Source organism: Crinia signifera, chromosome 7 (genome assembly GCF_055691185.1).
Source record: "Crinia signifera chromosome 7, ASM5569118v1, whole genome shotgun sequence".
NCBI classification, from domain to species: domain Eukaryota; kingdom Metazoa; phylum Chordata; class Amphibia; order Anura; family Myobatrachidae; genus Crinia; species Crinia signifera.
This window is the reverse complement of record NC_139223.1, coordinates 25111904-25183992: the sequence shown is the minus strand read 5'-3', so window position 1 is coordinate 25183992 and position 72089 is coordinate 25111904. Positions and strand designations below refer to the sequence as shown.

Sequence of the window (72089 nt, the reverse complement as noted above, 5' to 3'; positions counted from 1 at the left end):
GATCTATAGCTGTGATCCATGTACTACGTTATACTATACAATGCATAGTGCCGGATCTATAGCTGTGATCAATCTACTACGTTATACTATACAATGCATAGTGCCGGATCTATAGCTGTGATCCGTGTACTACGTTATACTATACAATGCATAGTGCCGGATCTATAGCTGTGATCCATCTACTACGTTATACTATACAATGCATAGTGACGGATCTATAGCTGTGATCCATGTACTACGTTATACTATACAATGCATAGTGCCGGATCTATAGCTGTGATCCATCTACTACGTTATACTATACAATGCATAGTGCCGGATCTATAGCTGTGATCCATGTACTACGTTATACTATACAATGCATAGTGCCTGATCTATAGCTGTGATCCATCTACTACGTTATACTATACAATGCATAGTGCCGGATCTATAGCTGTGATCCATCTACTACGTTATACTATACAATGCATAGTGCCGGATCTATAGCTGTGATCCATGTACTACATTATACTATACAATGCATAGTGCCGGATCTATAGCTGTGATCCATGTACTACGTTATACTGTACAATGCATAGTGCCGGATCTATAGCTGTGATCCATGTACTACGTTATACTATACAATGCATAGTGCCGGATCTATAGCTGTGATCCATCTACTACGTTATACTATACAATGCATAGTGCCTGATCTATAGCTGTGATCCATGTACTACGTTATACTATACAATTCATAGTGCCGGATCTATAGCTGTGATCCATGTACTACGTTATACTATACAATGCATAGTGCCGGATCTATAGCTGTGATCCATCTACTACGTTATACTATACAATGCATAGTGCCGGATCTATAGCTGTGATTCATGTACTATGTTATACTATACAATGCATAGTGCTTGGTCTATAGCTGTGATCCATCTACTACGTTATACTATACAATGCATAGTGCCGGATCTATAGCTGTGATCCATCTACTACGTTATACTATACAATGCATAGTGCCTGATCTATAGCTGTGATCCATGTACTACGTTATACTATACAATTCATAGTGCCGGATCTATAGCTGTGATCCATGTACTACGTTATACTATACAATGCATAGTGCCGGATCTATAGCTGTGATCCATCTACTACGTTATACTATACAATGCATAGTGCCGGATCTATAGCTGTGATTCATGTACTATGTTATACTATACAATGCATAGTGCTTGGTCTATAGCTGTGATCCATCTACTACGTTATACTATACAATGCATAGTGCCGGATCTATAGCTGTGATCCATCTACTACGTTATACTATACAATGCATAGTGCCGGATCTATAGCTGTGATCCATGTACTACGTTATACTATACAATGCATAGTGCAGGATCTATAGCTGTGATCCATGTACTACGTTATACTATACAATGCATAGTGCCGGATCTATAGCTGTGATCCATGTACTACGTTATACTATACAATGTATAGTGCCGGATCTATAGCTGTGATACATGTACTACGTTATACTATACAATGCATAGTGCCGGATCTATAGCTGTGATCCATGTACTACGTTATACTATACAATGCATAGTGCCGGATCTATAGCTGTGATCCATGTACTACGTTATACTATACAATGCATAGTGCCGGATCTATAGCTGTGATTCATGTACTATGTTATACTATACAATGCATAGTGCCGGATCTATAGCTGTGATCCATGCAGTACGTTATACTATACAATGCATAGTGCCGGATCTATAGCTGTGATCCATGTACTACGTTATACTATACAATGCATAGTGCCGGATCTATAGCTGTGATCAATCTACTACGTTATACTATACAATGCATAGTGCCGGATCTATAGCTGTGATCCGTGTACTACGTTATACTATACAATGCATAGTGCCGGATCTATAGCTGTGATCCATCTACTACGTTATACTATACAATGCATAGTGACGGATCTATAGCTGTGATCCATGTACTACGTTATACTATACAATGCATAGTGCCGGATCTATAGCTGTGATCCATCTACTACGTTATACTATACAATGCATAGTGCCGGATCTATAGCTGTGATCCATGTACTACGTTATACTATACAATGCATAGTGCCTGATCTATAGCTGTGATCCATCTACTACGTTATACTATACAATGCATAGTGCCGGATCTATAGCTGTGATCCATCTACTACGTTATACTATACAATGTATAGTGCCGGATCTATAGCTGTGATCCATGTACTACGTTATACTATACAATGCATAGTGCCGGATCTATAGCTGTGATCCATGTACTACGTTATACTATACAATGCATAGTGACGGATCTATAGCTGTGATCCATGTACTACGTTATACTATACAATGTATAGTGCCGGATCTATAGCTGTGATCCGTGTACTACGTTATACTATACAATGCATAGTACCTGATCTATAGCTGTGATCCATGTACTACGTTATACTATACAATGCATAGTGCCGGATCTATAGCTGTGATCCATCTACTACGTTATACTATACAATGCATAGTGACGGATCTATAGCTGTGATCCATCTACTGCGTTATACTATACAATGCATAGTGCCGGATCTATAGCTGTGATCCGTGTACTACGTTATACTATACAATGCATAGTGCCGGATCTATAGCTGTGATCCATCTACTGCGTTATACTATACAATGCATAGTGCCGGATCTATAGCTGTGATCCGTGTACTACGTTATACTATACAATGCATAGTGCTGGATCTATAGCTGTGATCCATCTACTACGTTATACTATACAATGCATAGTGCCGGATCTATAGCTGTGATCCATGTACTACGTTATACTATGCAATGCATAGTGCCTGATCTATAGCTGTGATCCATGTACTACGTTATACTATACAATGCATAGTGCCAGATCTATAGCTGTGATCCACCTACTACGTTATACTATACAATGCATAGTGCCGGATCTATAGCTGTGATCCATCTACTACGTTATACTATACAATGCATAGTGCCGGATCTATAGCTGTGATCCGTGTACTACATTATACTATACAATGCATAGTGCCGGATCTATAGCTGTGATCCATGTACTACGTTATACTATACAATGCATAGTGCCGGTTCTATAGCTGTGATCCATCTACTACGTTATACTATACAATGCATAGTGCCGGATCTATAGCTGTGATCCATGTACTACGTTATACTATTCAATGCATAGTGCCGGATCTATAGCTGTGATCCATGTACTACGTTATACTATACAATGCATAGTGCCGGATCTATAGCTGTGATCCATGTACTACGTTATACTATACAATGCATAGTGCCGGATCTATAGCTGTGATCCATGTACTACGTTATACTATACAATGCATAGTGCCGGATCTATAGCTGTGATCCATGTACTACGTTATACTATACAATGTATAGTGCCGGATCTATAGCTGTGATCCATGTACTACGTTATACTATACAATGCATAGTGCCGGATCTATAGCTGTGATCCATCTACTACGTTATACTATACAATGCATAGTGCCTGATCTATAGCTGTGATCCATCTACTACGTTATACTATACAATGCATAGTAACAAAAAAAGAAGTATACTCTGCGCTCTCCTTCTGACAGAACTCTGCCTGTGTGCAGAGATCTGTCTATGATTAACCCTATGGGGTAAGAGTAATGGGTTATTGCTGTGTGTTGTTAATCAGAAAAGATCAGGAGTTTAGACAGTAATTTTTTAAAAGCACAGTTGCTTTATTAAGGTAAATACAAAGTATGGGTATTTGTATCCCAATGAGGGATAAGTCACTGAGAGGGAGGAGGGACGAGGGAAGGGGGTTAACCGTAGCAGCACTGTTGAAAGCGCTGTATTGTCTGTGAGACCGGTAAGAGTACTGCACGTGCAGAAGGGAACAGGAGATGAGTCAAGTAATTTGTGTGGAGCACAGGGGGTGGTGCAGGGGGCTGGCGTCCCGTCCCCCCGCAGTGCACCTCTCACCTGTGGTCTGTCGGCAGAAGGTCCCGCGGCGTTCCTTGGAGATCTTCTCAGCCGCAGCACATACAGCGTGTGGACGACGCTGTGTGCTCGGCTCTGCAGTGACGTGGTGGGACGCGACTTCCGGATCCCGGCGTCTGGTTGCCGGGGGAACCGTGGCCGCGTGTAGTGGCGTCTAAACTGCAGGCTCAACTCCCAGCCGGGAGGAGACTTTGGTGAGGTAGTGGGAGCAAGTGATGCTTGTCCAACGCGTTTCGACCGCTGTGCGGTCTTTTTCAAGGATGCTGATGCGTGTATCCTGTCAGTCATTTTATAGTAGTTGATAGACACGCCTTCTGGTTATATGATTGGTTCCTGCGTACTGAGGGAGTGTTCATGACAGGTTGTATGATTGTGTAAACCTGAAGTAAAGAATGCCAACACAGATTGCCTGGTGTGTGGCTCTCATTGTATAGCTAGCACAAATTAAAAGTTTCTGGAAGTGATAGTGCCGCAGTTGTGTTCATGGGATTGGTGGAGAGGGTGACTGAGGATTTATTTGCTGCAGTTGTGTTAAGAGGATAGATGTATAATAAAGGGGATGTCCCAGGTGTTTATTAGGTCAGCCCAATGTACCGTTATTAAAATCAATGTTAAGGCCCAAGGGGTTTACTGTCTAAACTCCTGATCTTTTCTGATTAACAACACACAGCAATAACCCATTACTCTTACCCCATAGGGTTAATCATAGACAGATCTCTGCACACAGGCAGAGTTCTGTCAGAAGGAGAGCGCAGAGTATACTTCTTTTTTTGTTACTACCTCTTGTGGGTCTGGGCAACCCACCACTGTGCAGCCCCTTCGCACATATAGGTAACGGAGCGCTGGCAAAACCCCCCTCTTTGCAATACAATGCATAGTGCCTGATCTATAGCTGTGATCCATGTACTACGTTATACTATACAATGCATAGTGCCGGATCTATAGCTGTGATCCATGTACTACGTTATACTATACAATGCATAGTGCCGGATCTATAGCTGTGATCCATGTACTATGTTATACTATACAATGCATAGTGCCGGATCTATAGCTGTGATCCATCTACTACGTTATACTATACAATGCATAGTGCCGGATCTATAGCTGTGATCCATGTACTACGTTATACTATACAATGCATAGTGCCGGATCTATAGCTGTGATCCATCTACTACGTTATACTATACAATGCATAGTGCCGTATCTATAGCTGTGATCCATCTACTACGTTATACTGTACAATGCATAGTGCCGGATCTATAGCTGTGATCCATCTACTACGTTATACTATACAATGCATAGTGCCGGATCTATAGCTGTGATCCATGTACTATGTTATACTGTACAATGCATAGTGCCGGATCTATAGCTGTGATCCATGTACTACGTTATACTGTACAATGCATAGTGCCGGATCTATAGCTGTGATCCATGTACTACGTTATACTATACAATGCATAGTGCCGGATCTATAGCTGTGATCCATGTACTACGTTACACTATACAATGCATAGTGCCGGATCTATAGCTGTGATCCATGTACTACGTTATACTGTACAATGCATAGTGCCTGATCTTTAGCTGTGATCCATGTACTACGTTATACTATACAATGCATAGTGCCGGATCTATAGCTGTGATCCAGGTGCTGCGTTATACTATACAATGCATAGGGCCGGATCTATAGCTGTGATCCATCTACTACGTTATACTATACAATGCATAGTGCCGGATCTATAGCTGTGATCCATGTACTACGTTATACTGTACAATGCATAGTGCCGGATCTATAGCTGTGATCCATGTACTACGTTATACTATACAATGCATAGTGCCGCATATATATCTGTGATCCATGTACTACGTTATACTATACAATGCATAGTGCCGGATCTATAGCTGTGATCCATGTACTACGTTATACTATACAATGCATAGTGCCGGATCTATAGCTGTGATCCATGTACTACGTTATACTATACAATGCATAGTTCCGAATCTATAGCTGTGATCCATGCACTACGTTATACTATACAATGCATAGTGCCGGATCTATAGCTGTGATCCATGTACTACGTTATACTATACAATGCATAGTGCCGGATCTATAGCTGTGATCCATGTACTACGTTATACTGTACAATGCATAGTGCCTGACCTATAGCTGTGATCCATGTACTACGTTATACTATACAATGCATAGTGCCTGATCTATAGCTGTGATCCATCTACTACGTTATACTATACAATGCATAGTGCCGGATCTAAAGCTGTGATCCATGTACTACGTTATACTATACAATGCATAGTGCCGGATCTATAGCTGTGATCCATTTACTACGTTATACTATACAATGCCTAGTGCCGGATCTATAGCTGTGATCCATGTACTACGTTATACTATACAATGCATAGTGCCAGATTTATAGCTGTGATCGATGTACTACGTTATACTGTACAATGCCTAGTGCCGGATCTATAGCTGTGATCCATGTACTACGTTATACTATACAATGCATAGTGCCGGATCTAGAGCTGTGATTCATGTACTATGTTATACTATACAATGCATAGTGCCGGATCTATAGCTGTGATCCATGTACTACGTTATACTATACAATGCATAGTGCCGGATCTATATCTGTGATCCATGTACTACGTTATACTATACAATGCATAGTGCCGGATCTATAGCTGTGATCCATGTACTACGTTATACTATACAATGCATAGTGCCGGATCTATAGTTGTGATCCATGTACTACGTTATACTATACAATGCATAGTGCCTGACCTATAGCTGTGATCCATCTACTACGTTATACTATACAATGCATAGTGCCGGATCTATAGCTGTGATCCATGTACTACGTTATACTATACAATGCATAGTGCCGGATCTATAGCTGTGATCCATGTACTACGTTATACTATACAATGCATAGTGCCTGACCTATAGCTGTGATCCATGTACTACGTTATATTATACAATGCATAGTGCCGGATCTATAGCTGTGATCCATGTACTACGTTATACTATACAATGCATAGTGCCGGATCTATAGCTGTGATCCATGTACTACGTTATACTATACAATGCATAGTGCCGGATCTATAGCTGTGATCCGTGTACTACGTTATACTATACAATGCATAGTGCCGGATCTATAGCTGTGATCCATCTACTACGTTATACTATACAATGCATAGTGCCGGATCTATAGCTGTGATCCATGTACTACGTTATACTATACAATGCATAGTGCCGGATCTATAGCTGGGATCCATGTACTACGTTATACTATACAATGCATAGTGCCAGATCTATAGCTGTGATCCATGTACTACGTTATACTATACAATGCATAGTGCATGATCTATAGCTGTGATCCATGTACTACGTTATACTGTACAATGCATAGTGCCGGATCTATAGCTGTGATCCATGTACTACGTTATACTATACAATGCCTAGTGCCGGATCTATAGCTGTGATCCATGTACTACATTATACTATACAATGCATAGTGCCGGATCTATAGCTGTGATCCATGTACTACGTTATACTATACAATGCATAGTGCCGGCTCTATAGCTGTGATCCATGTACTACGTTATACTATACAATGCATAGTGCCGAATCTATAGCTGTGATCCATGTACTACGTTATACTATACAATGCATAGTGCCGGATCTATAGCTGTGATCCATGTACTATGTTATACTGTACAATGCATAGTGCCTGACCTATAGCTGTGATCCGTGTACTACATTATACTATACAATGCATAGTGCCGGATCTATAGCTGTGATCCATGTACTACGTTATACTATACAATGCATAGTGCCGGATCTATAGCTGGGATCCCTGTACTACGTTATACTATACAATGCATAGTGCCTGATCTATAGCTGTGATCCATCTACTACGTTATACTATACAATGCATAGTGCCGAATCTATAGCTGTGATCCATGTACTACGTTATACTATACAATGCATAGTGCCGGATCTATAGCTGTGATCCATGTACTATGTTATACTGTACAATGCATAGTGCCTGACCTATAGCTGTGATCCGTGTACTACATTATACTATACAATGCATAGTGCCGGATCTATAGCTGTGATCCATGTACTACGTTATACTATACAATGCATAGTGTCGGATCTATAGCTGTGATCCATGTACTACGTTATACTATACAATGCATAGTGCCTGATCTATAGCTGTGATCCATGTACTACGTTATACTGTACAATGCATAGTGCCGGATCTATAGCTGTGATCCATGTACTACGTTATACTATACAATGCATAGTGCCGGATCTATAGCTGTGATCCATGTACTACGTTATACTGTACAATGCATAGTGCCGGATCTATAGCTGTGATCCATCTACTACGTTATACTATACAATGCATAGTGCCGGATCTATAGCTGTGATCCATCTACTACGTTATACTATACAATGCATAGTGTCGGATCTATAGCTGTGATCCATGTACTACGTTATACTATACAATGCATAGTGCCGGATCTATAACTGTGATCCATGTACTACGTTATACTATACAATGCATAGTGCCGGATCTATAGCTGGGATCCCTGTACTACGTTATACTATACAATGCATAGTGCCGAATCTATAGCTGTGATCCATGTACTACGTTATACTATACAATGCATAGTGCCGGATCTATAGCTGTGATCCATGTACTATGTTATACTGTACAATGCATAGTGCCTGACCTATAGCTGTGATCCGTGTACTATGTTATACTATACAATGCATAGTGCCGGATCTATAGCTGTGATCCATGTACTACGTTATACTATACAATGCATAGTGCCGGATCTATAGCTGTGATCCATGCAGTACGTTATACTATACAATGCATAGTGCCGGATCTATAGATGTGATCCATGTACTACGTTATACTATACAATGCATAGTGCCGGATCTATAGCTGTGATCCATCTACTACGTTATACTATACAATGCATAGTGCCGGATCTATAGCTGTGATCCATCTACTACGTTATACTATACAATGCATAGTGCCTGATCTATAGCTGTGATCCATGTACTACGTTATACTATACAATGCATAGTGCTTGGTCTGTAGCTGTGATGTTTCTGGTATATAGAAGTACATTTTGTGTAATATTGTTTTTAAATGCACTTAAGGCACTTATGTATTATATAGCTACCCTTCTGGACTTGTAACTTGGTGGGACTGCTATGGTATTACTGGTGCCTGTCCTTGTGTTTCCCCCTATATCCCTATAGATTGTAAGCTTGCAGCAGGGCCCTCCTACCTCCAAGTCTGTATGTTGTTACCCAGTTTGTTTTATCACTGTCTACTATTGTAAAGCGCAACGGAATCTGCTGCGCTATATAAGAAACTGTAAATAAATAAATAAATAAATAAAATGACTGTTTCTCTGATCAGTGATTTCTCTAAGATAAAGCAAAATATTATATCCGCAACTATTCATGATCATATATATTATATACAGATTAAAGGCTTACTGATATGCAATGTGTTTGTTAAAGTATTAGGAACCAAACATTTCATAAAAGATAAAATGATTACTGCCGGAGGAATATTTCCTATCTACTGTATGATCAACGGGGATCCCTGTAGGACTCACCATGATGTCTCAAGCAGATGATTACACATGATATTATGTTTGCACTGAGCTCTATACTGATGGCAAACACAATGTTATAGTTTCCCATATCTGAGAACTTGAACAAATAAATAAATACTGCAAGTTAGCATTTAGGGCCTTATTCTAGTTCACTCTTAGAGGCAAATTCCTTCTTAGCTGGACAAAACCATGTGCACTGCAGGTGGGGCAGATGTAACATGTGCAGAGAATAGTTTGGGGTGGGGTTTTTCTTCAAAGTGAGATCTATATTGCAGTGTAAAAATAAAGCAGCCAGTATTTTCCCTGCACAGAAACAAAATAACTCACCCAAATCTAATTCTCTCTGCACATGTTACATCTTCCCCACCTGCAGTGCACATGGCTCTGTCCAGCTAAGAAGGAATTTGCCTCTAAGAGTGAACTAGAATAAGGCCCTTAATGCTGAATATTTTAAAACAATTCTAAATGAGAGATTGGATTATGGATTCTCAGTAGGGAAATGGGAAAAGGTCAAATAGATTTGGACAGGTTCTTTATTTTTGTATTTTATTTCAGGATTCCTCATATGCCATATTATCGTTTTTAAATGCTTATAATAGCACATACAGTATGTAATATAAACACAAATTCTAATATAATCTTCAAAGTTTTTTTATCTGAATGGAGAATGTTGTGTTAGGATCTGATTGGATAATATTATCAGTTAACTGTAAACCCCCAAAACTTGGGTATGCTGATTTTACTGTAGATCCCGCTTATAGCATATCATGGTGTAACACTATATCCCGGATAATCCGGGCAGCTTGATGCTAAGAGTGCCACCTGCATCGGTTCCAGTATTTATTTTTTTAATAGGATTTTGCATGTAATATTATGGTGGGGAAAAATACTGTAGATTGATTTTTAAAAATTAGATTAAATGATTTAATTGAGTGTCTTAATAAACAGATTGGGTTCTATTTTTTTAAAATACTTAAGACATGCATTAGCCACACTTCTAATAATAGGAAAATGTGATATACTGTATACAAGGGCGTAACTACCATAGGTGCAAGGGGTGCAGCTGCTATGGGGCCCAGAGCTGAAGGGGGCCCATCTTTGCTGTCTAAGTAATGCGTTTTACATACATTTATCACCATCAGTTGCTAAATAGGGGGCCCTTACAAACTTTTGCTATGGGGCCCACAAATATCTAGGTACGCCTCTGACTGTATATACCTAAGCTACTCAGAGCAGGGCCCTCTTTCCTCTTGTTGTCAAAGCTCTTCTTTTAACATTTCACTTACAGCTCTCCCAATACTCAAACACTCATCGCCATCTTCAGCCACCATTCTATGGTAACCACCTCATCCCTTTAATTCTGGACACATATTAATTACACAGGTTCCGTGGCTGGCTGACTTCAAGACTCCATTTCGCCTAGTTTTAATTATCCACAGAACCTGTGTAATTAATATGTGTCCAGAATTAAAGAGATGAGGTGGTAACCCTACACCAGCCCCTAGTGGTACGTTGATCATGTCCTCGCTACTTGTGTATTGAATTGTGGTACTCTTTTTACGTGTACTCTGTAGTTGTTATTTATTTACTGTAATGTTGTTTTGTCTCCCTGTAGTGTTCCATAGCATGGCCATTGTACGGTGCTGCAAAACATTTGTGGCACCTTATAAATAAAATATAATAATAATAATAATAATAATAATAACAACCTGTATTTCATGTTAAGCTGTATTTGTGACCACAATCTCCCTGCACTAGCTTTATAGATTGACCACCTTGATCTTCCCTCCAGCTTATACAGCATGCATGTCTGATCCCCCTCATAGAATAACACTGACATATATCACATACAGGTCCTAATTGAGAGTTGCAAATATGACTTCATGTTTTAACCAAACACATCATGGAACATCCTATGGTACTTGTGTATTATCTGGGCGCCCAATTTTTTCATTGCATGGCACTACTTAAGGCATGCGATGCGATTTTTCATTTTAAAGACCCGATTTTTAATTGTATAGTCAACCATGGGTGATTTCATACCCCCACTATCCAACTACGCATGGAGTTGATTTTATATAGTGTGGCGAGCCACCGAGCCACCGAGCCCGAAGCGTGGCGAGCGGGCGCAGAATACATGTAAAGTAATCTGCGTCCGCTCGCCACACTATATAAAATCAACTCCATGCGTAGTTGGATAGTGGGGGTATCAAATCACCCATGACTATACAATTAAAAATTGGGTCTTTACAATGAAAAATCGCATTGCATGCCACTATTTTGCATGCAATGCAATGCAATGAAAAAAATCGGGGGCCCAGATATTACGTACCCCCTATTTGTTATTTCCACATCTGAATAAAACCAGTTATTTATTTCCTATACTACTATACTTCTAAACAGTGGACAATGAATAATTTCCTGTGTCTCACTGGGATTGTGCCAATGCCTGCAAGTTAGAGGCTATAACATGTTGAGTATTTGTAATGATTAGTGGTGTTCTATTAGTTGTGTTAGTGGAGACTCTTCTTATATGGTAAAATAGTATTCAATAACCCTTATTTGCTCTTTCTAAAAACATTCAGGGATCAGGAAGTTGTCCTCTTTTTGGTGGCAACCATTTGCTAAAAAAGTTGTTTTGGGATTTGAATTTTTATAATGGTGTGTAGAGAAATGTTGGGAAAGGCTATGGGTTTGTAAGCCTTTCTTATATACTCTTATACTCTTATAATATTGTTGGTTTGTTCAGCTATTCTTATTTTGAGGATCCTTTTGGTTGGCCTATGTACCACATGGACACTCTAGTATATATATTCCCATCAATATTTTTTTTTATGAGTTGTGTTCTGTTAAGTACAGAAGGGGTTGGTGGGTACATAAAAGAGAAGGGGGGGGGGGTGGAGTCCAGTATCAAACTCCACAATGCAATGTAGATACATCAAACAATGAAACCTGTAAATTACGGGACATCTAATACATATAAATCTATACATAAAAACAAAAGGCAAACAGTAAGTGAAGACCTAGCAATATAAATAATACAGAGATCAGTTTCTAATCACATATAATCAATTTGCATCACTTAAGTTAGCGCCATCTTCTGATGACAGGTATTCTTGACAAACCACTTTAATAGAGGATATTTAGATGTAAAAGAGTAGGGTAATCCCATAGTTTCCATCTGAAAAGCATGGTGAATTTTCCGAAATATTTTAATAATTGAATGGGGGAGGGATTTTTCCAATCTTGGGCTATCGCTGCCCTAGTAGCAATAAGAATATGACCTAAAACATAGCGATCAGGAGCGGAGAGATCCTTTGGATAAATGTGTAACAGGGACAATGAAGGAGACTCTTGAAGGGGGACATGCAGTACCTTGGAGGCAAGAGTAAAAACATCTCTCCAAAGTTGACGAAAATGAGGGCATGCCCAGAAAACATTAAATAAATCTCCCACCTCTGTACAGTACCTCCAACAAAATTTAGATATCATAGGTCAAATTTTATTTAGCGGGGTGAAATATAGACATGTTAAAATTTTACAGCATTTCTATATGGTTATTACATTTGGACATAGTATATGTTGAGTAATATTTCGACTCCCACTGTTGCGGGGTATATGTACTATTTAGGTCTGTTTCCCATTTCAGTTGCATGGGAGATGTATTATCCAATTTGGAGTCTTGTGCTATATCATTGTCCAGATTAAACGGTAAAGCCTCAGTTTTCGATGCGTTAAGTTTATAGAACGAGGCATCACTGTAACACCCAATAATCTCTTGCAAAGCCGGAAAGGAAGTGTTAGGTTTAGGAATAAACAAAAGGATGTCATCCGCAAATAAACTGAGTTAATGGGTAGAAGAGCCAACTTGTATACCTGGGAAGGCTGAAGACTGGCGTATAGCAATCGCAAGTGAATCTATTGCCATTACATACATAAATGGTGAGAGGGGGCATCCCTGATGGGTACAATTTGAGATCTTAAAGGGGACAGAGGAGAAACCATTGCTAAAAGCTGTGGCTGTTAGAGAACTATAATATAGTTACCGGTATATATAATATAATGCATATAATGCAAGTATTTAAGACAAAATTGCGCTCCCTAGGCCAATTTTCAGCAATATATCATGAAGGAATCCCCAATGCAGTCTATCAAATGCTTTTTCAGCATCAAACGAAAGAAAGACAACTTCCTCGTCCCTCAGTGAAACATATTCAGCAAGGTCTAAGGTCCTTCTCGTGTTATCTGTAGATTGTCTACCTCTTACAAAGCCTACCTGGTCCGATGTACAAGTTGGGGAAGTAAGGGAGATAGTCAATTAGCTATTAGTTTGGAAAAGATTTTCAAATCGAAGTTGAGCAGAGCTATTGGTCTATAATTCTGACATAAGGAAGGGTCTTTCCCCTGTTTGTGAATAGTAATAATACATGCTTGGAGCATTTATTCTGGCAATGACCCTCTAGAAGTGGCATATTTATAAAGAGGAGTGAGGAGCGGGATAAAAAGTGTAAGTAAATCCATCCGGACCAGGAGCCTTTCCAACAGGCAAGGCTTTAACTACTGTTGCTATCTCCTCCTCCGACCAGTCTTTATTAAGGGAAGATAAATCTAATGACAATTGAGGGTAATGTAGGTCTAGCAAAAAGGAAGCTATCAAGGAAGTAGTGGGTTGCAAAGTGTCGAGGTCGGAGTTTAAATTATATAATGATGTATAATACTTCACAAAGGCCTCCGCTATGCTAGATGGATCAAGAAGCTTTTTCCAATCGGATATTTGAATACATTTAATTCTATTCTGAGATTGGCGTAATCTTCATTTGTGAGCTAAAAATTTGCCAGATTTGTTACCTAGTGTATAGAGCGTTTGCTGCAATTTCTTATAGGCGTGTTGCATACGATTTAGGAATAATTTTTGGAGTTGGTTCCGAATTGAAACTAGTTCCCTTTTCAGGATCTAAGGACTCTACTTGAGCGTGTTTCTAGATCTTCCTTTTGGCTTAAATATTGTTTCTTTAGTCTAGCCCCTGTTTGGTTGACTACTCCGCACAGCACTGCCTTCAATGCACACCAATAGGCTTTGAGGATGTCTTCTTTAATATGGAAGAAGTTAACTCTCAGCAGTGTATCTCTTGAATAGTTAGATGCGTCACCACCTCTTGGTTTAGGAAGGTGATGGACACGATCTACTGTATGATGAGGTTTTGGAGTGAAGCAGACGGGAGTAGTTTTTGAAAAAGTTTGGTGAAATAGTCCTTTAACTCTGATGGTGCCACTGAGTCAGGAATTCCTCTAATCTTGAGGTTGTTTCTCCTCGACCTGTCTTCAAGGTCAGCTACTTTTGAGGTGAGGACACCTCTGTTTGTAGCTCAGAATGAGAAGTACGGAGGTTTTTATGAGAAGACACTAATTCCTCCATTTTATCCTCCAAATGTTCAGTCCGATCGGCAATTCCCACAATATCGGTCCTGACTGTTTGGATTGGAGACTCCAGACCAGATAGGATGTCTGAGCAAAATGCAGTGAACATTTTGAACATAAATTGAGTAGTAAGGGGAGCTTGAGGATCAAGAGCCATTCCCAAATCTGCAGGTGTAATCCGTGCAGCCTTAGAAGGCAAAGGGTCTGACCAACCAGTGGCCAGACACTTTAAAGAATTTAAACATCCCTTGCCCACGCTAATGTATAAGATTATAGACTGCATTCCCCCAAATAGCAGAGAAGGTGACAGAGGCCACCTATTATTACAACTAGAAGCCAAATGGGTATATAGGCTTCAGACAGTACAACCGCTGGGGTTGAATGAATATTTTTCTTACACCTGCTTCCTGTGAATCTGCCTCATCCCAGCATCACTATTCAATTGTTCCGTTCTGAATGTGCTAATTAATGTTAGCAGCTGGGTAGCATCTAAGTGAGAGATCCCCATGATTAAACCATTCTGATTATAATTAAACTGATCTGTGATCTAGCCTTCACAGCAATTGCACATATTGCATACAACGATGCACTGAGTTAGTGTATCATGATTTTCCCACTGCTAGAGATTGCTTTTTGACCATTTTGCTCTAGCTTATTTTACTGACATGGATCCTGTTTATTTCATTTGTTGCATTAATCCAAGTCAATCCTTTTAAGTACTGTTTATTATTGTTTAGTCCGCTATTGTCAGACATGTGAATTTATCCATTCAGGTGATACTGTATCCTGTACTTGTCGGATTCTATTTTAAATGTATTTGTTTCACCTATTTCACCTAGGTGATGTAACATACACCCTCTGACACGCCCACAAGGGAGAGTCCGGACCCTGTGACGTCACCCGGCTCCCTGCCGCAGTGTGTTGGAGTTGATTGTACAGCACGGGATTTGGTCACAGCCACAGGCTATATATGTAAGCACCACTTTGTATTTTCTTCATGTCTTGATAAAGGGTAGTAATCCGAAACATTGGCAACAGCAGCTGGTGTGAGCTGTGATTTATTTCTTACTTGATTAATTGCTTAAAGTGTCCCGAGTGCCTATCTGCTTGCAATATATATATATATGTTCTCTCCACATGCTGAGTAAGACTGAGGCTTACAGTTTCAGAATTGACTGTGCAGTTGGATAAATAGGTTTTTCTGTCGGAGAGGAATTTTATTGTGCTTCTTGATTCGATTCCATTATACCTACTACTAAGGGGATTATCACAAGGTCACCGGATTAACTACAGTGACCACATTTTCCTTAATAACTCTCAAAAGAGCTACCCTATATAATTTCGTGTGTATCGAACCAAGGTACATAATTTCCATAGATCCTGGTGTATTACCCCTGAAGAAGTCCCTAGTGGACGAAACGCGTAGGGTCCTGCGTGATCTTTCAACACCTATGATCAAAACGATATTGGATGATAATGACACACCATGTAAATTGTATAATGTATTCCAAATGAGAAGCTTTTTATGAAAGTCTTTTTAATTGTATTACTGTTTGTAATAAATGTTTTATATTTTCCCAATTGTGGATTGGTGAAACTACCTTTGAGCGCACCTCTACACCTTTTCTCTTCATTCTTCACATTAGACTCCCATTAGCGGCGGAGCCTCTAGAGTTGTGCTGCTCACCCAATAAGCGCAGGATAGGGTCACAAACCCCCCTTTCTTATATATATATATATATATATATATATATATATATATATATATATATATATATAAATACCATGTACAAGAACACATCCCCTCGCATTCAGTGACTAGCAGGATAAATCATTAGGTGGTTGCCTACTTTTATTTACGAGCCCAGGGAGGAAAACGTGGCAGGGGGCTGATGTCCTGTGACCCGCCCAGAGCAGGCATCAGCCCACTTGCGTTACCAGGAGAACATCAGTAGTGTCTGTAAGTCACATCACCTATCATACCTGTACTACAAATACATCACGTATACATGTGTCGGGATTACTGGATGCCCACCATTGACCTCCATTTGCTGAGATATAAAAGACAGAGCTACAATACAGCTGTGTGATTCTTCTAAAGAGAATACTGTAACTACACATCCAGGTAAATATGCTAAATCAGAGGTTCCTATGCTTGAGTCCAGATGGTTAAATTAAATTGACATAGTTACTAAATAAGTTACCTGTGCTCAAGCATAGAAATTCTTAAAACTTGGACTGCAATGGTGGAGTTAGGCAAACTCTTGGAGAAAGTAATAAATACTGTATGTTTCTCTACAGAGTAACCTGGATGTGACATGGAGAACCAAACCTACATGAATGGATTCATCTTATTACCATTTTATGCAAAATCAAAAGGTATATTGTTAACTATATGTGTATTTTTAACCCTATATATATTAGGATTATTTATTAATGCTCTTATAATCACAGTGATCGATATTGATGATCAGTTACACACCCCCATGTACCTATTCCTCTGTAACCTGGCCTTGGTAGATATTGGTTATACAACCACTACTGTCCCTAACCTGTTGTACATGTTACTATCTGGGGATAATACAGTGTCCTTCATACAGTGCTTCACCCAGATGTACTTTCATTTTTTGTCTGATTCCTCAGAGATTTATATAATACTCATTATGGCCTATGACCGATATGTTGCTATATGTCATCCTTTACACTATCACAATATTCTAAACAGGAAACACTGTCTGTTATTGGCATCTGGCACCTGGATCTCAGGATGTGTAAATGCATTTGTGCTTATATTCCCAGCATCACACATGTCCTTCTGTCATTCTCACACCATACATCAGATATTCTGTGATGCTAAAGCTCTGATTAACATCTCCTGTGCTGGCAGCGAAGAAATTTATTTGGTAATCTATATAGAATTATTATTATATGGAGTTTTCCCAGTCATGTTCTGTGTGACATCTTATGTAAAAATTATCAGGGTCATCTTGCAGATAAAATCTAAGGATGGCAGAAAGAAAGCCTTCTCCACCTGCTCATCCCACATCACCGTTGTCACTCTGTACTTTTTGACAGGTATGTCTGTGTACCTGATGCCACCATCAGAATACTCTGATGTCCTAGAACCTGTATTTACTGTACTTTACTCAGTGGTCACTCCCATAATAAACCCTCTCATCTACAGTCTGCGGAACAAAGATATGAAAAGTGCTCTCATGAGACTACTGGGGGGCAAACAGCATTTTTAAACAGTAAGGGAGCGTGTAGAAAATATTAAAATAAAAGTGTAATCCTTGATTCCAAACTTCCCATTGCTTCCACATTAAATTGTTTGAAATTAAGGCAATTTGGAACAACAGGATCAAGTAATTCAGCAGCAGCAGCAGCAGCAGAAGGATTGTTTAGTCTCTGTCTGAGTTTTCCTATTTTTTTGCCTTACTAACATTAAGCGCTGAAGGTATGCGTAGGGGCATCCCTACCTTCTCGGTCTAGATCCCTATCACTAGGATGTTATTGTAGTACACCCCAGGGTCTCCCGCAGCAAATTTATCAAGTCCACTAGTTCAGCGCAGTCTTATTCACCCTTTTTTCCTTTCGAAACGTACCATATAAACTACATTATAAGGCAGCAACAGAATTATTAATAGTAGGCAATAATATCCTTTTCTTATTATTGGTGGATACCAAACACTTTGTTTGTTTTCTCTTTGTTTTTCCTTATCACATCCAACATTGTTCAAAAGAATGAATGGATGTACAGCGCTAGGTTGTCTGAAAAAAGTATGTACTACCACATGTTGAAAATCAGAACATTTATTAATGAAAATACAATTTTAATGAGAGCTCTCATAATAATACATAACAATAGAAATATATAAAAAAATTTAAAAATGTGTATAAAAACATGAATTGGAACAGAGGCTCTCTGGTGCAAGTATCTCCACAGTAATCACCAATATGTTTATATTTACCAAGGGGAGACGGGGGAAGGGAAAGTCTCCTTAATGATCTGGCTGCAAAGGTAGTGTCCCAATCCGGATAAATGCCCAGTATATCCAGGTGGTCCAAGCAGATATTTTTATGGCAGTCCTTTTGGTATACATGTACCTTGCATGACACTGCTGCTGTCTGCTGGTTAAACGAAGTCCTGGAAGCAATGGATGAACCGGTCCGGATTAAAGTGCGGGATATAGTGCAGTCCTTGGTATTGTGCAAAATGGCAAATGGCAGTTAGGTGCAGTGGAGAGGTGCTGGATACTGCTCAACGCGTTTCGACGCTGGCTCGCGTCTTCATCAGGAGCCTTCCACATTTAATTATTTGAAATGAAGGCAATTTGGAACAACAGGATCAAGTAATTCAGCAGCAGCAGCAGCAGCAGCAGCAGCAGCAGCAGAAGGATTGTTTAGTCTCCTTCTGAGTTTTCCTATTTTTTTGCCTTACTAACATTAAGCGCTGAAGGTATGCGTAGGGGCATCCCTACCTTCTCGGTCTAGATCCCTATCACTAGGATGTTATTGTAGTACACCCCAGGGTCTCCCGCAGCAACTTTATCAAGTCCACTAGTTCAGCGCAGTCTTATCCCCCCTTTTTTCCTTTCGAAACGTACCATATAAACTACATTTTAAGACAGCAACGGAATTATTATTAGTAGGCAATAATATCCTTTTCTTATTATTGGTGGATACCAAACACTTTGTTTGTTTTCTCTTTATTTTTCCTTATCACATCCAACATTGTTCAAAAGAATATATACTTGGAGTGTCTAATATGGCACTTATCAGGGAAGAGTGTTATACTGTAAATCCCTAGAGGAGTATGGAAATAGAGACGACCAGAGGAGAAGATCATTTCTGTACATTATATGTCAAATTGGAGAAATTAGAAACAGTCGAAATAAAACAAATTCAATGGTGGGAAAACACGACCCTAAGCCGATATCTGGAACAGAATATGATTACAAGGGGTCTAAGGATCATTAAGAAACCTACCTTTCTATATTCAAATGAAGATTTTCTCATCCGATGGAATAAGATTCTTGACACATGCTCTAATAATCTTATGAAACTCATAATTGAAGATAGAGAACAATCGATTAAGCAGATCACCAAGGAGATAGAAGAAATCAATAAGAGAATAGAACCTCTTAAACAACATAAGGATTTCAAAAAATTTGATTCACTTACCAAAAATAAACTGAGACACATAGAGGAGGAAACTACAGATGTAGCGGGATTCATCTTTGCAGGGGATGGCGATGGCGACGCCAGCCGCCATCCCCTGCCCCGCGCCATCTGTATGCCGGAAGGTGACGCCCTCGGTCGCCCGGTGCCCACACCGGGCAACCGCACCCCCCGCAGTGCCCTCGGGTCCCCCCGTGCCCCCTCGAGCGGGAGGCAGACAGTAATGCTTCCGCCTCGCCGCCCTGCTGCCCGGATACTGAGACGTGCGTGCGTGGGGTACGCACGCGCATCTCAGTCAGTTGGAGCGCCGTGTTGCTGGCAGATCGCCAGCAGCATGCTGCTGGCGATTCGCCAGCAACTGTAAGGCCGGAGTCATCTGTATTGAACAAAAAAAGAAAAAAATCCACTGTGATATGGAAGACTATAGGACGGACTACCGCAATTGGAAACAACAAAACCAAAGACTGGATAATTTGTGCAGGGATATCAGTATATCAGGATACATGAATTAAAGGGGTCCCCGGACACCACTTACCACTCTGCATCTTTCCTGATGTGCTACAGGAGAAACGCGTTGAAGCACTGAGAAATCGATCTTCAGGCTGTCTACACAAGTATTTCAGTAGGAGCTTAGACTGTGAGCATAACGAAATTGATACCTGGGAAGTGGGTGCACTGACACACAATAACCCCTTCTTTCCTCGCTGTGGACCTTTGGATCCCATTTGCAGGACTACCTTTAACATTTCCATCTTTCTTTTGCCCTACCAAAGTTTTAGCAAATTTCCATTTAGATTGCTCAGACCCACATCGGGTTCCAGCTATATATATGTTTTATGTCAGTATGTCTTGTTAATGTATACTGGTATTAGTTCACATACTCCCCCCCCCTTTTTTTTTAAATGGTTCATTACTGTATTCTTATTCTAATAAACTGATTATTTATATACAACGTGTTATTGATACCTATTTTTTGCCTTACTAACATTAAGCGGTGTAGGTATGTGCAGGGGCATCCCTTACTTCTCTGTCTATTGTGAATCACTGTCTGCCAATTAACAACACCTGTGGTTTCCTTTTATATACACTTCATTTTCCAGGCGCATTTGGCAGAAGCCTGCATGGATCAGTCAGATCCGTGCAGGATTCAGTGTAAAAAAAAATACACAGTCCTGGTTTTAAAAAATTGAAGGAACAAGATATATATATAGGGGTCCCCTGTATTTTTTTAAAACCAGCACCAGGCCCAAGGACTGGTCTTGGTTCTCAAAATATGGGTGACAGTACGAGTAGGGGTCCCCCATATTTTGTGACCCAGCAACAGGGCAACCAGCCAGCAGGGTAATGCCACAGCTAGGGGGAGACTTTTTAGACAAGTCCCCCTGGCCAAAGCCTTAAACCCCTGACCGGTCAGTCTGTGGGCAGGTATCCTAGGGAAGTGGGAATTCCCTCAATGAAGGGGTCCCCCTACAGAATTTTTCTGCCCAGACTGAAGCCTGGGACTGTCCCCGGTGCCCCTGGAATGTAGGCACCGGGCTGATGTTGGTGTAAAAATAGAACAAAACTATTTTGTATTGTTGTGGAACTACAAGTCCCAGCAACCCTGCCCCACATGCAGGGATTTGGAGAACCACAAGTCCCAGCATGTGGGGCATTAAAGGGCCTGCTGGGACTTGTAGTCCCACAACAGTACACATAGTTATATAAAAACACACACCAGTAAAGTATAACTTTATTACATACTGAGCCCATACATACTTGACATGTAGGTAGGTCTCCTCTGTCCACTGGTCCTGAAGATATCCAATTTGGTTCCCTGTGAAAGGAATCCATTCTCACCAGGTCCTCCGGCGCAGACCACATCCTCTTCGATCCAAGTAGGCATCTCAGAGACTTGGATAAAAAAAAAACCTGCCGAATGTGAAGCCCTGCATGGACTGAGGAGAAGCCAAAGTATGTTGGTTTACATCCTGTGTTGCCTCCCACCGAATAGCACTATTTGCCGCATAGCGACCTATTCATTCCTGATTGGCCGCTAGGTGGCCAACAGCGCTACAGATCCTTTGGCTTCTTATCAGTCCATGCAGGGCTTCGCGTGCAGTGTTTTATTTATTTAACCAAGTACCCTGGATGCCTACTTGGATCGAAAAAGGTTCTATGCCAGAGGATACCCGTGGGTATGGTTGCCATCCACAAGTATTCAAATTGGATTTTTTTTTTCAGGACCAACGGATGGAGGATACCAGCGGCGTTACTACGTTTTGGATGCCCCCCTGCCGTTAGGTGGGGGCGCCCCCCGTAGCCCATTGAAACCCCCCTAATTCCCCGCAGCCTTACCTTTTGCCCTGGTCCCGGCGGCTCCGTTCTTCTGCTGAGGACCACCACAAAATGGCTGCCCCCATACAGCAGACAGTTTCAGAGAACTGTGTGCGAAATAGGTAAGCCTGCGGGGGATTGGGGGAGGTGTAACTATAGGTGTAACTATAGCACCGCAGCCCCCGGAGCCCCCATATGCACAGCACCCCCCGTGGTGGCAGGGGCTGCGGTGCTATAGTTACGCCAGTGCAGGATACCTACTTACATGTCCAGGTAGTTAAGTATCTGTATGACTGGGCTCTGGGTGCAATAAAATGTTACTTTTCTAGTGTGTGTGTGAGTTTTTATTTAACTATTTGTACTGTTGTGGGACTACAAGTCCCAGTGGTCCCTTTAATGCCCCGCATGCTGAGACTTGAGGTTCTCCAAGTCCTTGCATGCAGTGCAGGCTTACTGGGACTTGTAGTTCCACAACAATATACAATGGTTTTGTTCTATTTTTACACCAGCATCAGCCCGGTGCCCATCACTCAGGGGCACAGGGAAAGCCCCAGTCTTCAGTCTGGGCAGGAAAATTTTAGAGTGGGGCCCCTTCATTGGGGGGCCCGCTTCCCCAGGATCCCTGCCCAGACTGACTAGTTAGGGGGTTAATGCTTTGGCTAGGGGGACTGGTCTAAAAACTCTCAACTCGGCTGTGGCATTACCCCGCTGGCTGGTTGGGCCTGGTGCTGGTTCATAAAATACAAGGGGAGTTCCGGTGGGTGGGGCGCCTAGAGTGGCTACATTTTACAGAGTCTCTTGCCAGAGAGAGCACAAATCCATCAGCAATGCCCTTATATTTAATACATTCTGGGCACAAACTGACACATCAGGGAGCTGGAGCTATGCTGAACAGTTTCATGACCTTTTTAAAGCTGCCAAGAAATTTATCACCGGAGACTGGCCTTTAATTTCGGAGGCTTGCATGACCGTCCATGCTTGGGCGCAAAACTCGGTGACACACGCAAGTCACCAGATAACTGGCCCTCCACTGTATCATTAAAGCCTTCTACTACAACCTAGGAGACAATCTCCTGCAGCCCCCCCCCCCCCATACACCTGAACTGGGGGATAAATGAGGAGAGATGGATTCATGGCTGTGGCATGAGTATAGCCTGACTGCTGTGTAACCCTCCCACGCCAGCTGCAGGAGGGCTTTTTGGGGAGTGGGAGACTTTATGTGCAGTTGTAGGAGAGCCCGTCTGGTGACCCACCTCATGCCCGCTCTCTCCCCCTCCCTTTGAAGCCTCTCATCCCCCATACACCCCCCCCCCCTTCCTGAGACAGCCAGTGGGGTTTGGAGGTCTGTAGGTGAAGAAGCCGGAGCCCTGTATCCACCAGCAACAGTGAGGTACCTGGAGGGAGGACAATGCCAGCCCAAACAGTGGAACAGAGTGGTAATTCAGCGAAGGCAGGAACTGCCGGAGCTCTGCAGTGTGACGGCACTTGAAGCGCTGCTAAGGCTGAGTCTTTGCCTACTACCGGTGGGGATTACTGAGAGACTGCTGCATGGGACACATGAGGGAGCCTGCCAAGAGAGCTTATAGTCTGTGTGGAGCTGTGAGAAGCGGGTGCAGTTTTCTCCCATGTCACCATAGACTTGCTGGGTGCGGCACGGGACACAGCAAACAGGGATTCTGTTCCCAATAGTGCATCCAGACACTGCTCTAGAAATAAAAATAAAAAAGAAACACCTATGGCAGGGATATAGAGCTTGCTGACACATACAGGAGGGAAACATCCCCATTACTGTTCCATGTTTTGGGATTTCACCACTTTTTCACCAGGATTGGACATCTTCATTATACCTTGTTTGATTAACAAGGCCTTTTTGACAGGATTCACCAGCAAGTTTGGACTTAAAGCACTATTTCAAGTATTCTTTAATATATAATTTGCATTTAACTTCATTACAATTCTCTATAGCATATTTTTATATGTGGTTATATTTCCGAAGTTCTGTACGGATAGGTATATTCTAGGAATGTGCACCGGACACTTTTCGGGTTTTGGGTTCTGATTACCTTGAGGTTTTAGGTTCTAATGGGTTTTGGCAAAACACCTCCTAAGTGTTTTGTGTTTGGATTTTTGGGGTCTTGGGTTCTGATTTTTTGTTAAAAAAGCATAAAAACTGCTAAAATCGCAGAATTTTGTTTTTTATTTTTTTCTCCTACGCTATATTAACCTCAATAACATTCATTTCCACTCATTTCCAGTCTATTCTGAACAGCTCACACCTTACAATATTGTTTTTAGGGCAAAAGGTTGCACCGAGGTAGCTGGATAACTATGATAAGCCACACAAGTGTGCGGCACAAACACTAGACTGATATGGCACACTTAGCATCCCCTCTAGGCTGATACTGCACACCTAGAATTACCCCTGGACTGATATGGCACAGGTAGCATCACCCCTGGACTGATACGGCACATTTAGCATCACCCCTGGACTGATATGACACACTTAGCATCCTCCCTAGTCTGATACGGCACACCTAGCATCACCCCTGGACTGATATGGCACAGGTAGCATCACCCCTGGACTGAACCGGCACATTTAGCATCACCCCTGGACTGATATGGCACATTTAGCATCACCCCTGGACTGATATGGCACGCTTAGCATCACCCCTGGACTAATACAGCACACTTGGCAGCACCCCATGAATTATACGGCAGGCTTGGCTCACCCCAGGAATTATTTGGCAGACTTGGCTCGCCCCTGGACTGATATGGCACACTTAGCATCACCCCTGGACTGATACGGCACACTTGGCAGCACCCCGTGAATTATACGGCAGACTTGGCTTACCCTGGGAATTATACGGCACAGATGGTGGCACCCCTGACCTGATACAGCACACATGGAATTATACGGCACAGATGGCGGCACCCCTGGACTGATACGGCACACATGGCGACAGGCATGGAATTATACGGCAGACAAATTCCTGCAGTAAAAATAAAAATTTGTATTCTTTTAATTATAAAAAAGAGCAGCACACCTTACTTAGCAACACCCCATGAATTATACAGCACTCTTGGCTTACCCCTGGACTACAGTGCATTTAACAGCCCTTGCAGTAAAAAAAAAAAAATATTTTTATTTTCATTAAAAAAAGGGCAGCTTCCCTGGTCTGATATTGGACACATGGTGCACCCCTGGAATTATAAGGCACATATGCGGGCACCCCAGGACTGATACAGGACACATGGGGGCACCCATGGAATTATATGGCACACATGCAGGCACCCCTGGACTGATACAGGACACATGGGGGCACCCATGGAATTATATGGCACACATGCGGGCACCCCTGGACTGATACACATGGCCGCCGAGAGGGGGGGGGAGAGGGTACATTTTACCTGGGCCCGGGCCTATCAGGGGGCCCGGGGCCCGAGAACACATAAAAAAAAATATTTTTTACTTTAAGTGGCGCGGTGCCTTCTTGCGGGAGTCGGGACTCCGAGCGTGGGCGGCGGTACATGAAAGCAGAGGCCGCGGTGAGCTGCTTACTGACTGACGTGACTACTATCACACACTGCACTGTGTGTGTAGTGCTGTGCAGCCGGCAGCGCCGCGGCTTTCCACCGCTGCGGAGCTTCCGACGTGCAGAGAGACTCTCGCGAGATGATGTCATCATCTCGCAGGTCTCCTGCCTGGATCTGCAGCAGCTGGGACCGCCGGACCGGATGCTGCAGTCGGACAGCAAAAGGAAGGGGAAGGTGCAGTGAGTCAGCGTGAAGCCGGAGGAGCTCAGAGGCTGAGCTCTGAACAGAGTGTCTGAAAGTCAAACACCTGTCTGGACTCTCCCAGTATAAAAACGCTGCTATTAGTAAGTTTACTTTTCTCCTATATATATATATATATATATATATATATATATATATATATATCAAATATATCTATATACATACATTGCCGCCGAGAGGGGGGGGGGAGGGTACATTTTACATATACAGATGGGGCAGGTCTCATCCTGGCTGGCGAATCGCCAGAACGTCCCCGCTGGCGATCCGCCAGCAGCCTCGCCAGCCATCAGACTGAGATGCGCGTGCGTCTCAATCTCCGGCGGGGACCCGGGGGAGCAGCTGGAAGCGCCGTCGGAAGGGGACGCGCGTGCCTCTCGTGCGCGCACGTCCCCTTCTCGTTATACAGATGGCGCTGGCGGGGGATGGCGGCTGGCGTCGCCATCGCCATCCCCTGCCAAGATGGGACCTGCACCATCTGTATATATACACATGGTGTGTGTGAGTCAACATTTCGGGCGGGTAGCCCTTTATCAAGACAGTTGCTCCCTTGACATTACCATACGTTCCTGCTGCCTCTGTCTTTGCAATTTGCCACCATTTGGATTTTTATATACTGTATATATGTATGGCATACACCTGACTATTGCTGGAATTATTTGGGGTGCCGCCGAATGCATATTGATTTATAGGAACCTGAGATTGTCTGGAACCAGGCTGTAGCACCCATACAGCACTTGAAATTTATGTGGTTGTGCTGCTCCGACTGCACATGACGACGCAGGAAGACGGCTATGCCTATGATAGCCATACCTGCAGGGCGTCAGTGTTTTCTTATATTTTTCATTTTTATTTCCATTACCCATATCCACTTTGATTTTTTACCCCGCGCCCACTACACAACGAGAGGGGACACGTATGGACACTCCCCATCTCCTCACCAGCGGCCCATTAGAATACCCACAAGATTCCATCCACAAGCCTGTACCCTTTGGGACACAGAGCAGTTCACCGCACCGCTACCCCCTGATCCCAAAATCATGATTCAGGGAGCGGTGATTTATGACATTTTCTGGATCCTAAGTGTTTTTATTGATTACGTTTTTTTGCACTGTCTGTTGGATGTAACATTTGTCTCCTTTCTCCGCAGTCTGTCCAGCCCCCCGGTTGCCATGACAGCCCGGATGCGTCTCCTGGTTGCCAGGTAACAGACGCCAGGAACCGGCAGGACGTCTCACCTCCCAGTGACGTACCCGGAAGCCGCGTCAGACGCCGCAGGGACGGCCAGACAGGAGAGCGAGCCTCTTCATGCGCACGGTATAAAGGTATGCCATTACATGTCTCACGTTTGTTATTGTACACTTGAAGAAGGGGTGTTTGTATCCCCGAAACGTCTGTTTCACAGTAAACCTTGTTTTCTCACCAAGACCGCTGGAGTGCCTCTATTTGTTTCGTACTACTGTTTATTTATCTGGACTGGAAGGCACCCGCGGCAACTGCATCGAGATTCTCGTGGAGTGCCAGGCTGACAACGCACCTATATATATATATATATATATATATATATATATATATATATAGTTCAATAAATCAGTGGGACTCGCGGGCAGGTGCAGAACCTTGAAAACAGGGGCTGTGTACCCCCGAAATGTCGGTCTCATTTTGGGATTAAAACCTTTTTTGTACTTTTGTAAAGCCCGCGAGTCCCGCTGATTTATTGAACTATATATATATATATATATATATATATATATATATATATATATATATATAAAATCCAAATGGTGGATGTCACTCGAATATATAAATGACAACAAGAGGCAGTAAGTTGGACCAGCATGGTGTGCCATGCTCCTGTGAGTGGGTTCTTCTTATGTGCTAAACACGCCCCCAACATGCAGTTTCACCCCCCCCCCCCTTCCCCCCATGGGGGCCCTGGGAAGTTGTTGTACCGGGGCCCAGGATTTCTCTTGGCAGCCCTGCTGATACAGCACACATGGACAAATACAGCACACATGTGGGCACCCCCGGATGGATACAGTACATATGCAGGCACCCCTGGACTGATACAGCACACATGTGGGCACCCCTGGACAAATACAGCACACATGTGGGCACCCCTGGATGGATACAGTACATATGCAGGCACCCCTGGACTGATACAGCACACATGTGGGCACCCCTGGACAAATACAGCACACATGTGGGCACCCCTGGATGGATACAGTACATATGCAGGCACCCCTGGACTGATACAGCACACATGTGGGCACCCCTGGACAAATACAGCACACATGTGGGCACCCCTGGATGGATACAGTACATATGCGGGCACCCCTGGACTGATACAGCACAAATGTGGGCACCCCTGGACAAATACAGCACACATGTGGGCAGGGCCATCTTAACAGCATTGTGGGCCCCTGGGCAAAGCAATGCACTGGGGCCCTTACTCATTCTCCCCTCCTAGGGGTGGGGTTGCTATCAGCAGCAGCTTTGATGTCCCACAGGTGGCAGGGGGTGCTCTATCTTCCATTCAACATGTAGGACCTGGAGCAGTAACTTCTGCTAATTACTCCTTTACTGCACAGGTGGTGGGAGGGAGAACACTAACGTGTGGAAGGGGGCACTGAGCTGAATGACGGGTCCCTTGTAAATCAGCATAGGGCCCTTATACACCTGGGGCCCCTGGGCAAGTGCCCATTAAGCCCATACGAAAAGACGGCCCTGCATGTGGGCACCCCTGGATGGATACAGTACAAATGTGGGCACCCTGAACTGATGCAGCACACATGCGGGCACCCTGGACTGATGCAGCACACATGCAGCCACCCTGGACTTATACTGTGCACTAGCAGCAGTCATTTAAAAAAAAATTTTTTTTTGCTTAATTCAAATAATGTAGCCCCCCTCTGTAGCACTAGCTCCAGCCCCCTATGCATAAATCATCCCCCCCCCCCCCCAACATTTCATCCCCCCAGCATGTTTCCCCAGCAGCTCAGCTCAGCAGACACCACGGACACATCCGTGCTGTCTGAAATCACCAGCCTGTTTGAAAATGGCGCAGACCGCCAGGAACTATATATCCCCAGGTATCGCAATAAAAATCCGACAGCGGGAAGATGATGTCCGGCCTCGTTTTGAACTCAGAAAAATGGCGGCGACCATCGAACTCCCTGGATCCGGCCTCGGATCAGGTAAGTCCGTGGGGGTTCGAATCTCTAGGATCCGAACCCGCTCATCTCTAGTATATTCTATATTTTGGTAAACCTAATTTATGGGTCCTTTTTTGTGATCATCAGCTGCCACCTTGTTGTTAAAAACCACACTTATAGTCACAAATTCAAACATTGTAAGTTTTGCCATATATACAGTAGGTGGTTACAATGGCAGATTGAAAAGTTTGAACTTATTCGCAAATTAAAAATAAAATATTTTTTTCACTCTAAACCACCTTCTTTGAACCTTACTCCTACTGAAGAAGTACCAGCAGCACTGAGGAAATTCAGTCCACCGTCGTCATTTGACCCCCAGACACACAATGCTAGCATAAAAACGGTATCCGGACTATTGTTAGACAGCACTTACATCGACAGCCATTACATAGACACCATTAGTTCGACAGCTCAATAGGTCGACATGGTTTTAGGTCGACAGCTCATTAGGTCGACAGCTCATTAGGTCGACAGCTCATTAGGTCGACAGCTCATTAGGTCGACATGTTTTAGGTCGACACTGCCATTAGGTCGACAGTGTCTATGTCGACAGTCAAAAGGTCGACATGGGTTTTTTCACTGTTTTTTGAGCCGACATGTGCCGACAGGCGGTATTTCATGCCCTGCTATCCACTAGAGCGTGGTGGGAGTATAAAATAGTGTGCCGAGCGCAGCGAGGCACCGTGCCCGAAGCATTGCGAGCAAAGCGAGCGATGCGAGGGGCTGCGGTACACTTCAAACTGTGTATATGTCGACTGTGTCGACTATTCGGCCAAAACAGTGAAAAAAACCCATGTCGACCTTTTGACTGTCGACATAGACACTGTCGACCTAATGGCAGTGTCGACCTAAAAAACATGTCGACCTAATGAGCTGTCGACCTAATGAGCTGTCGACCTAATGAGCTGTCGACCTAATGACATGTCGACCTAATGGTATGTCGACCTAAAACCATGTCGACCTATTGAGCTGTCGAACTAATGGTGTCTATGTAATGGCTGTCGATGTAAGTGCTGTCTAATATCCGTCCCAGACCCCATAAAAACATATGCACGCTTGGTTGGCAGAGATGTCTCTATTGCCACTAAGCATTTGAAGCCACAGCACCCTAACTTGTCAGTTCTTGAACGCCAAGGTATTAGAACTCTTAGCAGAATAAAAATTAAATTATACGCCTGGCTGACAAGGGTGGTGCAATTGTTCTACAGGACCTTACAGACTATCATGCTGAAGTGAGGCGTCAGCTTGCAGACAGCACCACATCTAGAAAATGATCTTGCAATCCTACTACTGAGTGCATTGAAAAATTACAAAACGTATTAAAAATCTGGAGTCGAAGATAACATCATCTCTAAAAAAATATCAGAGATTTTAATGCCTCAATTTCCAGGGGTGCCGGCTCTTTACACCATCCCGAAGATTTATAAACAACTGGTCTCCCCCCCCAGGACGACCAATAGTGTCTGCAAATGGATCACTGTTTCAACCATCTGCTACCTTTTTGGACTCTTTATTCCATCCTCTTATCCAAAAGGAACCCACCTTTTTACTGGACACTTCAACATTATTAAAGGACTTTTTAAGAATGTCTACACTTCCTTTAAACTGCAGCATGGCTACCATCGATGTGGTAAATCTTTATACCACTATACCCAATGACTTGGGTTTATCATCAGTCCGGAGCGTCCTAGAAACTAGGAGTGATTTCGATTTGACAAAAATTAAGTTCATATTGGAACTTATCCTGACTAATAACTTTTTTGTATACAACAATTAATTTTTTTTACAGGTTAAGGGCTGTGCGATGGGGTCATCCGTCGCTCCAGCCTATGCTAATATTGTGATGTTTTTTGTTGAACAACAATTATTTTTTTCTAAGCCTGAGTTGTTTCTTTAAGCGATATATCGATGACCTCCTGTTGCTTTGGCTAGGTGAAGTAAATACATTAACGGAAGCCATTGCTGTGTTTAATGGTAATTCTGGTCCTATCAAATTTACTTTTGAAACAAGTTGCACTAGAGTGCATTTTTTAGATGTAGATATTAAAATTGTTAATATTCAGATTGAAACATCTGTGTACACTAAAAGTAAAGATCGGAATACTCTTTTGAAACCCCAGAGTTGTCATCCGAATAGCCTCATTAATGGGTTACCATACTCACAGATGTTGCGGATTTTCCGCATTAATAGTGATCCCAATACATGCAACACACAGTTGGATGCTCTAATATCTAAATTTATCACTAGAGGTTATGATCCGGCACGATTGGCAGATTGTAAATGTAAGGTGTTACAACTCGATCGCTCAAAGCTATTAAAGGAGCCAGGGCAGCCGAGGGGGGGGGGGGGGGGAGCAGGTACAAATTGCCCGGGTCCAGGCTTGCTGGAGGGGGCCCTGGTCTGACCCCTCCCTTCCCCTCCATCCCTCCTGGGTAGCAACAGCAGCACACACTTCTACAGCATGTGCTGTGCTGACAGCAGGCTCAGCATGAGCGTCTCATTGACAGCGTGAGAGGTCATGCTGAGCCTGCTGTCAGCACAGCACATGCTGTAGGTGTGTGCTGCTGCTGAGATTACAGTTTTTAGACTTTTCTTTCACCCTCCACTAAACAGTTTCTGGGCGTGGCCTAAGTGCGGCAGGTGCCCACATCCCACCCCACATTTTACCGGGGCCCGGCATTCCTCTCGGCTGCCCTTGTTCCAAAGACCCTTCAACCAAAGCATTAACCCGCATTCCTTGGGTTAATAAATATAATGGAGCCTCGATATCCATCAATAGGTCACTTCCATTTGGCAATAAAACCATCATGCCCAGTTACTCACGTGGGAAGAATTTTTTATTAGTAAAGACTGAAATTTCTTTAGCTAAATCCTCACGTACATTTCTCAATGTTTCGAAAAAAGGTTGCTTCAAATGCACATGTGTCACATGCCAATTTCTACTTACAGGTGATAAATTCTCCCATCCACATAGTGGTAAAAAATACTGTATTAATTATCGTTTTACATGTGATTCCACATTTGTTATTTATCAAATTATTTATCAAATTGTTTGTCCTTGTAGTCTTTACTACATAGGCAAAACTGAGAGAAAATTTAAGGAGAGGATGGGTGTTCATCACAGTAGTATTAATCTGTCTTTAATTAGTCTGTGGACGTAGCGACCAGCCGGTCATACGTCATTTTGCTGAATTTCGTCACCCGTTCAGTAGTCTTAGATATTGGATGATTGACTGTGTCCCTTTCTCTATCAGAGGGGGTGATCGGGCAAAGAAATTGCTCCGACTTGAATCACAGTGGATTCATAGGTTAGACGTAGTTTCCCGTAAGGGGTTAATTGAGAGTCTTTCTTTGTCTGTGTTTAGATAAATGTCATGATGCTTTGTGGTGTTCATCATTTATACTTGTTATTATCCATATGCTGCTATATACGTTATTGCTGCTTTATTATTATATTTTGCTCACCCGACATGGTTATTTATATGTTTTCTCTTTATAGCACTGTTTGTTTATGTCACCATGGTGATATCTACACGTCCGGTTCCGGCTTGTAGCCGCTTCCATGTGTCGTCACTCCCCCCGGCAGATGAGCAATATGATAAATACATTCCTAAAGTAAATAAAGGTAAATTTAATAAAAAAAGCCACCATGGTTGGACAAAAAAGTAAGGTCAGCTATCAACAATAAAACAAGGCCCACTAACTGATACTAGTGGAAAAAGTGTTACTGAGGACAAGGGAAAAGCAAAACTGTTAAATGAGTTCTTCTCATCAGTATTTACTAAGGGAGATCAGACTGTGGAACGAACATTTACCACAAACGGGACAAATAAGCCAGATCTCATTGTGGATTTCACGCCGAAGAAAATAATACTGAGGCTAAGCAAACTCAAAACAAATAAATCACCAGGGCCAGATGGGATTCTTCCGAGGGTATTAATGGAATTAAGCGATGAACTAGCTACCCCCCTACATTATATCTTTAGCAAGTCTCTATTGTCAGGTATAGTACCAAAAGATTGGAGAATAGCAGAGGTAGTGCCAATATTCAAAAAAGGAAAAAAGGAAGATCCCGCTAATTACAGACCCGTTAGTTTAACATCAATTGTGGGTAAACTATTTGAAGGATTTTTAAGGGATGGTATCCAGGAATATTTAGACCATCACCGTCTACTCAGTACTAACCAACATGGGTTCGTGAAAAATCGTTCATGCCAAACTAATCTACTAGGGTTGTATGAAGAGGTTAGCAAAAACCTTGATAATGGAAATGCTGTAGATGTGATTTTCCTAGATTTCGCTAAAGCATTTGACACTGTCCCACACAAGAGATTGATTAATAAAATGGAGAACCTAGGATTGGGTGAAAATATCTGCAGATGGGTAGGGAATTGGCCATGTAACAGAGAACAAAGAGTGGTTGTGAATGGTGCCGTATCAGATACGATACCGGTACTATGTGGAGTGCCCCAGGGTTCGGTTTTGAGGCCCATTCTGTTTAACATTTTTATTAACGATATTGGGATAGGGTTACTCAGCAATGTATCCATCTTTGCGGACGATACAAAACTTAGCAAAGTCATCAAATCATCAGAAGATGTCACCATGCTTCAAAATGATCTTGCAATTCTAGATGAGTGGGCAAAAAAATGGAAGATGAGGTTCAATGTAGATAAATGTAAGGTTATGCACCTTGGGAGACACAACCAGTGTGCAAGTTACAACCTTAGAGGAGAGGAACTGGGTAATTCCATACTTGAAATGGATCTAGGAGTCCAAATAGACAGCAAACTGGGATGTAGTGCCCATTGTAATGTAGCTACAAAAAAGGCCAACAAAATTCTGGCATGTATTAAGAGGGGAATGGAAACTAGGGACTCAAGGGTAATTATGCCACTGTATAAAGCATTGGTGAGACCTCACCTCGAGTATGGAGTGCAGTTCTGGGCCCCACACTATAAAAAGGACATCATAGAATTAGAAAAAGTCCAAAGGCGAGCAACAAAGCTTATTAGGGGAATGGAGAATTTAAGCTACGGGGAGAGATTAAGCAATTTGGGACTATTTACATTGGAAAAGAGACGTTTAAGGGGGGACATGCTCAACATGTACAAGTATATCAACGGCCAATATAAGGAACTGTCACACACCCTCTTTTCTACTAGAAAGGAATCTAGGACACGAGGGCATGAGTATAGATTAGAAGAAAAAAGATTTCATTCAGCTAGTAGAAAGAATTTCTTTACGGTCAGAACAGTCAAACTCTGGAACTCTCTTCCCAGAGAGGTGGTAATGGCTGGCTCATTAAATGCGTTCAAGGCAAAGTTGGACAAACATATACTGGATAAAAACATCCATGGGTACAAATAAGAAATATAATCTGTCTGTAAAATATCAGAAACTGGTAGGGGATATGGTTTTGTTTGGATCCCGCACAAAGTTATGCCCACTCGGGATGGGGGGGATCAAGAGAGATCCCTGCCTCCCGCAATGGGGTTCGGCTTCAGTTGCCTAATACCAACTAAGATATATGTCTATATATATATATACATAAGTAAGGAAGTCGTAATGTTCTTTAGTGAGCCATTTTGAGTTCAATCCATGAAGAAATACTGTGTCAACCTGTTTTTTTAAATCTGGGATGGGGTTGCATTTGAGTAATCTATAGGTGTTTGTGTCTGACAGTTGGCGCATGATTTCTTTATCATACTGTACCCAATTCTGTATGACAACTGCTCCACCATTGACCGCTTGTCGGATTACTATACTGGCTTCCTGTTTAAGTTCACTGAGGGCTGCTCTTTCTCCATGTGTAAGGTTGTCAAATGCTGGTTTCCTTGAAGTTCCCGCAATCTCTTGTTCTACTAATCGGGAAAATGTTTTGATACTTGCATTGGATGATACAGGGTCATACATTGAAGATGGGCGAAAGGTTGAAGTGGGCCCAATCAATGGAGTCTCCTTGAACTGCTCATTGAGTTGTAGTTTACGGCTAAATTTATATAAATCAACGGAAGCTGAAAAAGTGTCATGTGGGTGGGTGGGTACGAACGATAAACCCTTGGAGAGCAAAGATGACATTGCTGGGGACAGGGGTTTGTTTGACAAGTTAAATGCTAGTTCTGAATTTGCTTTCAGATGCGCTTGCCTAAATGGACCACTTCGGGGATGAGGCCTGCTCCCCTTCCTCTTCGAGATATTACTGGCTGGGTTAGTGTGCCGCTGTCCATGCCTAAAAAAATCTTGTGGGGCACTGGATTGGTCGGTGTCGGATGCGGAAGTTGATGAGCCTGTGTGGAGATTGTAGGGGTTCCTTGGTTGTCTCTTTGTGCGGTACTGACGTTGTGGGCGTCTTGAGCCTGAGTCGCCAGACAGCCACCTATATACAGTGTGGTTCTGGTAGTCTGCCGTCACTACTGCCAATTTGTTTCTTTTAAAAGACACCAGCTCCCGTTTATAATTGTCAACCTGTACCCTCAATTTATCTATTAGGTTACAGGATTTTTCACTTTTTATTGTGGCTAGGTGTTCAACTCCGAAATCTTCTATGCTCTTCTTGACTTTCTTTAATTCGGAACCTCGACAACCAGGAGCATCAAGTTCAGTGAACATTTGTTTAATACTCCGCACCAGTGGCTACAGAAGGTTGGATTATTGCGTCCAAGTGTTGGGACATTTGGCACTCTAAAACCTCTAGGTATATATTTTTTTCCTATGGTACTCTGAGAGGAAGTGGCCGTGTAGTGAGAGATCTGTTTCCCTCTTTCTAAGCTTTAATAGGCGCTGGTAAAGGTTGATTGGGGATTCAGTAGGTAGAATATCAAAGTCCAACTGGTCGAACAAAACCTTGTCCGCGTCATCATCTGTAAGCGAGACTATTCCAGTTTCAGCCTGATTTAGTAGGTTGTCATCTAAGAAACCAAGACCAACAGTGGCCATATCGCTGTGTTTCTGGGATTTTATCAGGAATAATGTCGTCTTTTTATGTGACACAATGTGTGTCAGGCACCGAGGGTTGGGCAGTCCTGTTGCTTGTGGCTGAAACGAGATCCTCACTGAATGGAATGTTTTGTCATGGGTGACAGGTCAAGAGGTGTAGAAGGTAGAACCCTCTGCGCCCCAAACATAGACCAAAAATAGACCGCACTCACACTTTGTCAAATACAACTTCAGGGGTGTTCAAAAGAGGTAAACATGTGCCGCATGTCCCTCAAATGTAGTCCAGTAATCCCTCCACAAGATTGGGGGGGGGGGGAAATTGAACACTCTCCTTATGGTCAAAAATATAGTCACTGGTCTATGTATGTATGTATGTATGTACGTACATACGTACGTACCGTGTGTGTGTGTCTGTGGAGGTTATTCTGGTCGGTGCGTACTTTCCCGAAATCCTACGGTGCTGTCCGCACGCAACGCTGTGCGGTTGCGTGCGGACATCGTCCGTAGAAACGCCCACGGGTCCTCCGCATTCGGACGGACTCACTCTTTAAGAACAGGGCGTGTGTACGAACGACATACAAACCTTGCGTGTGCGGTGGACACGCACAGATTCTGCACGGTCTTACAGCGTAAGCACGGTCTTACAGCGTAAGCACGGTCTTACCGCGTTAGAACGGACGGGAACCTGGCCGTACGCACCGATGCGGAGTATTTACGCTCAAATACAACACTATTTTTCTGAGCACACACAGCGAACACATGACCCACTTATGCAATTAGGCAAACTCATTAAAAAAGGGATTGTTGTCTATTTGAATCAATTAAATCCTAATATATACTGAAACACATTACTACTATATTCATTACACACATTAACCCTTACAGCATGTGAACATAACATAATCTATATGTATGTACAGTTTGCTTATTTAAAATATTATAAACAAGTTACACATATACTTTTCCACTGTAAAAAAAAACACGGACAACTTCGAACTGTAATTAACTATTTATTAACTTTACAAAACATAGAAATTATAGAAAAAATAATTAAATTAATTTGCCCCATCCAGTAGCCGGTCATGTCCTGGTGCCATGACCTGGCGCATGTGGGCTCGAATTCGGAAGAGGGCCCCACGGAGACCCTCTTGTGCTTTGGCTGGCTCATCTGTGGACCAAATAAAAATGGAAAAATTAATAATGATATTCATGTATACATTTAACATAGTCATACCTAAATGTTAAACATGCACCGTGACAGGTGTGTGTGTATATATACATATATATATATATATATATATATATATATATATATATATATATATGTATATAGACACATATATAATTATATATATGACACATACAGCTATACATACTGTACATGCATACATACTACATGGAAAGCCTGTTTTTTCCCCTCTACCCTTTACTCTGTAGAACACCTCACAGTCATAGTGCTCCTTCTCAATCCAAACCCACCCATGACTAAGCTCTGAGAAGCATATCACGCGCTGCACCAATCCCAATTCTGCAAACAAAGTTCAGTGTCTGTTATATGATGGAGCGTGGCAGGGGAGTTAGTCAACTCTCAGGAATGCTCAGTACATTTGTGCAATCAAGCATGGCTTGCCTGCTGATGGTCTGCTCCAGAAATCATTGTCATAATGCCAGTTAGGTGAAGCTGCAGCACTAACCCACTCCCATGCACAAAATCATTACAAACACAAAATCAACAAACAATTATGGTGCCAAACATACATGCAGACCGCAGGGGGTGGTTAGCTACAGGAGGGCCCAGGGGCACTGACCACTTGTTACTCCAGTCTAAGCCACGCCTGTCCATACTCCATTTATGCCATACTGAATCTAGTTTACAAAGATCAATCACCAGTAAACTCTACTCACCTATATGAGGCTACAGATTGTATGCTTGCAGCAGGGACATGTAACCCTTACATGAGCAAGTCATCCCTTTCTTCCAGGATACAGATTAACTACACAGGTTCAGTGGCACTTAAAATCGACCTGAAAGCCATCCTCACAACCTGTGTCATTAATATGTGTCCAGGATGAAAGGGATGGTTTGGCCACCCTATCTAACCCCAAAGTGTGTCTGTTGCTATCCAGTTTGTTTTATCACTTTATAGTATAGAAAAAAACAATTGAATCACCAGTGCTACATATCAAATAGTAGATGACAAAAGGAAGAATGATTCTTTATGTATACATACCACTTTCGGCCGCCTGCTCCACACCTCACAGGCCTCCTCATCCTCCTCCTCTTCCTGGCCCTCCTCGGCTGCCACCACCTCCTCCTCGGCTGCCACCTCGTCCTCCAATGGCACCACCTCCGCCTCCACTGCCCACACCTCCTCCTCCACTTCCTCCCTTTCCTCTGCCTCCACTTCCTCCGCCACCCCTTCTTCACTTTCAACCTCCTCGGCCATAGGTGCCTCCGCCTCCTCCTGGGCCTGGGACGCCTCTGACTCCTCTCGGGCCTGTCTTGCTCGTTCCCGTGCTGTGTTTGTGAAAAAAAAACAAAAAAGTGCCAATTAGGGGTCATTTGTATTAAGCCTTATCAAGCTATAAATCAAAAGGTTATAAGTACTGATAAATGTACAGCCAATCAGCTCCTTAGTGGCTTTTACAAAACACAGGCTGTAACATGGCAGTTATGCTGTGACATTTGGCCCATTGTAAGCATCACAAACATTAATCCTACATGACATATTTTATCACCATTACAGGGTGTCAAACAGGAAGTAGCACACATATAGTGTATGCCATGTTTAACTCATGATCAGGCTGGTTACCTTATTGGCTTAAATAAGGTCATGTAAGCAATCATGTACAAATGGCCATTTAATGTATAAACACTCACATCTCGCTATGCTGGCCCTGATTTGCTGTAGCAAATCTGGCTGGCGACATCTCAAGTCTGACCACCGCCGCTCCAGCTGTGCGATGGTCCGCCGCACCTGCGTGCGGGCGTATATGCGCCGGCAGGCCACCGCATAGGCATTACGCTTCTGCCGGTTGGTTATGAAGGGCCCTGCACGGCCCAGCCTGGTCTCCATAACGGCGACCAGTGTCCTTAGTTCTGCAGGGGAAAAAGGGGCTGCTCTGCCATAGGCCTCATCTTAGCAATGGCACAAATCAAGCGATCATGTCCTGTCATTGGTTGATCAGAGTGATATTTGGTATTAACTTTATTGTTCATTTTTACAGTAACAGCGTGTATGCGCCAGAACAGACGGCTAACCCATTGCATCGCAAACCCACACTTGCTGTACCTTTGCTTAGTTTAGCAGACCATGCCATTACTTACTATCTCCTAAACAGACAGTGTAAAATAAGATGGGAACCCATTATATATAATCTATAACATTCACCAAACATGGGTATAAGCAACAGGTGAAATAGTCTGCATCACTAGCCACTTACACCTAACTCAACACGGTACTAAACAGCTATTTTATAATGAAAGCTATGCAGCAGAAACATAGCAAATAGTGCCAGACCTTTTACCAATATTAGGCCATGCTGCCATGTGTACACTTACCTTCTACAGGCCCATACTAGAGAGGTGGAATGAAAAGAAGCTAGCATCAAGGCTGAATTTGGAGAGCTTTCACATGTGATTTGGATGCTAGCACTGATTACTTGTGCCTAAGTGGTGGACTGGATTTACATATGGAATGGGTATTGTCATTTGTACTACATACCAAACAAGTGCACAGTAAAGATGTACATTCACTTATACATTTCATGTCTGACCCCAGTTTTATTTGGTGATTGGTGTACAAATCTGCATTTACCTACTAAATCAGACTTACTCAGTCTGCCAGGTTTTTTTGAAAATTTTTCCCGCAGCAAGGGGCGTGGCCTATGCGCCGCACGGTTGACGCTGCCGTAAGGAACGCGGGCGTACGGAACGCAGGGTGTCGCTGATGTACGCCGATTACAGAAATAGTATATAAAGGTGTGTTTGGCAAATGCAATGTTGTTGCACACATGTCTGCATCTCTATCTGAGGAAGAGCAGGAGTTGCAGGACCTATTTGCTCAGATGGACTCCAGCACCACCTATGTCCCCATCAACCCTGAACAGCCATAGGGGGAAGAGCAGCCAGATGGGCCATCGACATCAGGCCAATCGGCAGCTGGCCCATCCTCAGCATCAGCAGAATCATTGGGAACACAGCAGGTGGCTTCCCAACAGAGTAGCCTGGCCAGCACTTCAAGTACAGCAACCGGTGGCCGTGGCCGTGGCAGTGGCGGTGGCAGTGGCGGTGCCAGTGGTCGTGGCCGTGGCCGCAATCGGGCAACAGAGGAACCAACCACCAGAAACATGGCATACGAACCGCAGGAGCTTGCCATCCTGGTGACCCGGGCACGGGATTTGATCGAGTGCCCACAGGAAAAGTTGACACACATAAGGAGATGGAAGATCTGAGAGGACATAACGGCGGAGATTAATACGGTGGCTCCACATGTTCGTGAGGCGGAGCACGTTAAGAAGAGGCAAGTTCATGTGTGTTACATTTGAGCAGTACAAGTCCAGTAATGTTTACATTAGATATTAGATGGAGTTGGGCAATGGGCGGTGACGTTGCTTGAAGCCACAGACATGTTTGCCATGTCATTGAATTGATAGTTATTGTAGGCTGAGTGTGATTGTATCTTCTAAGGGTTGTTTTTCAAAATTAATATAATCTAAGTTTGGTGTCAGGAGGCACATGTTGTATTATGTTTCAGATTGCAATGGGTGCTACAGCAAACATGAGGAGTGACATGTATTAGTATGTACACTTTGATTGCAGGTGGCACGACTTCAAAATGAACCTCAAAAAGAAATTGACCCAGCGGTGGGAACACAGCCACACCTCTGGGGCTGGCCCCATGCCTTCAAAGCTGAAGCTCACCCCCCTGGAGGAGATGGCCGAGTGCTGCATTGCAGTGGAGGAGGTCCGGGGGGTGAGCACCATGGACAGTGAGTCCCCAGCGGAAGTCATGGCTTCTTTGCTTGAAGGTAATTAGGTTGAGGAGTCTCTGCCACCTGGCCCCAGTAGCAGGCCCGTGCAGCAGCAGCCGCCAATGTCCGCGGCTGAAATGGCCACGTCGGGGCATGTGCTTGTCAATATTCAGCAGCAGGGAGAGTCGGCATCAGAGCGGGTGCGTAGGGCCGAGGAGGTGTTGCAGGGTTTGATCAGCAGCCAGCAGACTATCGCTGGGAGCCTGCAGGCTATTGCTGAGGCCCAGCAGGCCATGGCTGGCACCCAGCAGTCAATTGCTGCTAGCCTGCAGGTGCTGGCTGATCAAGCCCTGCGGCAAAATGAACTCCTCCTCCGCCATAATGATCTTATGGTGGAGCTAGTTGCCAGCAATAGGGTCCTAATGTCACCCGTTTCTGGTGCATTACCACCATCAGCACTCCCTGCTGCCAGAGGGGGAAGACCATCCACCCCCTCCCCAGCATGTGCTCCACCTGACCCACCATCTGACCGTGGCCGTGGCCGAAGAGCTGCTGCACGTGGCAAGGAGCCTGCCAGGGGCAAACGTGCCCGCAAATGAACTTGTGTCCGCATTAATCTCCACCCTTATGTCTTCCCAAATCTTTCATTGAGCTGTGTGTGTCAGCATCCTTTGTCTAATTCCGTGCCGACGGTCCCCACATTTGCCCTCGGTTCAAATGTCATGTTTGGTTCCCCTGTTGCCCTGTTTTGGCTAGCATTACTGTGTGCTGTACTTGAAGTGTTGGTGCTATACTTTTGTTGTGAAGCCACCTGATGTGTTCCTAATGATTCTGGTGTGGCTATGTATGTCTATAATACATGTATTTATTATATATTATTTACTTTTATTCCTGCTATGCTACCTTTTATTTTGTGACGGTTTCTAATTTATTTTATAAGTTCATTTAATAAATGTTATTTTTGTCCCCCAAAGGTGTGGTTTAATTGATACATGTAGAAGTGACATGTGTATTTGTATTATTAATATTAAGTTGTGTTCATTATTTGCAGTGTAAAAGTGTGTGAAAAATGCAGCATATATGTGTGTGTTTAGTAATGTTCCATTTAAGCTGCAATGGTTCTAATTGAAGCAGTGAGAAGCGTGTAATTAACAAGTAATGAGTAAAGTAGGTGATTGTATTGTGTTCAGCTGACATTGGTTGAGGTGCGTCCGTCCTGATTAGGCGTTCCGATTGCCTAGCACATGACCGAGTGGTGTCCGCAAAGCAATACTTGCTTATGGACACCGCATATTTCTTGCCTTTTTGTTCGCGTGCATTCGGTGTGCTGTCCGAATGCACGCCTACCAAAATAAGTGCACTCCCCCGTGTCCGCCCATGTTTCCGCCCAGTTTAGCCCACTTTGAAACTACGCCCCTGTGTCATTCCGAATGAAGACCATAATACGCCCATATTTCCCGAGTGTTTGCGGTGCACATTTCTGTACGGTATTAGTGAGTACAAGTACGGAGACCATGCTGGCACATGCGCATAGCGTTCCCCACGCATGCGCAGACGGCTAAAAAACGCCATCCGAAAGTATACGGGAAAGTACGCACCAACCAGAATAAGGCCCTGTGTGAGGGAGGGTGAGAGAGAATGAATAGGGGAAATTGTTAAGTGTGTGACAGAGTGAGAAACAGAAGAGAGAGAGGGAAAGGAGAAATTGTAAGAGAGAGAGAGGGAGATATATATATATATAGTCCCGTTATCCCTCCACCGTTATGGGGGGGATTTGAACACTCTCCTTAAGAATATACAGAGTCATTGGTTTTCGTTTAAAATGGTAACAATAGTTCAATTTATTTCATTCTCCTCAAGCCCCGACGTTTCGGTCCATATTCAGACCTTTATCAAGGAGCTTTTATGAAGAGTCATCAACGCATCTATGGAGGCAAAACGCCTCAGCCCAGGAGACCGGATCAGCGGGGCTTGAGGAGAATGAAATAAATTGAACTATTGTTACCATTTTAAACGAAAACCAATGACTCTGTATATTCTTAATCCCTAAAATTGCGCTATTATATTTAAACTCTATATCGGTCGCTGTTGACACTCAATCCCCTACTAGCTGGGACTGCAAACACCTTCAATACACTACACAATAGTGTCTTCAGCGCCCTATTCTTGTAATGTCCATATAATACAATAAAACAATAATAAAATCAATAATAGAATCAAAAAATTCTTTCAAGGTAGTTCTTTTGAAGAAAATTTCTTTTTATTTTGAAAAACGTGATCAGTATATATATATAGAGAGAGAGAGAGAGAGAGAGAGAGAGAGCAACAGAGAGGTCAGCCTGAATAAGACTACATAATACAAGTACTCACTGCGGTGGGGGCTGACAGGGAGATACTCGCTGCAGTGTTTTCTTTGGATCCCTGTGACTTGCTGGCTGGGTCCTCCTCCTTCCCTCATCCGCACAGGCAGTGCACCATAATCTCCATGCAACACTCTGTACCTCCTGAGCAGAAGCTCTTTCCGAGAGCTGCTTCAGGCATCCATTAGTCTGGTCTACTCTGGTCCCAGACAGCAGGGGCTGCTGGGACATGTAGTTTTTTTTTTAAAGTGCCTTACTGCCAGACACTTAAAAAAAAACTACATGTCCCAGCAGCCAATGCTGTCCGAGCCCAGAGCAAAGTCTGGCTGCAGCAGAGCCGATGGACACACCACGGAGACAGCTGGTAAGGAACTATTTGCTGTTAATAGTTGTAAGACCAGGTCCGGGCCCCCTTCTCTGTGAGAACTCGGGACTCCAGACCCCACAGACCCCCCCTGTCGGCGGGCCTGCTGGGCACCAATATGTCTAGTTACTTCTCTGCACCAAGAGAAAGCTTACATTCTAATGATATCATAAATATTGTCAATACAAATAAAGTGTGAAAATATACAGTTTGAATTCCGTCAATTTTTTACAGTATTTTGGCTAAAAGTAATCTCCTATGTTTACAGTTTACCAAAACTAAAGGCCCATACACACTGGGTGACTTTGAGCTGAAAGCCACTCAAAACAGTATGTTTCAGCTCAAAGCCTCCCAGTGTGTATGCCCCAGCAATGAGCGGTGAGCGCTGCTGCCACTCCCGGATCATCACTGGGAAAGCTGTTCATCTGTTGGTAATGCCAGCAGGTGAGCGGCTTTCAGGATGGCTTTGCATAGCTCTGAGCTATGCAAAGCCATCACCCCCCCCTCCTTCAGCGCCGGGCAGGGGGGAAAGTAGCTCAGTGTGTATGCACTGATCGGCTTTCCCCCCAGCGATGATAGTCATCATCACTGTCCATACATGCTGGGCATAGTCGCCCAGTGTGTATGGTTAAAGTTTACCAAAACTAAATGTTACATTCATATTAAGTATAACTTTAAAAAGTTTTCAGATTTGTCTAAAACAACTTTACAATCAAACTCCAAATCTCTAATGTTTGGGTGATGCAACTGCATCATTTTCAAATCCACATGGTAACATTCCACATTGATTAGAGATCCACATTGTACTGTATAAATAAGTCTTCCCTGTGTGCTTTTCTTGTGCCAATCTAAAGGTGAGTGGTGATCCGTGTAATATGTTATACTATACAATGCATATTGATAGTTGCGATGTTTCTGGCATTAGAGAACATTTTATGTAACATGTTTCTTACATTATCATTTCTCTCATTGATGGGTAAAGCAAAGCATTGTATCTATGGTTTTATGACCATGTTCATTACATTCTGTACATAGTCCCCTGTATAAAAGGCTTGCTGCTATCATATTATTATTATTATTATTATTATTATTATTATTATTATTATTATTATTATTATTCTGTTTATGTGTTTCTAAAAGTATCAGGAGATTATAAAACATTCTACATAAAATTCTACATTCTACATGATGTATGTATAGTCTGATTACACAGGCCATTATGTTTGCAATAAACTCTATACTGACAGTAACACAATGGGCGGTATTCAATGAGAATACCTGCGAGGTGCAGCGAATCCTTTTTAGGATTCGCTGCACATTCGCCACGTTCCGGAGCCGGCGGGCTCCGGTATTCAACATGTCAGGGGCTCGCTGCCCCTGACTGGCGAATATGAGCTGGGAGCGAGGGAGCCTGAGGACGGTGCCAGGCAGAGAGATGGTAGTCTCTCTGCCTGCCCCAGAACTTTGTGGGGGGTAGGTGGGCTCCCCGGGTGCCAGGCAGCACAGGCTGCCCCCCGGGGGTGCCAGCAGGGGAGCGTATATTCACTACACACGATCGTAGCGATCGGGTGCAGTGAATATATGAATATGTAATGAGCGGCTCGGCTCCGGCGCCCCCTGCTGGCTGCTGTGTAAAATTTTTTTTTTTTTTAAATTAAATATATATTCATGTGCTTACAGCACATGAATAAAAATAGCATGCCCCTCCTCAGAATAAAATTCCTGATTTTTTGACACCAAATGTAAAAAACAAAACACTTTATTTTAAAAGTTCACATTCCACTTCACCATAAAAAGATAGCGATTGCTACTCGGTGAATCATGGTGAAAAAAACCTTGAAATGTATTCGCCATGTGGTCATTGAATAGGGTGATTCACCGTTTTAGTCAGAAATTCGCCAAACAGCACAAATTCGCCATAAAAACATGGCGAATCAGGCTCATTGAATACAGCCCAATGAAAAATATTCCCCAATTGTGAACTTTAAGAAATTGATTAATATTGATTGATTGATAAATATTACAGGATGATATTTAATGTTGACATTATTTTAAACTGTTCTACATCGGAGATAGGATTGTGAATTTTTAGTAAGGAAAATAGAAAAAGATAATATAGACTTGGACAAGTATTTTTTTTTTAAATAAAATTTACGCTGTTTGCTAGGGTGCCTCCCAATAGATAACAATAGTTCAACACAGAAATGGCGGCACTCAAAGACTTGGTAAAACTTTTTTGGTTTTATATAAGCATAATACAGTGCATCAAATAAAACTTCTGCATCATGAAAACGGGGAGCTTTCACCGAAACATCGGTTTATTGATTAAACCTGTATTACGCTTATATAAAACCAAACATTTTTTACCAAGTCTTTGAGTGCCGCCATTTCTGCGTTGAACTATATATATATATATATATATATATATATATATATATATATATATATATATATCAACAACGATGCTCCGGAACTCTGGCCCCCTGGGCTAACTTGCTCCGGTGCCCTCAGGTAGGGACAACTTATCCTTGTACCCAGTAATGTGTGGAGACAGTGCGGGCGGCACTCAGAGACTGCACACATTCAAAAGTAAAGCTTGAAAAAACAGGTGCTTTTATTGCCAATTCAAGATTTCGGGGATCGTGCCCCCTTCGTCGTGCCCCCGGACGAAGGGGGCACGATCCCCGAAACGTTGAATTGGCAATAAAAGCACCTGTCTCCTCACTATATATATATATATATATATATATATATATATATATATATATATATATATATATATATATATATATATATATATATACATACACACTTCCAATACTGCCGGCACATGCTCAGGTGGCATTTAGTTGCTCGCTAGGCAGCAAAAATATACTGCTTAGCAAGCAGGGCTGAATCAGGCCCAGGGTTAGAATGTCTCTCTTTTGAAATACTCTGTGAACATTCGGATATTGTGTTTCCATGACTGCAGGTGGCTCTGTCCCCACATCCTGGGACCACAGATGCGCAGGGGATGAAGACTGAACAAAATGTGATTTTGGCCTTGTCTAGTGCACCATAAAGATTCAAATAAAATCTAATTGAATGAAGATATAAAATCAAACTTCTGTCTAATCAGATAGTGTGACTTATTATTACTTACACATCACTTGAACATCTATAAAATCATTTCTCAAGTACAGAAAACCACTTATTAATTTACTCCTGTAAGTATGGCAAAGACAAGGTAAAGAATTATAGGTAAGTGCATTTCAATTTTATTTAGTGTTTTCCTTATACGCTACTAAAAGAAGCATTTTCTATTCCATTTACCGTACTCTGCCTATAAACCTGCTAAAATCTAGATATCGGAATAATTTATGTTATTTTAAACTCCTTAATGATACAAAATTCTATGTTTATACATATGTTAAACTTCTGTTATATTGTACCTTAAATCTTTAATTACTGTATGTAAGCTAATAGACTTTCAGCCTGATTCAGAGTAGAACGCAAAAGCAAAATCTCAAATGGATAAAACCATGCTGTACTGCAGGTGGGGCAGATGTAACACGGGCAGAGAAAGAGTTTGATTTGGGTGCGTTATATTGTTTCTGTGCAGGGTAAATACTGTCTGCTTTATTCCTACACTGCAATTTAGATTTCAGTTTGATCGCACCCCACCCAAATCTAATGCTGGGACACACAGAAGATTTATCTGTCCAATCTGTCTTGTCAGAACAAAAATCTGGTAATGTATGGGCGCAAAGGACAATGCTCCCAAATGTTGAAAGTAGACTGTAGTCATTCAAATAAATTGGGTAAAGCTGTTTGATTAAACAGATGCATGTAAACAATTGTTTTTTTTAATCTGTTTTCAAATATTTAGGAGCAAATGTTTTACTGTCATTTACTCCCATACATTGCCAGATTTTTGTTCCCACCAGACAGATTGGATAGATAAATCTTTGTGTGTGTGTGTACCCAGGTTAACTCTTTCTACATCTGCCCTACCTGCAGTGCAGCATGGTTTTGTCCATTTGAGTAATAATTGGCTGTGTGATCAACTCTGAATCAGGCCCATTGTTAGTTGACTTGATTCCTGTTACATTATTTGTTAGATCTGCAGAACATTTTCTACCCAGTGAGATAGTTCATGCTATTTATCACTTTTTTTAAAGTAAATTTGTTCTTTATTGTACCTTTGACTTGTTATAGGGCGTATTTAATCCGGGACTTCGACTGTAGGAATGTCCCGACAGTTAGAATCCCAGCCCGTTTTTGCTCCGCTCGACTGAAACTTGACAGTGGAAATTCAATGTTCCGCCTGTCGAGTGGCAAAAAGTGGGCGTGTCGGCAAATCCGGCCATGTATTGTCGAGAAGCCTTGAGTTTGACAATCCGCAGGCGTTTCCGACAAAACAGATTCAACTTGTTTTAAAGTGGGATCTGTTGTGTCGAAATCCGCCTTCAACGCTGCCCGAAACGGCAGCATGGAACAGGCAGCTGCTGCTATTACCTCTGTCGGAAAAAGCGTCTTACATTGAATACCACCCATAGTCTAACAGTTGTCATTTAATGATAATGTGTTAAGTGTTCTTCAAAGAAGCACCAAATAATCTAGAGTGAGACTGTGCAATATACCTACAGTGGGTGCAGGTATGCTATATCCAATCACATGATGAGACAATATACAGATGGAGCGCCTCTCATCCAGCGCCAGGACTCGCCATAATTCCCCCACTGGCGAGATGGCACTCCATCTGACTGGAACGCGTGAGTGTCCCACACACATGCGCGTCCCAGTTTCCGGGTGGTGGGGGGACGCGAACCCTGCCCATCTCCGCTTCAGGGAGACAGGCAGGGTTAAGCGGGGAGGTGGGTGCGCTTGGCGGGGACCGGTAGCCCCTTCCGATGGCTGACAGACCCCCGCTGGATGAAGAATGCTCCATTTGTATTGCTTTATTTTCACAAATAAATAACAAAAAATGCCCTATTCTACTTCTAACAGCTGGCGCTGAATCATTTGCTATGGCTGGTGATCATAATAATCTAAAGCTGGGTATACACTATACAATATATTCGTCAACCTTGCAACCGGCATTGGATGACAATGACCATTGTGTGTACCCCTTATGTTATTGTTTGATGAACTGTCGGGTCCCATGTTCTCATGTGATGTGCTGCACACCGGATGGAACAATTCAACGTGATGCAGTAACATTCCCCCAGTAATAATGTATCATGTCTCCATACAGCAGATCACATAGTATGTATGCTATCATGATTCACTGCTGTATCATAATAATAATATAATAATAATAATAATAATAATAATAATAATAATAATAATAATAATAATTGGTAGATAAACACATTGTTCAGGTGTGTACTCAGGAAATAATATAGCTCCCATGTCTTTCCTAACATACAAGGAATGATGGAAGAGGACATTTCTTTCAAAAATATATTCAATATGTCCACTTTTCCAATAAATGAACCCCACATTGCTCTGGCCACACCCACACAGCACCTGCCCTAGCTCCTCCCCTTCTTAGTTTCTGCCCTTTAACATTTCCAATGCCAGGCACATTACCGGTGGTGTGCGTCCGAGCGTAAATACCTACGTGTGTCCCCCAGATTAGGGCTTCCTCAGCATCACTCTATTGCTCCTTAAATAGTCTATCAATTTTAAAGTGGGCATGGTTTAAATATTTAAACTAATACAGTAACTGTACTTTCTATTATGTAAAGTTCATTTTGTCTAGGGAGCTTTTTACCTTAATGTGTATACACATAAAATATAATAAACATGTTTAAATCAATTTAAATCTCATACTTACTTTATAATGTATACATAATATAGAAATCATTCTATTATACCCCTTTCCCACTGCAGCTCTTAAACGGTAATTTGCCGTTTTTTTAGGCTTTTTAAACGGAGTAGAGCTGCAGTGGGAAAGCTCCAGGTTGCTTTAATCATTTAAAAATCCTGTTGTTTTTTTAAACGGGTAAAAAGCAGAGTTTTACTGTTTAAAAGCTGTTTTCTCGGCAGTGGAAAAGGGGTACCCAGTGTGTGTTTATTCAACTGCGGATCCACACCCCTCTACTTGCATAGTTACTAAATATGTCACCTGTGCTCAAACATGGAAATCCTTAAAACTTGTACTGCAATGGTGGCAATAGGCAAGCTCTTGGAGAAATAATAAGGGGGTGATTCAGGTGGGTTTGCAAAAGCAAAGTCCTTCTTTAATAGACAAACCCATACTGCACTACAGGTGGGGCAGATGTAACATGTGCAGAGAGAGTTAGATTTGGGTGGGGTGTGGTTAAACTGAAATCTAAATTGCAGTGTAAAAATAAAGCAGCCAGTATTTACCCTGCACAGAAACACAATAACTCACCCAAATCTAACTCTCTCTGCACATGGTTGTGTCCATTAAAGAAGGACTTTGCTTTTGCAAACCAACCTGTATCACCTTCTAAGTACTGTGTATTTTCTTTTACAGAGTAACCTGGATGTGACATGGAGAACCAGACCTACATGAATGGATTCATCTTGTTACCTTTTTATGCAAAATCAAATTATAGATCTCCAACCATATGTTTATTTATCTCCCTATATATATCTGGATTGATCATCAATACTGTTATAATCACAGTGATATATATCGATGCCCAGTTACACACCCCCATGTACCTATTCCTCTGTAACCTGGCCTTAGTAGATGTCTGTTATACAACCACTACTGTCCCTAACCTGCTGCACAGGTTACTATCTGGGGATAACACCGTGTCCTTCATACAATGCTTCACCCAGATGCACTGGCGGATTCAGGGGGGAAGGGCACCCGGGCACGTGCCCCCCCTGTCATTTATTTTGTAGCTGAGGACCAGGGCTTTCCAACGAGCCCAGCCCCGTGTCTCTAGCCCCCCGGGAACCAGAGATATCGCCTGGCAAAGCTATAACGTTTTTCCCCATAGGATAATATGGGACCCGTTAATTCCGACCCCCACCCGGTTCTGACAGCTGCCAGTTCCCCCCCGGCCTCACAGAAGCTTGTGGTTGATCTCATTCAATTTCAAATCGCTGGGCCTTCAATATGATACCAGACTGGTCCATATCGGTTAATCAGTTCCAGAGATATTGCATGTAAACTGATTTTTTTTATTTTTGAAATGTAATTTCATGGCTGTTCATGTTCTTTGAGGGCATATTACTCTGGAACCAAACGTTCCAGTTTCACTGGACCAACATCATTCAAAGCCCACTCAAAAGTTCTTCAATATGATACTTGTCTCATGTAAATGGGTCAGTTGGTACCAGAGATATAGCCGGTTAAATGAGATAACTGGTTAAAAGAGGGGAGGGGTGGTTTTCTCTCCCCCTCACACCAGAAAATGCAGGGACTAGGCTGGTGTAAAAGGGGCCAACCTGGGAATGCATTTTCTGGTGCGAAAGGGGTATTATTTCAAATAGCCGGGACCTGCAGTGATCTGAATACAGCCAGGCTCTGCCACTGTCAGTGGCTATCACTTCTGCCTGGCGGCGGCTGTCCCCCATTTACCGCAAGCATGTATTCCCCCTTGGCAATGAGCATGTAATCCCACATGGCAACGAGCATGGAACCCTTGGCAATGAGCATGTAGATAAGCTGCACTTATGTAGCATAATTTTTAATAGGCATTATGGTGTTTGGCATAATACATAATGGACATAATGGCGTGTAACTTAACGTGTAATGGACATTATGGTGTAAATGTTTAATGCACGCCTTTGGTGAACAATGTCCCTGTTTATGAAGCGCATTGTGAACTTTGGCTCAATCCGTGTGGCATTATGTGAATTTTGGCTCAATCCATGTGGCATTATGTGAATTTTGTCTCAATCCGTGTGTCATTATGTGAAATTGTCTCAATCCGTGTGGCATTATGTGAATTTTGTCTCAATCCGTGTGGCATTATGTGAATTTTGGCGCAATCCGTGTGGCATTATGTGAAATTTGGCTCAATCCGTATGGTATTTTTTGAATTTGGCTCAATCTGTGTGGCATTATGTGAATTTTGACACAATCCATTTCGCATTTTGTGAATTTTGGCTCAATCCATGTGGCATTATGTGAATTTTGGCTCATTCCATTTGGCATCATGTGTAAGGGGCAAGTATAATGGAGTCTAGTATTTTGTTGCATAATGTGTAGAAGTTGTATATGGTGTTGTACACTACACTCAAGGACACGCCCCCTGTTGAGTGGCCACATCCCCTTTTCCGGATCGCGCCTTTGGCGCGCACACAACTACATCCTTTGCTTTTGTCGTCATGGTGGGTCTGCGTATTTTAAATGCCAGGGCCTATTTTCAATCCCATGCCCACCCTCTCTCTGCCGCTCTCTTAGCATGTACACTGGCACCACTAACACCGCCCCTCCCCCACCTAAACCCTCTTTTATCATGGTGCCCCCCCTGTCATTTTATCCTGGATCCGCCCCTGCCCAGATGTACTTTCATTATGCAGCTGATTCCTCAGAGATTTATTTGATATTCATTATGGCCTATGACCGATATGTTGCCATATGTGATCCGTTACACTATCATGATATTTTAAATAATAAAAACTGTCTGTTATTTGTATCAGGAATTTGGGTATCAGGATGTTTAAATGCAATTGTGATTACAATCCCAGCATCACATATGTCCTTCTGTCAGACTCGCACCATACACCAGTTCTTCTGTGATGCTAAAAGTCTGATGCAGATTTCCTGTGCCGGCAGTGAGGAGTATTATATAATTGTCTATATAGAATTATTAGTATATGGAGTTTTCCCAGTCATGTGCTGTGTGACATCATATGTAAAAATAATCAGGGTCATCTGGAAGATAACATCCAAGGACGGCAGAAAGAAAGCCTTCTCCACCTGCTCATCCCACCTCACCGTTGTCATCATGTACTATATTTCCGGTGCGTCTGAGTACCTGATGCCACCATCGGAATACTCCGAAGTACTAGAACCTGTAAGTAGTATACTGTACTCAGTTGTCACTCCAATGATAAACCCTCTGATCTACAGTCTGCGAAATAAGGACATAAAAAGTGCTTTGCTGAGACTACTGGGGGCCACACAAAGTATTGGACAGTGATGGAGAGTTTTTAAATAATAATAATATGATTGTTAAACTCATTTAAACAATTTGTTGTTATATATTATGAAATAAATGGTGATAGTCCTTAAATTTGATCTCATTGATTTTCTTATTCTCTGAAATAATTTTTGTTGGTTTGTTTTTCTGCTTCGTAGTTTTTAAAAGCTTTTCATCCTCAAACCTAAATGTCAGAGCTATATCAACTTCCGTTTTAGCAAGTGAACTTTGCTGTCATTTAAACAAATGACAGAGATGCTTAATTCCTGGGCTACCACTGGACAACAAATACGATACAGCAAGTTTTTTTCAAGAAGAAAAAAAGAGAAAGGGTTGTCGCTGGTGTGGTGCACCTAGGAGAATGTATTACAATAACATTTAACCTTTATTGATCATTTTTAAAAATAATTGCGAAATATAAAACACACATAAGACAAAAAATAGAGGTGACTGACAAAGATTGAATGGGTGTGTTTAAAATTTGGTGGCTTCCTGGCAACGCTTTTATAACTGAAATTGATATCAGTGTGTTTTCTACACAGGTATTGTGTTGACACTATAATGAAGAAAAGTTTTTTACTGGTATTGTACTCAAAATAGTGTCACATAAACTATTTGAGCTGATACCTCTCTGTTATTTGTATTACACTGCTATAGCACCATTCATTTATATATAACTGTTTGTCTTCAGACTATTTCACTGAGATTGCAACAATGGGGGAAATTTACCAATATGAAAAACCTAGTTTTTCGTATTGGTATTTTCCCTACGACTGCATACGACTGTTTAAGTCGTATGCAAAGTCGTGTTCCGGAGGATCAGTTACAAAGCAGTCATATACGACTGCTTTGTAACCCTCCGATGGTGTAATGATTCGTATTAGCAGCCGTATATACGGCTGCTAATACGAATTATTTCTAGCAGTCTGCACGGATCAGTCAGATCCGTGCAGGCTGCATGGTGTAAAAAAAATAGAAAAAAAAATAAATAAAAAAAAAAAAACGGCGTGGGGTCCCCCCCACAGCCGAAACCAGCACCAGGCTGACAGAGCCTGGAGCCGGTAATTAAAAATCAGGGAACCCGACAAATAGGGGTTCCCCGATTTTTAACAACCAGCCCCAGGCTCCTGCTCTGGGGCTGGTTCCCAAAATACGGGGGACAAAATGACTAGGGGTCCCCCGTATTTCAAGAACCAGCCCCAGGCAAAACCAGCCAGCGGGTAATGCCACAGCCGGGGGGAGACTTTTTATGCAAGTCCCCCCGGCCAAAGCATTAACCCTACCGACCAGTCAGCCTGGCCAGGGGCCCTGGGGGAGTGGGGACCCCCCCAATAAAGGGGTCCCCCCCCTCCAGGACTTACCTGACCAGGCTGAAGCCTGGTGCTGTCCTCGATGCCCCTGGGCGGTGGGCATCGAGCTGATGGTTTTGTGTAAAAAATAGAATAAAAACCATTGTTTTTTACTGTGGCACTACAAGTGCCAGCAAGCCTCCCCAGCAAGCTGGGACTTGGATAACCACAAGTCCCAGCCTGCTGGGCATTAAAGGGCCCGCTGGGTCTTGTAGTGCCACCGTAAAAAAAATAGTTAAATAAAACACACTGACACCCGTTTTAAATAAAAGTTTAATACACACATTACATACATACATACTGTCGCCGGTCCCCGCTGTCTGCGCTGTCTCTGCATCGCGCTGAGGAGAGATGCTGAAGTTTCATATTCGGCGCCTCTCCTCAGACTGAATTCTATTGGCCGCCTAGCAGGCCAATCAGGAGCCGAGAAAGTCGGCTCCTGATTGGCCTGCTAGGCGGCCAATAGAATTCAGTCTGAGGAGAGGCGCCGAATATGAAACTTCAGCATCTCTCCTCAGCGCGATGCACGGACAGCGGAGACAGCGGGGACCGGCGACAGCAGGAAGATTACCTAGACTACGTCGGATCAAGAGAAGACTTCTTCAGCGCAGGAACAGGTGAGTAGGATTTCCTTCCACAGCTCCAACATGGATTTCTTCGGACCCGGACACCGCCATGGACCTGGAGGACGACACGGACCGTCGACATGGACCTGGAGGACGACGCAGACAGTCGACATGGACCTGGAGGACGACACAGGACATCAGGACCAGGGCTACCTACGGGATCAAGAAAGGTAAGTATCAGTATGTATGTAATGTGTGTATTAAACTTTTATTTAAAACGGGTGTCAGTGTGTTTTATTTAACTATTTTTTTTACGGTGGCACTACAAGACCCAGCGGGCCCTTTAATGCCCAGCAGGCTGGGACTTGTGGTTATCCAAGTCCCAGCTTGCTGGGGAGGCTTGCTGGCACTTGTAGTGCCACAGTAAAAAACAATGGTTTTTATTCTATTTTTTACACAAAACCATCAGCTCGATGCCCACCGCCCAGGGGCATCGAGGACAGCACCAGGCTTCAGCCTGGTCAGGTAAGTCCTGGAGGGGGGGGACCCCTTTATTGGGGGGGTCCCCACTCCCCCAGGGCCCCTGGCCAGGCTGACTGGTCGGTAGGGTTAATGCTTTGGCCGGGGGGACTTGCATAAAAAGTCTCCCCCCGGCTGTGGCATTACCCGCTGGCTGGTTTTGCCTGGGGCTGGTTCTTGAAATACGGGGGACCCCTAGTCATTTTGTCCCCCGTATTTTGGGAACCAGCCCCAGAGCAGGAGCCTGGGGCTGGTTGTTAAAAATCGGGGAACCCCTATTTGTCGGGTTCCCTGATTTTTAATTACCAGCTCCAGGCTCTGTCAGCCTGGTGCTGGTTTCGGCTGTGGGGGGGACCCCACGCCGTTTTTTTTTTTTAATTTATTTTTTTTTCTATTTTTTTACACTGAAGCCTGCACGGATCTGACTGATCCGTGCAGGCAAAAACGCAAATACGACATGAAAATGGTGTTCTATTTTCCTGTCGTATTTGCGTGGGTGTTTTACACCACTAAGCAGCCGTATTATCCATACGGCTGCTTAGTAAATCAGAAACCACCATTCTTTTGAATGGTGATTTCTGTCGTATTCTATCGATGGTGTAGACATTCGTATTTGTAACTACAAATACGAATGTTCCATCTTTAGGACTACGAATTGTTGTATTTTTGGGATTGTAAATCCCGAAAATACAAATTCGTAAAAAAAAGGTGTATTTCTCCCTACGAATACACCTTTTTTCTACGAATCCATTTTGGTAAATGTCCCCCAATATGTCTGTTGCAACTATGTCTCTGAAAAGTAGTGACACTTGTAGCGGCCCCCAATATAGTGGGGAATGTAACAATTTCAAGGGGTGATGTAATAGCTTGTTATAGCAATGCCATAAAACTCAGGGTACTTTTCAGAGACATAGGGGGAAATTTACCAATATGGATTTTTAAAAAATAGGTGTATTCATAGGCAGAAATACACCTATTTTTTACACATTTGTATTTTCGGGATTTGCTATCCCGAAAATACAACAATTCGTATTCCTAAAGATGGCACATTCGTATTTGTATTTACAAATACGAATGTCTACACCATCGATAGAATACGACAGGAATCACCATTCAAAAGAATGGTGGTTCCTGATGTACTAAGCAGCCGTATTGATAATACGGCTGCTAATTGGTGTAAAACAGGCACCAAAATACGACAGGAAAATACACCTTGATTGTCCTGTCGTATTTGGCTTTAGCCTGCACGGATCAGTCAGATCCGTGCAGGCTGCAGTGTAAAAAAATAGAAAAATTAAATAAATAAATTTAAAAACGGCGTGGGGTCCCCCCCCCCCCACAGCTGTAACCAGCACCAGGCTGAAAGAGCCGGGGCCGGTAATTAAAAATCAGGGAACCCGACAAATAGGGGTTCCCTGATTTTTACCAACCAGCCCCAGGCTCCAGGTCCGGGGCAGGTTCCCAAAATACGGGGGGACAAAATGACTAGGGGTCCCCCATATTTTAAGAACCAGCCCAAGGCCAAACCAGCCAGCAGGGTAATGCCACAGCCGGGGGGAGACTAGTCCGCCAGGCCAAAGCATTAACCCTCTGACCAGTCAGCCTGGCCAGTTGCCCTGGGGGAGTGGGGACCCCCCCAATAAAAGGGTCCCCCCCCTCCAGGACTTACCTGACCAGGCTGAAGACTGGTGCTGTCCCCGGTGACCCTGGGCTGTGGTCACCGGGCTGATCTTGGTGTAAAAAAAAAGATGAATAAACTATTGTTTTAAACTGTGGAACTATGAGTCCCAGCAAGCCTCCCCTGCAAGCTGGGACTTGGAGAACCACAAGTCCCAGCCTGCCGGGCATTAAAGGGCCCGCTGGGTCTTGTAGTTCCACAGTAAAAAAAATAGTTAAATAAATACACACTGACACCTGAAAAATAAAAGTTTAATACATACATTACACACACACTGATACTTACCTATTTTGATCCCGTAGGTAGGTCCCAGAGTCTTGATCCGGTGCCTTGTCCTGGTTCTCGTCATTCTTCACCATGTCGATCTTCATGTCGGCGTCAGGTTCGGGTCCGAAGAAATCCATGGTGGACCTGTGGAAGGAAATCCAACTCACCCAGGTCCTCCATGGCTTTTTCTTCTGGCTTCCGACGTATTCCAGGCCTTCTTCCTTCTTCTATCTTCTTGCTTCTTTTCCAAGCTGCCGGCGACTCCACAAAGCTCCCCGACTGTCACAGTCGCAGAGATCCTTCATCCTCGGCGTCTGTACTAAGAATGAATTCTGGCCAATCAGAAGCCGACTTTCCTGGCTCCTGATTGGCCAATTTTTTTTACACCTTGCAGCCTGCACGGATCTGACTGATCCGTGCAGACTGCCTCTACTCATTTGTATTAGTGGCACATATATACGGCCGCTAATACAAATTATTTGTAGCAGTCTGCACGGATCAGTCAGATCCGTGCAGGCTGCAATGTGTAAATAAAAATAGAAAATAAAAAATAAAAAAAATATATAAAAAAAAAACGGTGTGGGGTCCCCCCCACAGCCGAAACCAGCACCAGGCTGACAGAGCCTGGAGCCGGTAATTAAAAATCAGGGAACCTGACAAATAAGGGTTCCCTGATTTTTAACAACCGGCCCCAGGCTCCTGCTCTGGGGCTGGTTCCCAAAATACGTGGGACAAAATGAGTAGGGGTCCCCCGTATTTTAAGAACCAGCCCCAGACAAAACCAGCCAGCAGGGTAATGCCACAGCCGGGGGGAGACTTTTTATACAGGTCCCCCCGGCCAAAGCATTCATCCCTACCGACCAGTCAGCCTGGCCAGGGGCCCTGGGGGAGTGGGGACCCCCCAATAAAGGGGTCCCCGCCCTCCAGGACTTACCTGACCAGGCTGAAGCCTGGTGCTGTCCCCGATGCCCCTGGGCGGTGGGCATCGGGCTGATTCAAGTGTAAAAAATAGAAGAATAAACTATTGTTTTTTACTGTGGCACTACAAGTGCCAGCAAGCCTCCCCAGCAAGCTGGGACTTGGAGAACCACAAGTCCCAGCCTGCTGGGCATTAAAGGGCCCACTGGCACTTATAGTTCCACAGTTAAAAAAAATAGTACACAAAACACACTGACACAAATTTTAAATAAAAGTTTAATACACACATCACACACACACTGATACTTACCTATCTTGATCCCGTCGGTAGGTCACTGGCTCCGGTGCGGCAGCTCCAGTGTCAGTGGCTCCGGTGTCGGCAGCTCCGGGGTCGGAGTCCTGTCTGAAGAAAATCCATGGTGGACCTGTGGAAGGAAATCCTACTCACCAGGTCCTCCATGGATAGTCTTGTGTCTTCTGTCTTCTTTTCCAGGGCTTATTTCTTTATCTTCTTTCTTCTTCTTTACGCTGCCAGGCTCCCGGGACTTTCAGAGCTTCAGAGATGTTTCCTCCTCGACGTCTGGACTAAGAATGAATTCTAGCCAATCAGGAGCCGACTTTACTGGCTCCTGATTGGCCGCTAGGTGGCTCCTGATTGGCTAGAATTCATTCTTAGTCCAGACGTCAAGAAGGAAACATCTCTGAAGCTCTGAAAGTCCCGGGAGCCCGGCAGCTTGAAGAAAGATGAAAGAAGATAAAGAAATAAGCCCTGGACAAGAAAACAGAAGACACAAGACCATCCATGGAGGACCTGGTGAGTAGGATTTCCTTCCACAGGTCCACCATGGATTTTCTTCAGACAGGACGCCGACCCCGGAGCTGCCGACACCGGAGCCAGCAACCTACCGACGGGATCAAGATAGGTAAGTATCAGTGTGTGTGTGATGTGTGTATTAAACTTTTATTTAAAATTTGTGTCAGTGTGTTTTGTGTACTATTTTTTTTACTGTGGAACTATAAGTGCCAGCGGGCCCTTTAATGCCCAGCAGGCTAGGACTTGTGGTTCTCCAAGTCCCAGCTTGCTGGCACTTGTAGTGCCACAGTAAAAAACAGAAGTTTATTCTTCTATTTTTTACACTTGAATCAGCCCGATGCCCACCGCCCAGGGGCATCGGGGACAGCACCAGGCTTCAGCCTGGTCAGGTAAGTCCTGGAGGGGGGGACCCCTTTATTGGGGTGGTCCCCACTCCCCCAGGGCCCCTGGCCAGGCTGACTGGTCGGTAGGGATGAATGCTTTGGCCGGGGGGACTTGTATAAAAAGTCTCCCCCCGGCTGTGGCATTACCCTGCTGGCTGGTTTTGCCTGGGGCTGGTTCTTAAAATACGGGGGACCCCTACTCATTTTGTCCCCCGTATTTTGGGAACCAGCCCCAGAGCAGGAGCCTGGGGCTGGTTGTTAAAAATCAGGGAACCCCTATTTGTCGGGTTCCCTGATTTTTAATTACCGGCTCCAGGCTCTGTCAGCCTGGTGCTGGTTTCGGCTGTGGGTGGGACCCCACGCCATTTTTTTTATTTATTTATTTTATTTATTTTTACTCCGCAGCCTGCACGGATCTGACTGATCCGTGCAGGCTAAAACGAGAATACGACAGGAAAATGGTGTTCTATTTTTCTGCCGTATTTTCGTGGACAAAAGCAGCCGTATTTTCTATACGGCTGCTTAGTAAATCAGGAACCACCATTCTTTTGAATGGTGATTTCTGTCGTATCCTAACGATGGTGTAGACATTCGTATTTGTAAATACAAATACGAATGTTCCATCCCTAGGACTACGAATTGTTGTATTTTGGGGATAGAAAATCCCGAAAATACAAATTCGTAAAAAAAAGGTGTATTTCTCCCTACGATTACACCTTTTTTCTACGAATCCATATTAGTAAATTTCCCCCATTGTTGCAATCTCAGTGAAATAGTCTGAAGACAAACAGTTATATATAAAAGAATGGTGCTATAGCAGTGTAATACAAATAACATAGAGGCAGCAGCTCAAACAATTTATGTGACACTATTTTGAGTACAATACCAGTACAAAACTTTTCTTAATTATAGTGTCAACACAATACCTGTGTAGAAAACACACTGATATCAATTTCAATTATAAATGCGTTGCCAGGAAGCCACCAAATTTTAAACACACCCATTCAATCTTTGTCAGTCACCTCTAATTTTTGTCTTATTGTATGTGTTTTTTATATTTCACAATTTTTAAAAAAAAATGATCAATAAAGGTTAAATTTTATTGTAATAAATTCTCCTAGGTGCACCACACCAGCGACAACCCTTTCTCCTTTTTTCTTCTTGAAAAATATCCTATCTTTACTATTCTCAGCACAGCCTGACTCCCTGCAGTTTACTCTGCTTCTACTGCATCGGTTCCATCCGACCTCCTGAGTCTCCTGCTAGCTTCTCAGCTAACCTCCTGCGGATTCCCAGTCACCATCGACCCAATATCAGCTCACTATCGATTCCTCATGGATACTCTATTGGTTTAGCTGACTGACAGAAATTCTCCATATCTTACAAGCTCTCCAGTGTGGGTTCTCAAGTGACCATCGATCCAACATTGGGTTACCATCGATTCATCATCAATACTCCCTCCCAAGCTTCCTAGCTTTTCCAGTGGTTTTTAAGTGGTCAATACCTGCTTTGCTCATACCCAAGTACCACCCGCTTCTACCAGTCACCATTCAGAGAATATCATCAATATCAGTCACCATCGGTGCTCCAAACATCGATACACTGCACTCCTATTTTGCCTCTGTTAGTGGTCCTTACCTGAGCGCCTATACTAACCTGCAGTGCTTCTCGTTATATCCAATATCCGTTCAATGTTCATACTCAGAGAATCCTAGTCCCACATTCCTATATCTGTTGCAAATAGCAATTCCTCGTTTTCAGCCGAATCAAGCCATCCGTTAGTTCCAGCCAACTATTGCCTATTCCCCGTTCCAGTTTGGCCCAGTGACTTTCACATTTCATTGCCATAGACTTACTGTTGCACTCAAGCAAATACAGTACTCACCTCTACCAGAACTCCACATGACTACTGAACTCTGTTAGGTATGGGCTTTAATCTGCTGCACAATATTATCTCTCTCTACTTTATCCTCTACATGACTACTGAATTCTGTTAGGTATTGACAATATAAGAAACCTTTGTTTTATTATTCCCTTTGGAATATATAGTAAACAGGAAATGTCTGCGTGTTAGTGGGGGCAGTGGTCTGACATTGATCACACCTTTGATAAAACAATTAGGTGTGGGTGGAGTTTTAGAGGGTGGGGATCACTAGGATCTGTACTGCTACTTAATCAATATATGCTAGGCTGTGAGGCCTTATAAATGTGAAGTATTATAGTGTAAAGTATGCAAACTATATTAATATAACATTGGAGATATACAGGAAATGAACAGGAGGGAAACAGGAGGACAAAGAACACTTCATCCTCTACGTGAAACTCCAGCAACCAACATACTGCAGTGAGTTACCTGACTCAGCATTACCTACACTATGCACAACCTGGACACTGAAATCCATGCTGAACTAAATGCTGTCACGCACTGCTTCTGGTTCCCTTATACACTAACTATACTTCCTGTAGGCTCTCCACGCTTCCAGTACATCACCTTCTCACTGCTCATTCTAGGCCACTCCAACCTTATTCTATATCACTACACTGAACAACATTACACCAAAATATGGCTCCTCTATCCGGTCCCATACCAGTCCTCACTGTCAGGTCTCACCCCCTCTCAACTTCCACACCTCTCACACGCACCCACAACCCACACAACCTAATTCCTATCTCACCTGTCCCCTCCCTTCCTTTTTCCTGTGCTCTCTGGAATGCTAGATCAATCTGCAACAAGCTGCCAACTATCCAAGACCTCTTTATCTCCCACTTTTTTAACCTTCTGGCCATCACTGAAACCTGGCTCTCTACCTCTGACACTACCTCCCCTGCTGCCCTCTCTTATGGAGGCCTCTCCTTCACACACTCAGTCAGACCTGATGGCCGCCAGGGTGGAGGAGTGGGCATCCTCCTCTCCCCAACTGCACCTTTCACGTCATTCCAACTAAGCCCTCCCTTACATTCTCCACCTTTGAGGTACACACTATCCGCCTCTTCTAGCTCATTCACCTCCCTTGTGGCTGTAATCTACCGCCCCCCCTGGCCCCTGCTCACCTTTCCTTGATAACTTTGCTGCGTGGCTTCCACAGTTTCTTGACTCTGACCTCCCCTCTATCATCCTCAGTGACTTTATCATTCCTATTGACATCAATAATGCTGCCTCCTCTAATCTTCTTGACCTTTCCACCTCCTTTGGACTTTCTCAATGGACCTCCACCCCCACTCATAATCTTGGACACTCCCTTGACCTAGTCTTCACCCACCATTGTAATCTCTCTGCTTTCTCTAATTCTTCCTTTAAACCAGTGGTCTCCAACCTTTTTTGGGTCGGGAGCTACTCGCGACAAAATAAACCGCCCGAAGAGCTACTAAAGTAAAAAATGTTTAAAAATCTGCATAATATCAAAAAAATGCCCTTTACACATAATGCCACAAACCGTAATGCCCCTGACACATTAGGCCACACACTGCAATGCCCCAGACATAATATGGCACACACTGCAATGTCCAATATGTCACAAACATACCTCCCAACACTGTAGGTAGAGGAGAAGAGACATCCGCGCGTGCCGAAGGCACGCGCCAAAAATTAGAGGGTTCAGCTACTACCGTGGAACTCCTGCGAGGCTACATCCCCCATTTTTTGCGCTATGGGGGCATGGTCAGCTCTCTAAGAGCTGTAGCCACATGGGGTGCGGCCATGGAAAATGGGGGTGTGATACACAAATGCCCTCAATAGTGCAGTGCCAGATACACATGACCCCAATAGTGCAGTCCGTGATACCCATTATAAATATGCCCCGCACCGTGATGCTCCATTATACAAATGCCCCACACTGTGATGCTCATTATACATATGCCACACACCGTGATGCTCATTATACATATGCCACACACCGTGATGCTCATTATACATATACCACACACCGTGATTCTCCATTATACAAATGCCCCACACCGTGATGCTCCATTATGCATATGCCACACACACAATGCCCATTATGCATATGCCCAACAACGTGATACTCTGTTATACAAATGCCACACACCGTGAAGCTCCATTATACATATGCCCCACTGTGATGCCCATTATACATATGCCCCACACCGTGATGCCCAATACACATATGCCCCACACCGTGATGCCCATTATACATATGTCACACACCGTGATGCCCAATACACATATGCCCCACACCGTGATGCCCATTATACATATGTCACACACCGTGATGCCCATTATACATATGCCCCACTGTGATGCCCATTATACATATGCCACACACCGTGATGCCCATTATACATATGCCACACACCGTGCTCATTAATTAATAATCATCAAGGTATCTGGGGCATATGCCACACACATGATGCCCACACATGATGCCACACACATGATGCCCATTATACAAATGCCCCACAGCATGAAGCTCATTATTAATGAGCATCAAGTGTGTGGCATCATGTGTGTGGCATATGCCCCACACACCTTGATGATTATTAATTAATGAGTATCAATGTGTGGGGCATATGTGTAATGGGCATTATTTGTGTGGCATATGTTTAATGACTCACTAAACATATGCCATACACATGATGCCCATTATTCCTCAAGCAGTAAACAGTTGCGCACACACGGTTTAAAAAATAATAATTACGTAACGGAGTTCAGCAGAGGCTGTGGCGCAGGAGTTAAGCAGAGGCTGGGGCGCAGGAGTTCAGCAGAGGCTGTGGCGTCGATAAGTGCGGCATGTTGGGGACGTCAGGACAGGAGGGCACACTGCCACCAAGCGAGGAAGCGCTACGCGGCAGGAGGTCACTGCCGCCGCCAGGTCCAGAAACGCGGCATTACAGTAACTCACTTTCTGACCTCCTGCCGCCAAGCAAGGACGCGCTGCGCGGCAGGAGGTCACTGAGCCCCGAGCTACTGTAAAACACCCGGCGAGCTACCCGTCGCTCGCGAGCGACGGGTTGGCGAACGCTGCTTTAAACTTTCTGACCACAATCTGCTCTCTTTCACCCTCTCATCCTCCCCTCTCCTCTCATTGCCCAGACCCACAGTCACCAGACGTGACCTCGGGTCTCTTGACCCTACTGTCATGTCTTCCCTGGAGACTTTCCTCTCTCCTCTTTCCACCATGACCTGCTCCAACCAGGCTGCCTCTTTCTATTGCTCTTCCCTCACCTCTTCTCTTGACTCTGTAGCCCCCTTCCACTCTGTCCCCCTCTGACGCTCTAAACCCCAACCCTGGCACAACAAACTAACACGATTCTTGCAAAAATGTGCACGCTCTGCTGAACGCCTCAGGAGGAAATCTCTTTCTCTGTCAGATTTCCTCCATTTCAAGTTTATTCTCTCCTCCTACAGTGCTGCTCTCTCCTCTGCCAAACAATCTTTTTTCAAATCTCTCATCTCTTCTCATTCCTCCAATCCCCGCCATCTCTTTTAAACTTTTAACACTCTACTTCACCCTGCACCACCCTTCATCCCTCACTGCCACTGACTTTGCCTCCTTCTTCCTCTCTAAAATTTAGATAATCTGACATGATATCTCCTCCCATACCCCCTCTGCTGCCCACCCACCCCAATCACCCCCCCCCCCAACTAATCATTTCGGTCATTATTCTGCCCTACTACAGTTGAGGATATCCGCTCCCTCATCTCATCCTCTCCCCCCTCTACCTGTCCCTTGGACCCTCTCCCCTCCTGTTTCCTCAGTTCTCTCTCCCCCACTGGCTGCTCCCACCTTGCTCACCTCTTTAACCTATCCCTTTCTACTGGCATCTTTTCCTTACCCTTCAAACATGCTCTGGTCTCAGCTATTCTTAAAAAACCATACCTGGACCCTTTATCTCCCACAAGCTACTGCCCTATCTCTCTTCTCCCATTTGCCTCTAAAATACTAGAATGGCTGGTTTACAGGTGTCTCACCAGCTACCTGCCTGACCACTACATCCTTGATCCCCTTCAATCTGGCTTTTGCCCACTTCACTTCACTGAGACTGCCCAGTGAAAGTCACCAATTACCTGCTGTCAGCCAAATCCAAGGGTCACTTCTCCCTGCTTATGCTTTTGCACCTATCTGCTGCCTTTGACACTGTAGATCACCCTCTCCTCCTCCACACACTCCAAAACATTGGCCTTTCTTGCACAGTCTTCAACTGGTTTTCCTCTTACCTCTCCAACCATTCCTTATCAGTCTCTGAGTCTGGCTCCACCTCTCCACCTTCCATCCTTCCTGTCTGCGTCCCTCATGGTTCCGTCCTTGGCCCACTTCTGTTCTCCATGTACACCTCTTCTCTGGGTGCACTCATTAACTTCTTTGGCTTCCAATATCACCTCTATGCTGATGACACCTAAATCTACCTCTCCTCTCCTGATCTGTCCCCCACTGTTCTCTCTCAGGTTTCCAACTGCCTCTCTGCCATCTCCACCTGGATGTCTGAGTGATTACTGAAGCTGAATATGGACAAAACCGAATTTATTATCTTTCCCCCACGCAGAGCTATGCCCCCTACTAATATCTCTATCAATGTTAACAACACCATCATCTCCCCATTCCCCAACTCCACCGCCTCGGTGTCACTCTCGACTCCTCCCTCTCCTTTGCACCCCACATACAAGCCCTGGCCCATTCTTGTCGGTTCCAGTTACACAACATTGCTCGCATCAGGCCTTTTCTCTCACAGAGTGCAACTAAGCTCATCATCCACTCACTGGTCATCTCATGGCTCGACTACTGCAATGCTCTCCTCACTGGCCTCATTCGATCCAAACTGGCTCCTCTCCAATCTGTCCTTAACTCTGCAGCCAGGCTTATCTTTCTCTCTCCCTGGTCTAATTCTGCCACTCCCCTTCAACAAAAGCTGCACTGGCTCACCTTACAATCACATACAGGGCCATCTCTAATTCCATTGCGCCATATATCTCTAACCTCATCTCCATTGATACACCCTCCCGCCCTCTACGGTCGGCTGACGACTGTCATCTCTCCTCCACCCTGATCACTGCTTCCCATGAGTACAGGACTTTTCCCGTGCTGCACCCCTGCACCATTAGACTCTCCCCGACCTTGCAAAGCTTCAAACAGGCACTGAAAACTCACCTATTCATCAAAGTGTACCCTTCCACTGCATAAACTAGCTGGTTCTCCGACCCCTTGCCTGTTTACATCCTGCTATCTAGCCACCACCCCCTTGCTTGCACCTCTTGTAATCTGTCTGTCTCCCCTTCCTACTAGATTGTAAGCTCCTCCGAGCAGGGCTCTCTTCCCTCCTGTTGTCAAAGCCCTCTTCTCTTCACATTTCACTCACAGCTCTCCTATACTCAAACACTCAGTGACCATCTTTGTCTGCATACTCATCTCCATCATTGGCCTCAAGCCTCTTAAAGTATGTTGATTGAGTCCTCACTACTTATATTTAAGCTGTAATGTGTATTAAACTGTGGCGCTCTGTATTTGTACTCTAGTTTTGTTATTTATTCAATGTTATGCCAAGTTTTGTCTCCCTGTACTGTTCCTTTGTACGGCGCTACGAAACACTTGTGGCGCCTTATAAATACAATTATAATAAAAATAATAACTCCAGTACTGATAGTCACACCTTTGGGCAATGGCCTCCACGTCACTCCCAGAGTTCCTCCCATTGATATGTGCTTAGTCAATCAAGTTCAACGCTCAGGCATGATAAAGTATGAGCATGAGAAATAGAACATGGATGACAGTAGCGGCACTTTTGCCTCAATTATGAGTTCACAGTAATATCCATATAAAGTGTTTAATAATAATTATGGTACTTGTTTCCTAGCACGTCGCCCATCGAATCGCATACCATAAGGCATACGATGGTATGCGATGCGATGTTACGCGATGGCAGCCGATGTTATACAATTTTAAATTGTATACCATCACATTGTATGCCATTGTATGCAGGGGCGGGCTGGGCCGGGGGGCAGGGTGCCATGTGCCCCCCAGGCCACTCAATCTATTTGTTTGTGGGCCACCTGTTTGTTTCTGAGGCTGCAGCTGCAGCCACGGCTGACCAGTCTCCGACTGGCCTTCAGAAACATGGCCGCCGGCCTCCTGCACTGAAGACGTCTAGTGCAGGAGGCCGCTACAGAGAGTGGGGCTGTGGACTCGCTCAGTCCTCTGTGGCTGTCAGCAGCTGCTGCGCCTGTAGCACACTGCATTACAGGCAGCAGCGCGGACAGCACAGAGGATCCCTCCCTGCTCCTGGTCAGCATCGCTGCAGGGACCGAAAAAGGGGCGGGGCTACACTGCTTTCTATTGGAAAAAGAAGGAGAGGATGAGCTGCTAGCCTGAAGTGCCCTGAACCAGATAAGTAAAATGTGAGTGTACTTTAACTGGTGTCAGCATGTGTACAAGCAGCACTACTAGTGTCGGCAACTGGTGTGGGCATATGTACATGCAGCGCTACTAGCATCGGCAACTGGTGTTGGCATATGTATAATCAGCGCTACTAGTGTCGGCAACTGGTGTGGACATATGTACAGACAGCGTTACTAGTGTCGGCAACTGGTGTGGACATATGTACAGGCAGCGTTACTAGTGTCGGCAACTGGTAGGTGCATATGTATAGGCAGCACTACTGCTGTTGCGTCTGGTGTCGGTGTGGGCGTTATGTATAAGCAGCACTACTACTGTCAGAAACTGGTGCGGGTGTTATGTATAGGCAACACTACTACTGTCGGCAACTGGTGTGGGTGTTACGTACAAGCAGCGCTACTACTGTCAGCAACTGGTGTGGGCATTATGTATAAGTTGTGATACTACTACTGTCAGCAACTGATGTGGACGTTATGTACAGTATAAATTGCGCTGCTACTGTCGGTAACTGTGTGCGTTTATATATATATATATATATATATATATATATACTGTCCAAGGTGAGATGTCACTCAGAGATGAATCAACCAAGTGAATACACGTGACAACTGTATGCGGCCAACGTTTCAGGGGATTTAGCCCTTTTATCAAGACCTGAGTAAACAGTGTGGACAAACCAGTATATATAACATACAACACTTACATTATCCAGTGCGCCCATCACCGTGATCGCAGCCCGTACGGGTCCGGTGACGTCATCACTGCGCACCTGTAGTGACTGTACGGCACCTCCCCCGGGGCGCGGCTACTATCGTGTCTCCAATGTTGTCCTAGCAACCTATGTAGTGTATACAAACACTGTGCGTGCTGCCTCAAGGAGTGGAATCTAGCTGGAGTCCTACTGCAACAGCGGTGACTGCCGTAACTCGTCAGGGTACTGCATCTTAGGCAATAGGAAAAGCACTGTTGGAAAACACAAATGGTAATGAATAACAATAAAAAACACCTAAGTGAAACATATGCAAAAATGAAGTATGTACAGTTGACTTGGCGACACAATGTCGACTAAGAGAATCAGCAGAAGCAGTGATGTCAACAATGCATGTCAAAAATATGATAAAACATAGTAAAGTAAAGCAACACAGTCAATTCTGACAGCAAGATCATAGCACATCCTGGTGAGTCTAAAGAGAATGAATGGATGTAATCAGGGGTGTATTTATAAGAAGGACGAATAACTACAGGAGGTCATTAAGTCCCTTAGGGTGCACAGTCTGTAGAGAGTGTATCCAAAAGGTTTCTCTTTGTAGCAGAACGCAACCTCTATCTCCGCCTCTATTGTTGGGTGGAATATGGTCAATCATTTTAAATTTAATGCTGGCCAGACTGTGTTTGGCCTCCCTCCAGTGGCTACTAGCTGATCCGCAGTTTTCCCATCCAAAGCAGCTCTCTCTTTTATCTGCCGTGTGGTCTTGCCAATGTACCTCATGTCACAAGTACATTTGATTTGGTACACAACGAACTTGCTAGAACACGTTAAGGGAAATTTAATAGAGAAGTCTTTGCCAGAGTGCGGGTGGAAGAATTTGTCACCCGTTTCCATTGATCAACAGGTAGCACAGCCTGTGCACCTGTAGTTACCAGGTTTGCGGGTTAAGAAATGTTGCGGTTTGGGGATGGACCAGTTAGACACATCATTGTGTACTACTATATCTTTTATGTTCTTACTCCTGCGGTAAGAAGGGAGGAGTTGAGTGTCCTTCAAAGCTGGTAAGGAGGGATCCTGCATTACAATCGGCCAAATCGATTTAGCTTTCATCATAAGTTCAGAGCTCGCAGTGGTGTATTCCTGGGTCCAAACTATCGTTTTCTTGGGGTCCTGGTGGGGTTTAATGGGCAATACCTCTGTTCTGGGAATGGCTAAAGCTTTCGATTTAGCTACTGTCAGTGTTTTTCTGTGGTAGCCACGAAGTAGGAATCTTTTGAGCATGATGTCCATTTGTTTGACGGTATCTGCTGGGTTGCTGCAGATACGTCTCACATGTAAGAACTGGGAAAACGGCAGAGATCTAATTAGAGCTGGGGGGTGATGACTGGTTCCCTGCAGGCAGGTATTCCTGTCTGTAGGTTTGTAGTATATGGAACTCCCAAAGTGACCCGAGCTGGATTGTGTTACCTGCACATCCAGGAAATGTACTGTTTCTAGGCTACAGTCAAAGGTGAGTTTGATGGGGCAGTTCAAGTTGTTGATCTTCTGTATTGTTGTCTCAAATTCAGATTGGCTCCCCGTCCAGAGAAGGAAGATATCATCTATGTAGCGGGTATACCCCACTACATATCCAGAGATTTCGGGATCAGCAAAGAAAAAATAGTTTTCCATTTCAAACATATAGATGTTGGCAAAGCTCGGGGCTACGCAAGATCCCATTGCGCACCCCGAGCTCTGCAAGTACATCACATTGTTGAAAAGGAAATCATTTCTTGTTAAAGTCAATTCCAACAGCGTTAGAAAAAAAGTCAGATCTGGGCCACAGTACTCAAGATTATTGGTTAGAAACCCGGGGGAGGTGCCGTACAGTCACTGCGGGTGCGCAGTGATGACATCACCGGACCCATACGGGCTGCGATCACGGTGATGGGTGCACTGGATCATGTAAGTGTTGTATGTTATATATACTGGCTTGTTCACACTGTTTACTCAGGTCTTGATAAAAGGGCTAAATCTCCTGAAACGTTGGCCGCATACAGTTGTCACATGTATTCATTTGGTTGATTCATCTCTGAGTGACATCTCACCTTGGACAGTATATTTCTATATTGGATGTGCACCAGAGTCAGCTGTGGTTTATCCGGGAGTGCCGGTCTCAATTGGTCTATATATATATATATATATATATATATATATATATATATATATATATATATGCAGCGCTACTACTGTTGGTAACGCTGGGCCATTATGTAGTCATATGCAGGTTTACTCGGGGCATTGCGTGGAGCATAATGTGGGTCGTAATATCATATGGGCATTATGGTGTGCGGCATATTGTGTAAGGGGCATTACGCTGTGTGGCATATTACATAATGGGAATTACTGTGTGTGGTATAATGTGTTATGGGCATTACGATGTTATTAGTACTTTTATATGGCCACGCCTCTTCCCCCTGAAGTATCGATCCTACATTTCGCACTATCCTATTTTTAGTGTGGTGGTGGGGCACGCGCCAATTTCCTTTTTAGCACAGGGTACCAAAGTGGCTAGTTATGCCACTGGTTCTGGCATAACTAGCCAGGGGGAGCATCCTGTGGGGCTCCTGATATTATACAGGGGAGCAGCCTGTGGTGTCCTATTATTGTTTTGTTTTTTTATTAATACATATACGAAAAACCTCCATTTAACGATACGCTGTTACTTATGGGCCGGTGCTCTGGACTTGCCTCCCAGGCTAAAAGTTGCCAGCCAGCCCCTGATTGTATGCCATATACAATGGTATACAATTTAAATTTGTATAAACACCCTAATGGGTTTTTTCAATGTTAAATGGGCACCCTATAAGATAAATAATTGTATAAGCACCGTAATGGGTGCTTACAATGTTAAAAGCACCCCCACGCCACCCCGTACTATCAACGCCAACCCGAAGCGTGGCAAGCGCAGCGAGCCCGCGAGGGGCACCATGCTAGGAAACAAGTACCATAATTATATATATATATATATATATATATATATATATATATATATATATATATATATATAGACTCACAGATATCCAAGATCACTTGGAGTAACCAAATAGTCCAAATTGAAAAAATCAATATAATTTTAATGTCCAAAGACAAAAAATCGATTAGCCATGATCATGTCAGAAAAAACATTATAA

The 72089-nt window shown here is 43.6% G+C and overlaps 1 protein-coding gene and 1 long non-coding RNA gene across 2 annotated transcripts; both read left to right on the top strand.

The window, feature by feature from the left end:
* The first annotated feature begins 27379 nt into the window (after positions 1 to 27379).
* LOC146019404 (uncharacterized) lies at positions 27380 to 47459 on the top strand. The gene is made up of 3 exons (XR_014450532.1): positions 27380 to 27724; positions 33115 to 33240; positions 47224 to 47459. It is a non-coding gene; the product is annotated as an uncharacterized LOC146019404 (long non-coding RNA).
* A 3297-nt stretch (positions 47460 to 50756) lies between these two features.
* Positions 50757 to 53368, top strand: LOC146021107 (olfactory receptor 2M2-like). The gene is made up of 2 exons (XM_083154910.1): positions 50757 to 51023; positions 52727 to 53368. The coding sequence occupies exons 1-2, from the start codon at positions 50757 to 50759 to the stop codon at positions 53366 to 53368; spliced, it is 909 nt and encodes a 302-aa protein (XP_083011036.1).
* Positions 53369 to 72089: the final 18721 nt, after the last annotated feature.

Coding starts and splice junctions, on each gene's coding strand:
- LOC146021107 (XM_083154910.1), top strand. CDS start 50,757: ATGGAGAACCAGACCTACATGAATGGATTCATCTTGTTACCTTTTTAT. Junction 51,024..52,726: donor TACTATCTGGGGATAACACC/GTGTCCTTCATA, acceptor GCCCCTGCCCAG/ATGTACTTTCATTATGCAGC.